The sequence below is a fragment of the Kogia breviceps genome, chromosome 9 (assembly GCF_026419965.1).
Source record: "Kogia breviceps isolate mKogBre1 chromosome 9, mKogBre1 haplotype 1, whole genome shotgun sequence".
NCBI lineage: Eukaryota > Metazoa > Chordata > Mammalia > Artiodactyla > Physeteridae > Kogia > Kogia breviceps.
The window spans coordinates 111,227,817-111,299,905 of record NC_081318.1 but is presented as its reverse complement, the minus strand read 5'-3'; positions in this window follow the sequence as shown (position 1 = coordinate 111,299,905).

Below are 72,089 nucleotides of genomic sequence, written 5' to 3'. Positions count from 1 at the left end.
GAAGCTGTAACAGAGTATCTTGAGATTTTGCCATCTTCCTCTGTTCCATTTCAGTGAAATAATAAGCGCATAGGGGAAAATTTCAAAAAAGAAAGAAAGAAAAATTACACTACACTCTAAGATCTACGCCACTAAGTGAAATCTCTGTTCCTCAGACCTTCGATTTATAAATAGTGACAGCTGGTGGAGATGAAGATTTTGTACACGCACGTAGATGTGTGCACACATACCCACACTCATATTTTGTCTTTGTACTTTGACACACATACACATAGACACATCTGTCTGTACACATCATTTGTTTCACTTCATACAGTTTTTAATTTGTGTGTTGTGATGTAGTGAAGTATATTTAGAGAGTTAAAAACTATGAACATATAGGCAAAATGTCATGAACCATCTTCCTAATTAATACACAGTTGATTTAAAGGGTCCAAAAATGAAGCAACATATACCAAGACGGTGATCTCAAAGGCTAGGGAGACGTTGTGGTGCTTATTTTAGTAGAAATTGTGGCCCTATGCAGGAAAACTCAAACTATTTGGAATATCCCCACTTGGGAAAGGCCATTTTATATGAGTTTGAAGTAAGATTTTTGATTGCCAAAACTTTAAAATTAGTTTAATGCAATTTCACAGAACTTTCGGAGAAGCTGACAGCCATCTCCTTCAAGCTCTGTCTCCTTGTGCATGTTCACGCCTACTATTATCCGTGTTCCACAGACCTTTAGCTCTATTCTCCTGACTTTTCCAGTTATATTTTATTGTCTAGGAAGGAAAACATGGAGAACAGATGCTCAGAAGAAGAGAGGGGTCAGGAGACCATGGGGCAGCTAATGAGGAAAATGCCTCCATGATCTTTGCAGTTTTAAACTGTTCTCCAGGCCCCTTGGATGCATGATCTAGTTGAAGAAACAGCTTTAGGGGCTTTGATCCAATTACCACAGAATAACAGATAAAGAAACAGGTTAGGCAGTTCATCAAAAGTGCATTTGCCTCTGTATCTTTTTCTTTTTCCAGATTTCTTTACTTCTAGAGGGCTAGGGGAGACAGACACAGGAGGGATTTTAAAATTCTAACACCCTTTGTTTTTACAATTTGTCAGCAACATTTAGTTCTGAAAAAATTTCAGACATGTAGAGATTTGAAGAAAAGAGTAAACTGATCATCTGTACCCATCTGGTTTCAACAGTTGTGGACATTTTGCAACAATTTCTCTGTATGTGTATTTCTGTCAACCTACCTGTATCTATATGTCTGTCTGCCCTTAGCTGAAAGTTTTTAAATTTAAAAAAAATTACATTTCTAATTAGATTTCTTGAACCTCATTTATTCTACAGTAGTCACCCTATTGTTTTAATTTCAAGGTATTGAATGTGGAGAATATTGAATGTGTCCACCACCCCCATGCTGGACTTGTCTGAGTGATGCCTCGTGGTGACACTCACCTTGTTCCTCCATTGCCTGATTTCCTGTATCACTAAGTAATCACTGTGCTGTACACCTGAAAGTAACATAATATTGTAAAGCAACTAACTGTAATTTTTTTAAAAAGTAGGGTGGGGAAGAGACAGCGATCAAAACCATTCTGTAAACTAGACTACCATCAATGGTAGAATATGCTGTTAAGGGCTAGAAGCTGATTACTGAAGTAATTTTTAATTTGTGTTCTACCTTATTTTTTTTAATTTTTCAATTCAAATTTTCATTAATTTAATTTAATTTAATTATTTTATTTTATTTTTCTAACATCTTTACTGCAGTATAAGTGCTTTACAATGTTCTGTTACTTTCTGATGTATAACAAAGTGAATCAGCTATACATATACATATATCCCCATATCCCCTCCCTCTTGCATCTCCCTCCCACCCTCCCTATCCCACCCCTCTAGGGGTCACAAAGCATCAAGCTGATCTCCCTGTGCTATGAAGCAGCTTCCCACTAGCTATGTATTTTACATATGGTAGCGTATATATGTCAATGCTACTCTCTCATTTCACACCAGCTTACCATTACCCCTCCCCACATGTCCTCAATTCCATTCTCTACGTTGGCATCTTTATTCCTGTCCTGCCCCTAGGTTCGTCGGAACATTTTTTTTTAAGATTCCATATATATGTGTTAGCATACGGTAATTGTTTTACTCTTTCTGACTTCATTCTGTATGACAGAATCTAGGTCCATTCACATCACTACAAATAACTCAATTTTGTTACTTTTAATGGCTGAGTAATATTCCACTGTATATATGTGCCACATCTTCTTTATCCGTTCATCTCGCGATGAACACTTAGGTTGCTTCCCTGGCCTGTCTATTGTAAATAGTGCTGCAATGAACACTGTGATACATGACTCTTTTGGAATTATGGTTTTCTCTGGGTATATGCCCAGGAGTGCGATTGCTGGGTCATATGGTAGTTGTATTTTTATTTTTTTTAAGGAACCTCCATACTGTTGTCCATAGTGGTTATATCAATTTACATTCCCACCAAGAGGGCAAGAGGGTTCTCTTTCCTCCACACCCTCTCCATCATTTTTTGTTTATAGATTTCTTTTTAACATCTTTATTGGAGTATAATTGCTTTACAGTGGTGTGTTAGTTGCTGCTATATCACAAAGTGTATCAGCTATAGGTATACATATATCCCCATATACCGCCCTCTTGCGTCTCCCTCCCACCCTCCCTATCCCACACCTCTAGGTGGTCAAAAAGCACCGAGCTGATCTCCCTGTGCTATGCAGCTGCTTCCCTCTAGCTATCTATTTTACGTTTGGTAGTGTACATATGTCCATGCCACTCTCTCACTTTGTCCCAGCTTACCTTTCCCTGCCGTGTGTCCTCAGCTCCATTCTCTATGTCTGCGTATTTATTCCTGTCCTACCCCTAGGTCCTTCAGAACAATTTTTTAAATTTCATATATATGTGTTAGCATATGGTATTTATTTTTCTCTTTCTGACTTACTTCACTCTGTATGACAGACTCTAGGTCCATCCACCTCACTAAAAATAACTCAATTTAATTTCTTGTTATGGCTGAATGATATTCCATTGTATATATGTGCCACATCTTCTTTATCCATTCGTCTATTGATGGACACATAGATTGCTTCCATATCCTGGTTATTGTAAACAGTGCTGCAATTAACATTGTGGTACATGATTATTTTAAATTATGGTTTTCTCAGGTTATATGCCCAGTAGTGGGATTGCTGGGTAGTATGGTAGTTGTATTTTTAGTTTTTTAAGGAACCTCCATACTGTTCTCCATACTGGCTGTATCAATTTACATTCCCACCAACAGTGCAAGAGGGTTCCCTTTTCCCCACACCCTCTCCAGCATTTATTATTTGTAGACTTTTTGATGATGGCCATTCTGACTGGTGTGAGGTGATACCTCATTGTAGGTTTGATTATCATTTCTCTAATGATTAGTTACGTTGAGCATCTTTTCATGTGTTTGTTGGCAATATGTATATCTTCTTTGGAGAAATGTCTGTTTAGGTCTTCTGCCCATTGTTGGACTGGGTTTTTTTTTATTGAGCTGCATGAGCTGCTTGTATATCTTGGAGATTAATCCTTTGTCCTTTGATTCATTTGCAAATATTTTCTCCCATTCTGAGGGTTGTCTTTTCACCTCGTTTATGGTTTCCGTTGTTGTGCAAAAGCTTTTAAATTTTATTAGGTCCCATTTGTTTATTTTTGTTTTTATGTCCCTTTCTCTAGGAGGTGGGTCAAAAAGGATCTTGCTGTGATTTATGTCATAGAGAGTTCTGCCTATGTTTTTCTGTAAGAGTTTTATAGTGTCTGGCCTTACATTTAGGTCTTTAATACATTTTGAGTTTATTTTTGTATACAGTGGTAGGGAGTGTTCTAATTTCATTCTTTTACATGTAGCTGTCCAATTTTCCCAGCACCACTGATTGAAGAGGCTGTCTTTTCTCCATTGTATATGCTTGCCACTTTTATCAAAGATAAGGTGAGCATAAGGCATGAGTTTATCTCTAGGCTTTCCGTCCTGTTCCATTGATCTATATTTCTGTTTTTGTGCCAATACCATACTGTCTTGATTACTGTAGTTTTCTAGTATAGTCTGAAGTCAGAGAGACTGATTCCTAGAGCTCCATTTTTCTTTCTCAAGATTGCTTTGTCGGGCTTCCCTAGAGGCAGAGTGGTTGCAAGTCTGCCTGCTGATGCAGGGGACACGGGTTCATGCCCCTGTCCAGGAAGATCCCACATGCCATGGAGCGGCTGGACCCATGAGCCATGGCCACTGAGCCTGTGCTTCCGGAGCCTGTGCTCCACAATGGGAGAGGCCACAATGGGGAGAGGCCATGTACCACAAAATAAATAAATAAATAAAAGATTGCTTTGTATATTAAGGGTCTTTTGTGTTTCCATACAAATTGTGAAATGTTTTGTTCTAGTTCTGTGAAAAATGCCATTGGTAGTTTGATAGGGATTGAATTGAATCGGTAGATTGCTTTGTGTAGTATAGGCATTTTTACAATGTTGATACTTCCAATCCAAGAACATGGTATATCTCTCCCTCTGTTTGTATCATTGTTAACTTCTTTCATCAGTGTCATAGTTTTCTGCATACAGGTCTTTTGTCTCCTTAGGTAGGTTTATTCCTAGATATTTTATTATTTTTGTTGCAGTGGTAAATGTGAGTGTTTCCTTAATTTCTCTTTCAGATATTTCTTCATTAGTGTATAGGAATGCAAGAGATTCCTATGCATTAATTTTTTATCCTGCAACTTTACCAAATGTATTGATTAGCCCTAGTAGTTTTCTGGTAGCATCTTTAGGATTCTTTATGTATAATATCATGTCACCTGAAAACAGTAACTGTTTTACTTCTTCTTTTCTGATTTGGATTCCTTTTATTTCTTTTTCATCTCTGATTCCTGTGGCTAAAACTTCCAAAACTATGTTGAATAATAATGGTGAGAGTGGGCAACCATATCTTGTTCCTGATCTTAGAGGAAATCATTTCAGTTTTCACCATTGAGAATGATGTTGGCTGTGGGTTTGTCATTATGGCCTTTATTGTGTTGAGATAAGTTCCTTCTCTGCCTACCTTCTGGAGAGTTTTTATCATAGATGGGTGTTCAATTTTGTCAAAAATTTTTTCTGCATCTATTGAGATGATCATATGGTTTTTATCCTTCAGATTGTTACCATGGTGTATCACATTGATTGATTTGCATATATTGAAGAATCCTTCCATTCCTGGTACAAAACCCACTTGATCATGGTTTATGATCCTTTTAATGTGCTGTTGGATTCTGTTTGCTAGTATTTTGTTGAGGATTTTTGCATCTATGTTCATCTGTGATATTGGCCTGTAGTTTTCTTTTTCTGTGACATCTTTGTCTGGTTTTCGTATCAGGGTGATGGTGGCCTTGTAGAATGAATTTGGGAGTATTCCTTCCTCTGGTATATTTTGGAAGAGTTTGAGAAGGATAGGTTTTAGCTCTTCTCTAAATGTTTGATATAATTCGCCTGTGAATCCATCTGTTCCTGGGCTTTTGTTTTTTTGGAAGATTTTTCATCACAGTTTCAATTTGTGTGCCTGTGATTGATCTATTCATATTTTCTATTTCTTCCTCATTGTCTCAGAAGGTTTTGCTTTTCTAAGAACTTATCCATTTCTTCCAGATTGTCCCTTTTATTGGCAGAGTGTTGCTTGTAGTAATCTCTCATGATCCTTTGTATTTCTGCAGTGCCAGTTGTTACTTCTCCGTTTTCATTTCTAGTTCTATTGATTTGAGTCTTCTCCCTTTTTTTCTTGATGAGTCTGGCTAATGGTTTATCCACCTTGTTTACCTTCTCAAAGAACCAGCTTTGGGCTTCCCTAGTGGCGCAGTGGTTGAGAGTCAGCCTGCCGATGCAGGGGACACAGGTTCGTGCCCCGATCCGGGAAGATCCCATATGCTGTGGAGCGGCTGGGCCCGTGAGCCATGGCCGCTGAGCCTGTGCTTCCAGAGCCTGTGCTCCACACGGGAGAGGCCACAACAGTGTGAGGCCCGCGTACCGAAAAAAAAAAAAAAAAAAAAAAAAAAAAAAAAAAAAAAAATTATAAAAAAAAAAAAAAAGAACCAGCTTTTATTTTTATTGATCTTTGCTATTGTTTCCTTTATTTCTTTTTCATTTGTTTCTGATCTGATCTTTATGATTTCTTTTCTTCTGCTAACTTTGGGCTTTTTTTGTGGTTGTTCTTCTTCTTTCTCTAATTGCTTTAGGTGTAAGTTTAGGTTGTTTACGTGAGATGTTTCTTCTTTCTTGAGTTAGGATTGTATTGCTATAAACTTGCCTCTTAGAACTGTGTTTGCTGCATTCCACAGGTTTTGTTTCATCATGTTTTCATTGTCATTTGTTTCTAGGTATTTTTGGATTTCTTCTTTTGGATTTCCTCTTCACTGATCTCTTGATTATTTAGTAGTGTATTGTGTAGCCTCTATGTGTTTGTATTTATAAAGTTTTTTTTCCTGTAATTGATATCTAGTCTCATAGAGTTGTGGTTGGAAAAGATAGTAGATACAATGTCAATTTTCTTAAATATACCAAGGCTTGATTTGTGAACCAAGATATGATCTATTCTTTAGAATGTTCCATGAGCACTTGAGAAGAAAGTATATTCTATTGATTTTGGATGGAATGTCCTATAAATATCAAGTCCATCTTGTTTAATGTCATTTAAATCTTGTGTTTCCTTATTTATTTTCATTTGGGATGATCTGCCCATTGGTGAAAGTGAGGTGTTAAAGTCCCCTACTATGATTGTGTTACTGTCGATTTCCCCTTTTATGGGTGTTAGCATTTGCCTTATGTACTGAGGTGCTCCTATGTTGGGGGCATAAATATTTACAATTTCTATATCTTCTTCTTGGATTGATCTCTTAATCATTATGTAGTATCCATGTTTGTCTTTTGTAATAGTCTTTTTTGTCTGATATGAAAATCATATGAAATTCTATTTTGTCTGAAATGAAATTGCTACTCCAGCTCTCTTTTGATTTCCATTTACATAGAATATCTTTTTCCAACCCCCCACTATCAGTCTGTACGTGTCCCTAGGTCTGAAGTGGGTCTCTTATAGACAATATATATATGCGTCTTGTTTTTGTATCCATTCATCCAGTCTATATCTTTTGGTTGGAGCATTTAATCCACTTACATTTAAGACAGTTATTGATATGTATGTTCCTATTACCATTTTATTAATTGTTTTGGATTTCTTTTTATAGGTCTTTTCCTTGTGTTTCCTGCCTAGAGAATTTCCTTTAATATTTGTTGTAAAGCTGGTTTTGCGGTGCTGAATTCTCTTAGCTTTGCTTTCTGTAAAGATTTTAATTTTTCCATCAAATCTGAATGAGATTCTTGCTGGGTAGAGTTATTTTGGTTGCAGGTTTTTCCCTTTCATCACTTTAAATTTGTCCTGCCACCCCCTTCTGGCTTGCAGAAATTCTGCTGAAAGTTCAGCTGTTAACCTTTGGGGATTCCCTTGTATGTTATTTGTTGCTTTTCCCTTCCTGCTTTTAATATTTTTTCTTTGTATTTAATTTTTGATAGTTTGATTAATATGTATCTTGACATGTTTCTCCTTGGATTTATCTTTTGTGAGACTCTCTATTCTTCCTGGACTTGATTGACTACTGCCTTTCCCATATTAAGGAAATTTTCAACTAAAATCGCTTCAAATATTTTCCCAGACCCTTTCCTTTTCTCTTCCTCTTCTGGGCCCCCTATAATTCGAATGTTGGTGTGTTTAATATTGTCCCACAGGTCTCTGAGATTGTCCCCAATTATTTTCATTCTTTTTTCTTTATTCTGCCCTGAAGTATTTATTTCTACTATTTTATCTGCCAGGTCACTTATCCATTTCTGCCTCAGTTATTCTGCTGTTGATTCCTTCTAGAGATTTTTAAATTTCATTTACTGTGTGGTTCATCGTTGGTTGTTTGCTCTTTAGTTCTTTTAGGTCCTTGTTAAATGTTTCTTGTATTTTCTCCATTCTATTTCCAAGATTTTGGATCTTCTTTACTATCATTACTCTGAATTCTTTTTCAGGTAGACTGCCTATTTCCTCTTCATTTGTTTGGTCTGGCAGGTTTTTACCTTGCTCCTTAATCTGTTGCATATTTCTGTGTCTTCTCATTTTGTTTGACTTACTGTGTTTGGGGTCTCTTTTTCCTAGGCTACAGGTTTGTAGTTCATGTTGTTTTTGTTGTCTGCCTCCAGTTGGTGAGGTTTGTTCAGTGGCTTTCGTAGGCCTTCTGGTGGAGGGGACTTGTGCCTGTGTTCTGGTGGGTGGGCCTGGATCTTGTCTCTCTGGTGGGCAGGGCCACATCTGGTGTTGTGTTTTGGGGTGTGTGTGAACTTAGTATGATTTTAGGCAGCCTCTCTGCTAATGGGTGGGTGTGTGTTCCTGTCTTGCTAGTTGTTTGACATGGGGCATCCAGCAGTGGAACTTGCTGGCCATTGGGTTGAGCTGGGTCTTAGTGTTGAGATGGAGATCTCTGGGATTGCCCTCTGTGATTGATATTACATGGGGCCAGGAGGTGTCTGGTGGGCCAATGTACTGAACTCGGTTCTCCCACCTCAGAGGCTCAGGCCTGACACCCAGCTGGAGCAGCAAGACACTGTCAGCCACACAGTTCAGAAGAAAAGGGAGAAAACAAGAAAGAAAAAAATAAATAAAATAATAAGTAAATAAATAGTAATTTAAAAAAAGAAGAGAGGGCTTTCCTGGTGGTGCAGTGGTTGAGAATCTGCCTGCCAATGCAGGGGACAAGGGTTCGAGCCCTGGTCTGGTAGGATCCCACATGCCATGGAGCAACTAAGCCCGTGTGCCACAACTACTGAGCCTGTGCACCTGGACCCTGTGCTCCTCAACAAGAGAGGGTGCAATAGTGAGAGGCTCGCGCACCGTGATGAAGAGTGGCCCCTGCTTGCTGCAACTAGAGAAAGCCCTCGCACAGAAACGAAGACCCAACACAGAAAAAAAAATTAATTAATAAACTCCTACCCCCAACATCTTCTAAAAAAAAAAAAAAAAAAAGAAGAGAACACCCAAACCAATAAATCCACCAACCATAACAAGCACTAAAAACTAACATAAGATACACATAAAAACCAGAAACAAATGAGCCACAAACAGCAAACCCGAAGTTTAGTTTCTCCCAATGTACATGGCCTCAATTTTGGGATGATTCGTTGTCTATTCAGGCTTTCCACCGATGCAGGTACATCAAGTTGATTATGGAGCTTTAATCCGCTGCTCCTGAGACTGCACGGAGAGATTTCCCTTTCTCTTCTTTGTTCGCACAGCTCTTGGGGTTCAACCTTTGTTTTGGCCCCGCCTCTGCATGTAGGTCACCTCAGGTATCTGTTCCTGCCCAGACAGGACAGGATTAAAGCAGTGGCTGATTAGGGGGCTCTTGCTCATTTAGGTTGGGGGGAGGGAGGGTCACGTAGTTATATTTGGAATTGTGGGTGCTCCTGCAGCAGCAGAGGCCATAGTGACATTGCAACAGCCTGAGGTGTACGTTGTGTACTCCCGGGGAACTTGTCCCTGGGTCATGGGACCTTGGCAGTGGCGGGCTGCACAGGCTCCCAGGGAGGTGCTGATAGTGACCTGTGCTCGCACACAGGCTTCTTGGTGGCTGAAGCAGCAGTGTTAGCGTTTCTTGCCTTTCTTGGGGGTCTGAGCTGATAGCTGCAGCTCATGCCCATCTCTGGAGCTCCCTTAGGCGGTGCTCTGCCTTCTGTGGGCATACAGGGAAGGAATCCCCTCTCCTCATGCACCCTGAAACAATGGTCTCTTGCTTCTTAGGCAGGTTCAGACTTTTTCCCCAGACTCCCTCCCAGTTAGCTATGCCACACTGGCCCCCTTCAGGCTGTGTTCACACAGCCAACCCCAGTCCTTTCGCTGGGGTCTGACCTCTGAAGCCAGAGCCTCAGCTCCCAGCCCCCACCTGACCCGGTGGGTGAGCAGACAAGCCTCTCAGGCTGGTGAGTGCTTGTCAGCACTGATCCTCTGTGCAGGAATCTCTCTGCTTTTCCCTCTGCACCCTTGTGGCTGTGCTCTCCTCCGCGGCTCTGAAGCTTCCCCTCTCCGCCACCCGCAGTCTCCACCAGTGAGGGGGCTTCCTAGTGTGTGGAATTTTTTCCTCCTTCACAGCTCACTGCCAGAGGTGCAGGTCCTGTCCTATTCTTTTGTCTCTGTTTTTTCTTTTGTCCTACCCAGGTACATGGGGAGTTTCTTGCCTTTTGGGAAGTCTGAGGTCTTCTTCAGGCATTCAGTAGGTGTTCTGTAGGAGTTGTTCCAATTGTAGATGTAGTTTTGACATACTTGTGGGGAGGAGGGTGATCTCCATGTCTTACTCCTCTGCCATCTTGCAGGTTCTCCCTACCTTATTTTTTAAAAAAGATTTAAAGCGGCTTACTGAAATATAGCTTAGTCAAGAGAAATTTAGATAGAGAACAAACTCAGAATAAGGGAATATTAGATGTAGGTAAATAAACTGAAAACAGAGAATAAGATTAGGCTAAAAAGTAAAATTAAATTAAGAAGATGGAAGGAACAAAAGGAGAAAACATTTAAATAAATCATCACTAGTTATGGCATACATACGTTTTTCTCAATAGAAAAGTTATTCCCTAGATGTAAATTAAGTACCATTGAAAAATACATGTATTGTAGTAAGTTATGCTTTCAGTATTTGGTGATTTCTCTTAAAATGATGAAAAGCAGAATTGTGTCATTACAGAAGATGCACTTTTGAGTGGGGCAGATCTCCACTCCCACGTCCCTTCCACTCATATGGGACATGAGAAGGTACCTAACCTATACGAGACTTAGTTTTTATGATTCAAACACTTTATGATTGTTTGGAGGCTAAATAACTTTCCTGTGAAAGTACATAGCAGAGTACCTGGCCCACAATGAATATTCAAATTAATATTCAATTGATATGTTTGTATTCTACATATAATCTTAGAAGAATGGGTGATACCACTTTTTAAGGCATAGATAAAGTTCATTGTATGAAATAGATCAAAAAATCAAAGGAAAATCTAGTTGCTAGTTATAGTTACAAATTTTGAAGCAACAGTTGTGTTCCATAAACATTTGGAATTATTTACGTTGCCCCTTCCAAGTTCAATTTTTATATTATTGTAATTGATGCTGTTCCTGTTTTCTCATTAAGGGGTTTTTAGGTTTTACTCTGAACAACTCTCCCCAGACTAATGGGCCATGAAATACAGTACTCATTTTCTCTAATGCACCATTTATGGTCTGAATAGTCCTTGCGTATTTCACCGTGATGGAGAGCTACTGGAACAGGAAAGCCACTCAAAGGGCCTTGGTGAGGCTGAGAATCTAAGAACGTGACCGCCTCATGTGCCTTGACAGCTACCCAGACCTGGGGATGCATTTCAGGCAGCCCAGTGAAATTTGTGATGGGGGCTTGCTGCTTCCTTGTCCATGTTTTCCACCAAATAGAAGTCAGTTGTCCACTTGTTTCTTTTGCCCCAGGATTGGCAAAATTTCACAGATAAGGGCATGTATCTCTTCACGGGTGTTGTCACGACAAATACAGTTTATTGGTGGCCACTTCTGCATTTTATTTTCCACAGCTGGTCAAACAGATTGCATTTCGAGATGAAATCATGGCTCGTGGCAGAGTAAAACTATGGCAAGGAGAAATGAATGGGGTGAAAAAAAAACTTAAAGAAAAATGATGGGATGTAGGATGTACAGAAATTGCTAGTGAAAAGTCAGAGACCCCTAGAGAATTAAATATGAAAGTCAAAATGCCGATAACTGAAGGCTTGTTTTAAACAAAGAATCATCCCTTTTAGTAACTGCTCTTCTAATAGCATGCATTAGGTTTCAATTTAGCATTTCAAAATTATCAGTTAGTGTCTCAAAGGTTTCAGAAAGTCAGCATCAGTTGAGAGCAATACCTGACAATTGTTTAAGTTTACTCTTGAATTTGGCATGTTATGGGGTGACTCACCGAACAATTCTCTCCTGAAAAAGTTACTTAGAGGAGAATCAGTTGACTTGTAAAGTAGAACTGTATTGTGTGCTCCAAACATGGCACCTGTGATGCTTCTTGCTTTCTAACTATCCTTTGAGAAAATGGGAAACAAAAGGAAGCGAGATGCTAATTTAAAGCAAAGGAAGAAAGAGTGAATGATCCAGGCATTTTCTTATACATTCATCACTGCATGGGCAGCCTGATGGGGAGTCCCGAGGGAGGGGCCATTTACACAGGGAGATTTATTGGGCCAGGCACCGCTGCATGTGTAGGAGCTAATGAAGATGCTAAGAAGAAAGAATTAACTTCAGGAGCAGAGAGGAGAGCTCATTTCAGATAAGGAACCAAGTTCCATTAAATGAAGAAAATGAAAAATAGAGTATGAATGCTATTGCAACTTCTTCAAAAATTTGGGCTGATGGTATTTGGAATTTAAGTCAATTAAGAGTACAAGATGTAGTGTGGCTGTAATTAACCAGTAGTTTAAAAGTGCCACGTATAGAATGTTTCAAAGGGCCCAGTCAGCAGGTTGCTGGTGGTGAACAGGGCGTGCGTCTCGGATGGGAGGTACTCGGATGCTAAGTGCAGCCAGGCGCAGGTCGTAGGGAGCAGAAATGATACCCACGCCATCTGCCAGCCAGGGTATTACCTGACTCCAGCTTGTTTCCAGAGGCAATGACTATAGAGAACGTTAAAGGAAAAAAATAATATGGTAGTTTAAAAATGTTTCCCTCATATTCTGCAGAGCTTTGAATAGGGATGTGTGTGTGTGTGTGTGTGTGTGTGTGTGTGTGTGTTTCTCCTTTTGAATGGAGAATAATTCTCAGTGACTGCTTAGGACTTATCTTTTGAAATTCACCTCTGAAGCATCAGTTTTAGTGATGGCTGCAAGATAATGATCCTGACCTTTCAAACTACTCTTTATTCAGCTAATTTTTCTTTATTTTTCAAATACGGGTGTTTGACCAGTTACGTCACAGATAACATTCCTGGGTGCTACTGTTTTATATTTAAGGTAATTTCTCTATGGTGAGATCTTTAATTAAATCATTCGGGAAGTAGTCATTGAGGCCTCACCTGCCGAGTTGCTTCCTCCCAGTTAGGTGCATTTAAGCCTAGGTTCATGGGAGTTGAAGGAGCCTTAGGGATTGAGGCATGCTGACTCCTCCACCATCTCTAGGCTGTGGAGGGCACGAGACCCTCCACTAGCAAAGACTGAGGGGAAATAATTTTCCTGAGCTAGCTTTCAATTCATGTCTGTGTTGGCAAAATAATGTAAGCTCTTGGGAGAATTCTTCCATTGAATTATTTCTTAGGGATAAATACCCCGGAGTTGGATTAATGGGTCAAAGATTAATAATTTCCTCTTAGCTCTTGAAATGTATTCCCATTATGTTTTCCAAAATTGTACCAATTTACAGGGAAAAATGTTACAGGGAGGAATTACAATGTTACAGGGAGGAAGTAGTGTGATTCTGCATGTCTCATTTTGGATTACAGCCTAACGTGTAGTTAGATTTATGTGAATTTAATAGGTGTAAAATTGAATTTCATTGTTGCTTAAATTTCGATGCTTTCATTACAAATGTTCTTGGATATTTTCCATATGTTTCTTTATTGGGTTTATTTCCTAATTTTTGATGGTTCCACTCATGATAATCACCCATCTATCTATTGGAGTGTTGCTAATTTTCTTACAATTTTAGAACCATTACAATTCTTGTGAAAAGGATACATACTAATTGCAAAAACAATAAATATGTGTAGAGAAGCATAAAGAAAAGGGGTGATGCAATCATTGTACAGTGGCCTGGTTCTGCCTATGAGGGGAATGAGGAACACAGATTAGTCTGCTTCCTCTCCTATCAGTCCTCACCTAAGGGAGGAGAGCATGAATAAGGTAGATGATTGCGGAGTCCCACATTCTAGATAATTGCTATTATGTCTTTGGTGACCATTTGTATTATATATTTAGCTAATCATTGCCCATTTTCTTTTCACCTTGTTTATGTGTAGTTGGCTTTTTCTATACAAAAGTCACTTTTTCCGCTATAAAATTTATCAGTGCCACTTAAAAGTGACATGGGTGGGAATGTATAATTGTTTAAATTCTGTGGAATAATCACACATCCTGCTCCACTGATGTCAGTCCTGACCATTTGACTGAGGAAGTGTGACCAGAAGTGGCACTGCCACATTCAAGAGGAAGGTTTAAGATGTGATGATATTTCTACCATATACTCTTTTGTCCTATCATGGTATTGAAAATGCCTTTTCGGGGTCTGCTCTTTCAGCATGACCCTCAAATAAAGACTAATGAATAGCGTCCCAGCTGATCTGTGATGTACCTGTAGCATAAGTGAGAAATACGTGAGGTTTTAGGGATTGTTTATTATCACCATATAACTTAGCCTGAGCTGCCTGATAAAGCTGCACTCCTTCTAAAGGCATCACATAATTCCTGTTAAATTTCTTTTTAGTTACTATGCATTTGTGTCACTGCTGTAAACCACACACATTGTTTTATTCTATTTTCTTATTGACAATTGTTTATAGAATGGAAGCTGATTTGTACTTATGATTTGTTAGTTTCTGAATCTTCCAACCAAATATCTGTACTATGAATAACATTTGTCTGTTCTTCAGTTCACCCCTAGTGTCATTACCAGGTGTCTACTATTTCCTGCATGCTCAAGACTTCCAAAATAAACCTTTAGTCCAGACCTCCCTTTGAGTGCCATTTCTCAGCCTTAATTTTCTTAAGTTCATCAATGAACCTTTTAAAGATTCTTGATTTTACTCCCCAATATTATTTCTTTCCATACCCTTGGTCCTAAATAACAGCAATGCCAGCACTCTCTCTCCTAAGCCTCTGATGTTGGTGCGTGCTTTAACCACCCTCTCATTCCACCGGGAGCCTCATTTCTTCTAACTTCAATGAGCCTTTGAAGCATGTCACCTTCCTACATTAACACTGTGTCGGCCTCATGTCAGTCCCTTTTCTTTAATCACTTAAACAGCTATGACAGTCACAACCACACCAACTGTTTCCTTACATCACTACCAAAGGTGATTTTTCTACAATTCATTTTTGATTATTTTTAATAATTTTCCATGTTTTCCTTTTGCTTCTAGGATAAAATCATTGAATTGTATTTTGTACTTGTTGACAAGAGCATTTCAGCTTTATGATTGCATGACTCATCACTTGAGGTCCAACAGACTTCTTTTAACAGTGAAAAACAGACAAGGCAGGGAAAATATGCTTATGAGGGTTCTGTCTTCATGACAGGACTGGCATGTAGGCAAGTAGAGAGACTATAATAATAAAGATATTCATCTGTAGACTGAATAATTGAGAGCATTTTCCCATATATACTGTGTGGGGTTTGTTTAGTTTTGTTTCCTACTGACATATTAAAGCCAGTTTTATCATCCTTCTTTGGTTGCTGAATTGTTCAGTTCCTGTTGGTTGCTGGGGTTCTTGTGTTCATGCATCTTTTGTGTCTAATTATTCTATCAATTGTTAAGAAAGGAGAGTTAAATTTTCCAACAAGAGTTGTGGATTTTTCTACTTCTTCTAGAAGTTCTGTCAGTTTTATTTCATGCATTTTGAAGCTCCTTTGTTTGGTGCATATACATTTGGGATTGCTCTCACTTCTTGATGTACTACCACTTTTTTTCATTTTAGTGTGTCCTTCTTTGTCTCTGGTAATTTTTTTCCTCTGAAATCTACTTTATCTGACATTTCACTTGATTAGTGCATATGTGATATATGTTTTTCTATCTTTTAACTTTCAGCCTGTTTAGACTACTATATTTGAAGTCAGTTTCTTGAAGACAGCATGTAGTAAGGTCATGTTTTGTAATCCACTCTATAAATCTGTATCTTTTAATTGGTTTATTTAGACCTTTGAGCTTTAATGTAATTATGGATATGTTAGGGCTTAAATTTTCCATTTTGTCTTTTTTCTATTTTCTGTCTATATTTTGTTTATATGTTTTACTTCTCCTTTTTAGACCATTTTTAGAATAACATTTTTATTTTTCTATAATTTTTTTAGTATGTATCTTTGTATATAGCATTCTTAGTGACTATTTTGGGTATAAAATTATATGTTAATATTTTATCACAATTTGCTGGTATCATCATTTTACCAGTGAATTATAGAAATCTTACCTCCCTTTACATCTCTTTAAGCTCCCCAATTTATAATTGTTTTAAATATGTTCTTTATAAACATTTTATGCTTTTGTTGTAACTGTCAAATATAATTTAAAAAATTCAAAAGAAGGAAAGTCTATTTTATTTACCATATTTTTGCTTAGCAGACTCTTCTTTCCTGATTTTCAAGCTTCCTTCTTTCATCATTACCATTCTGTTTAGAAAAATTTATTTATCCATTATTTAATGGTAGATCTACTGATGACAGACTTTCTTATTTCCTTCAGCTTACAATGCATTGATTTCCTGAAGAATATTTTGCTAGGTATGAGTTCTTTTCTTTCAGCACTTGAAAATATTGTGGTTTCCTGGCCCCACTGTGCTTCTGCTTGGGTCTCAAGATCCCTGGCCAGTTTACGTTCTCTTCACCTTTAGAGTCTTCCTGTGTTTGTTTTGCATATGATTCCAGGAGTTTTAGTTGTACTTAAGGTTTATTGAGACTAACTTTAGTTGAGTAGAGGGATAGGAGAAACTACGTCTGCTCCATTTTCCCAGAAGTGATAGCCTCTTCTGCCTCTTTTAATTTAGAGAAGAATCTTGCTGCACTGAAAACAAAGACGTTCTCAAAACTGAATGGGGTTCTGACAAAAGGACCTGGGAATCAGTGGGAAGGAGATTCAATGGGACACTTAGAGCACCTCCCCCCAAATGATGACTGCAATTGATGGAAACAGTTAAAACATGTGTGTGTTTCTTTAGTCTATACTTATATTTGCTATATAAAGAGCCACATACAAAAATAAATTAGCAAAATGTATTTGGCATTATTGGAGGTGACAGTTATACTGAGAACTTTCTTTGAAAATTGATAGTTTAAAAGAAAGAAATAAGTATTAAACTGCCTCTCTGATACAACTGTATTTCAAGGTAACCAAAGATGTCCATTTCTCAATCAAAAGCTCTTTACATAAAAGGAATTATTGAATTTAATCATGGCCGTTTTACAAATCCTAATGGAATAATTAGTTCAGATAAACCTTATCAAAAGGTGATAAAATCATTACTTGAAAGTTTATCAGAAAATAAAATCACATTGTGCCAAGTTATCACTTCACATATCATTACTGGTCCTGAGGGCTGCAGCATAACTTCAATGGAGAGGTGTGTCTGTCCTCCGCTTAACGCAGCGCTTAATCTCACCACAATCCTTAGTGACTTGATGTCACTATGTGTGTCTCCTGAGTGACGCAAATGAAGTAGGTAGCACCTCCTATGAAGAGTCTTCATAAAATATATAACCTCACAAGCTGAGCTTTCAGAGTTAACTTTCAGTCAACAACAACCTATGGTATAAAAGACAGAAAAACAAGTTAAAGCGCATCAGCGTAAAATTTTTTTAAAAAATTACAGAATGTGGGTCATTCTGTAGCACACCTGGGCAGTCTTCCCCACCAGTCAATAGTTTGGGTAGGAGGAAGGTAGTGCTATTTATCTGAACCTCAATATAACTCGGTGACCTTTCAGTGCCTATTAGATACTCAATTTGACTGTATATCCTCTAGGGTACAAGAACACGTGACTTTCAATATTTTCTAATTATCACTCTTTATGCAGAATAAATCTGCCTATGTAGAAAGGCAAACTTGTAAAAGAGCCACACCCTCATTTCAGAGTCTAAAAAAACATACACTAGGTTCCCAGTACTTGTCCAGGGGATCCTTTAGTACCTTTTTTTTTCTGTCCCAGAGAGGATGGTCTTGATAGACAAATGATCAGAAGATGCAGATTGTGAAGAATTTCAATGATATCATTGCTTTTTCCGAGGTAGTTGAGTGTGATGAGGAAGAACGTAGAGGCTGGCCCAGACTCCTTTCTCTGGAATCCCAGCTCTGCTAAATGTTAGCTGTAACCTTTGGCGATTTACTAAATCTCTCCGTGCTCTCGTTCCTCCTCTGTAAAATGGAGATAATACTAGTACATACATACACAGGCTAGTTTGAGGATTAAGCAAATTAATGTACATAAAGCAGTTAGAAAAAAACCTGTCACCTACTCTGACAGTTTTAATTTGAGTTCCTGTTGCTATGGTGGTAAATCCCACAACTGAGTCAAGCCAGATGAGATCTAAAATGTACCCTGTACCCTCTCTTGCAAGCCCTTCTTCTACCCCAAACGGCCTAACTCCGCATATCCTTTACGGCTTAGTTCAAATAATATTTCTACTGCCTTCAGCTGGAAAGTGATCTTATTTATGTCCACTCATCTCTTCTATGCTATTCATGCAGATTGTTTTGCGTCGTAGCTATTATGTCAGCCAGTATGACTTTAGCTCCTTTATATGGTCGTAAATCTAACATGTAGTGAGCATTTACTATGTGCCAGGAATCATTTGATTGATTTACATGTTTTAACTCACGTAATTCTTCCAACAGTCCCTAGAAGCTCTTATACTTCTTACTCAAGGCTTTGTAGATAGGGAAGCTGTGGTGCAGGGAGGTTCCTAACATGCTGAAAGTCACCTCTCAGAAGGGGTGGAGTTGGAACTTGAACCCAGGAAGCCTGTTCTGGCACTTGTGCTAGAGCACAGCACTACACTGGAATTCTCACTACTGAGAGATTTCTGGGGAGAGCAGGGTGATAGACTGCAGACTGAGCCCCCCCCCCGCCTCGCCTCTGCCCCGTTCAAGCACACAATGACCGTAGGACACTGATGAAGCTATGAAGCCCTTCGATGTCTTAATGTTCCCTCCCATATGTTGGGGATACTATCTCACCCAGTACCTCCCATAGACACCCCACACTAAGAGGCACTCTGCCCTTATCAGCGTCATGATAACTCCTGTCCGCCACCCATCATATTAACCTCGGTTCAACCTATGCTGTGTTGGTAACCACCTTGCCCAGGAAGTCCTGTTTGAACATATCAGTGGCATAAGTGGGCAGTCTGTGTGAGCTTAAAGTTCTTTATTACTTTGGTCTGAAATGTGAGGCTGGACTAATTTGTCCAAGTGCTAAAGTCAAAGTCACAGAGCAGTACAGACCCTGCAGGCTTAGACCCCAGGGGCCCCATCCAGTAAAGCTGCTCTGTTTTCTTGATGCATCAATCGTGGCTCATACTTCCTGCTGTTTCCAAGTGATGGAGTCAGGCTTTGACATTATGTTTGTCTGGTTTGCCAAGTAACTTCATCAGTTGCTTTTCATTTGTTAGAAAGTTCAACAATCGAAACTCAGATGACAGGTAGGTAAAATGAATTCTTCTCATGGATTTTTTAAGGTCTAATTAGATAGATACTTTCAGATGTTGTTAGAATCCAAGGACACTGACTCGTCTTACTGGGAAAGTAAATCAATTGTATTGGAAACATTTTCCGGGTCTTTGATAAATGATGAGCTATTTTCACTTAACTGTACACAGTAGAAAAATAGATAAAAATCTGTTAATTCACCAACAAACTGTGATTCCTGTGACTGTCTCTGAGTATTTCTGTACAAAGCTGTTTAGAAATCATATCAAGGCTTGGATACTTGCTTATTGATACATTTTGAGAGTTGTCTGGATGATGAAATCACACTTTTGTAGATCATTTTTTAGGTGAATGGTGTTTACTAGGGACAACATGATTTCCAACAAACTGGTTGCTGATTCAGTGGCCTTTAGACTATTACCTGGTACTGGGTGTGTCTACTAAACCTAACTTTTCTCTGAGTGGTGTCCCTCTTGATGGATTGGTTTAATTAAGTGACTTTTTTTTCATGAGCCTGTATGTGAGATGTTGACACTGTAATCCATTATCTCTGATACCCTGGGTACCTCTGTGAACTGTGTTGCCCCCTCCACGTGCCCCCCTCCACACACACACAGTCAGGGCCCTGGCCGACCCTGACCATCACTCTCTCCCTCACTCATGAAGCTCCAGCCCCACTGGTCAAGAATGACCCATAGCACCTTCGCTTGCTGTTTCCTCTCCCTTGGAACCTTCTTGCCCTTCTTATTCTGTAAGTGTTTTCTCCAAGCACCTCCCATGGACACACATACATAAAGAGGTGTTTAGCCATGGTCAGCGTCATGGCCCTCCTGCCTCTCCCCTTCCCACCGCGGCCAGTCCAACCTGTGCTGGCCACCAGATCTTCTTATCTAGGAAGTCCTCTTCAGGCATGTCTCTGCCTTATAACTATTTCACCCCTTTATCTTGCTTTATTTTCCTTCTTACCACTTCTGCCATCTGGCAATGGAGCTCTTTGTTTGTCAGTTTCCTACGTTACAAAGCAGCATCCTTGGGGCCACTGCTTTGTCACTCATGGCCACTGTTGAATCCCATGGCCTGTGATGGTGCCTGGCACGTGCTAGTTCAATGCACATCTGTTGAATCAATTAATCAATTGGACAGTCAATCAACCAATCAGTTTTATAGGCTGTTTGTGCAGTGGTTGGGGTCCAGGACCTGGAGAGAGACGACATTGACATGCCAGGTGGAACTCTTACTACCCATGTGGCCTTGGGCGTGCCATTCAGCCCCCAGGACTCATCTGTTTAATGGGGAAAATAATAGTCCTGTCTCATCAAGATGTTGTGAACCTGAAATTAGTTAACATGGAGAAAGAGTTTAGAAAATTGCCAGGCTCTTAGGAAATTAAGCTCACAATAAATATTGGCTATTATAATTATTTCCATAGTGTTTTATAATTTTCAGAGTATTTTTCATTTATTATATTGATAAATCCTTGTTACAATTCTGTGAGGCAGAACAGCATTTCAAAGATGACCGAGCTGAGGATGGGAAGTTGAGCCTTAGGTCACCGTTATGCATTAAGCTTGGGCAGCACAGGGCTGACACCCCAGGTCTCCTAAACCCCAATCTAGTGGTATTTCTGGTTAAAAAAAAAAAAAAAAGAAAAGAAAACTCTGGTTTCTCAAAATGCTACTTTTGTCTACAGTTAATTTCCACACCACCTTACCCCTCTGGGTTCATTATCATTTTCTCTTTGGCTGCCTTTAAGGTCCCGAATTAGTTAACCATTTTGGATTTTAATATCCACATTAAAAATCTTCTTAATAGATAGTGTCCCTACTGGTTTTGAAGAGGATGAGGGTGATACGATGGCAATCTTTAGATAACATTTGATCATGTGCCTGTTACTATTCTCGGTGCTTTACAGCTTAGCTATTCCTCAAAACAACCCTTAAAGAGAGGGTGTAATATTAATCATTTTACAGATGAGCAAACTGAGGCATTCCAAATCCAGAAGACATAGCCTTGGCCATCACCTCTCAATAGAAAAATGCCATGATATCCTGCAGAGCCAGCCCTCTCAGGAGTGAGCAAAATATACACTAGATGCCCTGATCCTGTCTTTCTTCCAAGGAACCCTCACCTGTGCTCTTTATGGAGAGACTTGTTTCAGCTATTGCTATTCTGATAACCTCACCTGTGCAAGATGTCAGTGGATGAAAGATGCTTCTTTCATCTTCTCAGGCAGTTCTTTTTCATTTATCAGAAAGGCAGGTGGGGGAGAGGTTTTGACTAGGAGAGTTTTTGGCTCTATCCGAAGTGGAACATTTATCCTGTCTCTGTCTTCAAGCTGCCTTTCACGTAAAAGAACACGTCAAGATAAATCAAAAGGGGGTATGATTTCAGATTGGACTTTACTACAGGAAAGACTTGATTCAAGTGTCCCAAAGAAATGAACATGCATCAAAGGTATGAGCTCTGGATCATATTTCAATCTTCCCACCAATTCTGGGACAAAGTAGGATAAAAATAAAGTGTTCTGAATAAACGGTACGAAACATGTAATCCCGAATAATGATTACTCCAGAGATGTGCCACCTTCTGTGAAAATGTAAAGTTTGATCTTTTCTTCAAATTTCAAATGCACGAATTCTTTGAACTTAAAGAAATGAAACTTGAAATGTTCAAGAGGTTTTAGCTGAATGCATAACCTTGAACTACAAGTTCACGTGTATTGATTTATTCTGCACTTTCGTTTTCAGATGTGTTTAGGCTTTTGGTTTCCTTTGAGGCACCCCCGAGACAAAGCAATCTGTTCTCTTCTAATGGTCTCATTTCTGCTTCCCCTCTGGTGAATATTCCAGTCCATCGGGATGCCAAGCTCAAGAAATGTACCCCTGAAGTGCTCTCCACCATAGTGTCCTGGGTTTGATTGCATCTTCCCTGGAAGATGTACAGAGTCTCAGGGCATTCATGGAGGATGCACCCCATGTTATGAGAGTAATGTGGCTGGAGCAGGTGGATAGAAACAACAGTGGGTTTCTGTGGCATCACACATAATGGGAAAGGGCAATCAATAAGTTCCCCATACCATTTTAAGCTAGGAGTGTATGATTAAAAAAAAAATCAGGTCTTTAGTATTAAGCCTGCTGATGTGGGTTTATATTAATCTCTCAGGTCCACACAGATACTCTATTTGGCTTCCTTGCCAATATTTAGGACAGTATGCAGAACACACCATTGATTCCATGCTCCTCTGTGCTTGCATCTTCCCACACAGAGAGAATGCTTCCAAGCCATGCATTTTCATGTTCATGTATTTCTTGGCATATGGAACCAATTTAATTTTTTTCTATAGGATTGTGACTTTTAAATAAAATATCTCTCTCCCTCCTCCATTTATTTCCACTTATAAACCTCTGCTCACCAGGCCTTTGTGCTTCCTATGTGGTCTAATTACCTCTTTGCGGAGCTCTAAGATCACTGTGCTCATTTCCTGACCCTGTATGGGTATTTGGGGTCCTCAGTAGCAACTATTTTTCCTCTAGGTATAAAATAAGGGAATTTTGGGTTCAGGAGCAGAATGCACTTTTGCATATGCATTTGTTTATCTGTGAACAATTTTTAGAAGAAATAAAAATACTGCAGTGAAATAAATGCCTGTTATAGGTATTGAGCTCAAAGTAGAGGAGGTCATACCTGACATATATAGAATTTTATAATTAAAAAAAGAATTGAACCTTGGGTTAGCAAAGGTTTGTGAATCTGTAAAGTGGGGACTATACTGTATTTCCCTCATGTATTTCTCATGAAGAATAAATGAGGTAATTCATGTAAGACTCTTAGAATTGTTCTGAACGTGGCACATAGTAAATACATAAACATTAGTTACTATTTTTAATAAAAAGTGAAGAGGCATTTAGAAAGCAATTGCAGACATATTTTAGAGATATTGCAGGTTCTGTCCAGACCATCCCAATAAAGTGAATATCACAGTAAAGTGTTTCAAATTAATTTTTTTATTTCCCAGTGCACATAAAAGTTATGTTTACACTATCCTGTAGTCCATTAAGTGTGCAACATTTACGTAAAAAAAAACTATGTAAGTACCTTAAATAAAAAATTCTTTATTGCTAAAAATTGTTAACCATTGTCTGAGCTTTCAGTGAGTCATAACCTTTTCACTGGTGGAGGGTCTTGCCTTGATGTTCGTGGCTGCTGACTGATCAGGGTGGTGGTTGATGAAGGTTGTGGTGTCTGTGGCCATTTCTTAAAAGAAGACAACAATGAAGTTTCCCGCATTGATTGACTCTTGTTTTCACTGCTGATTTTTCTGGAGCATCCAATGCTGTTTTGATAGTTTTTCACCCACAGTAGAACTTCTTTCAGAACTGGAGTCAGTCCTCTCAAACCCTGCTGCTGCTTTATCAATTAAATTTTTGTCATATTCTAAATCCCTTTTCTGTCATTTTAACAATCTTTGCAGCATCTTTACCATCTTTTCCAATATATCCTAGATGGCATCTGCAGTTACTTCCTCCACTGAAGTCTTGAATCCCTCAAAGTCATCCATGAGGGTTGGAATCAACTTCTTCCAAACTCCAGTTACTGTTGATATTTTGACCTGTTTTCATGAATCATAAATGTTCTTCTTGGCATCTAGAATGGTGAATCCTTTCCAGAAAGTTTTCAATTGACTTTGCCAAGATTCATCAGAGGAATCACTACCTATGGCAGCTGTAGGCTTACAACATGTATTTCTTAAATAATAAGACTTGGAAGTCACAATTACTCCTTGATCCATGGGCTTAAAAATGAATGTTATATTAGCTAGCATGAAAATAGCATCAATCTCTGTATATCTCTGTCAGAGCTCTTGGGTGACCAGGTGCATTGTCAATGAATAGTAGTACTTTGAAAGGAATCTTTTTTTCTGAGCAGTAGGTCTCAAGAGTGAGCTTAAGAAATTCAGTAAACCATGTTGAAAACAGTTGTGCTGTCATTTTCTTATTCCACTTATAGAGCACAGACAGAGTAGATTGAGCATAATTCAGTGAGCATTGGTGAGTGAGCATTGGCTTCAACTTATCACTAGCTGCATTAACCCCTAACAAGAGAGGCTGTCTTGAAGCTTGAAGCCAGCTATTGACTTTTCCTCTCTAGCTATGAGAGTCCTAGATGGCATCTTCTTCCTACATAAGGTTATTTTGTCTACATTGAAAATCTGTTGTTTAGTGTAGCCACTTTCATTAATGATCTCAGTCAAGATCCTCTGGATAACTTGTTACAGCTTCTACATCAGCACTTGCTGCTTCAGCTTGCACTTTTATGTTACGGAGACAGCTTTTTTTCCTTAAACTTTATAAAATAACTTCTGCTGGTTTCAAACTTTTCTTCTGCTGCTTCCTCATCTTTCAGCTTTCATAGAATTGAATAGAGCTAGGGCTTTGCTCTGGATTAGGCTTTGGCTTAACAGAATGTTGTGGCTGATTTGATCTTCTATCCAGATCACTACAACTTTTTCCATATCAGCAATAAAGCAGTTTTGCTTTCTTATCATTAGTGTGATCACTGCAGTAACACTTTTAATTTCCCTCAAGAACTTTCCCTTTGTATTCACAGCTTGGCTAACTCTTTGGTGCAAGAAGCCTACCTTTTAGCGTCTCAGCTTTTAACCTGCGCTCCTCACTGAGATTAATCATTTTTAGATTTTGATCTAAAGTGAGAGACGCGTGACTCTTCCTTTCACTTGAAAACTTAGAGGCCATTGTGGGGTTATTAATTGGCCTAATTTAAATCTTGTTGTGTCTCAAGGAACAGGGAAGCCTGAGGGGAGGAAGAGAGATGGGAAAACAACCAATGGGTATAGCAGTCAGAACACTTATCAATTAAGTATGCTGTCTTAAATGGGTGTGGTTTGTGGAGTCCCCAAATAATTATAAAGTAACAGCAAAGGCAACTGATCACAGATCACCGTAAAAATAGAATAATAATGAAAAGTTTGAAATATTGCAAGAACTATCAAAATGTGATACAGAGCCATGAATTGAGCAAATGCTGTTGGAGAAATAGGCGCTGATAGACTTGCTCTGCACGGGGTTGTCACAACTTCAGTTTGTAAAGAATGCAATATCTGTGCAACTCAATAAAGCAAAGCACAGTAAAATAAGGTATACCCATATATACTTTATAATTCAGGAAGAATTCCTTGCTTCTGAGGATGGAGAAGTTTAGGTAAATACTGGGACATTTATATTTATATTTAGTAAATTTGTTAAATGTGAATAAATATGATTAATAAATCTCTCTTAGTAAAATTTATATTTTCATAGATATCATCAACTTAGGGACAAATTGAGTAGCTCCATTTTAAATAGAGTAGTTTCATCAATATAAATGTCACAATCTCATCCACTTCCCAAAAGTTTTCCCCTAAGGATCTCCCACAAAATAATCTGAGATGCAACCTCCAGAGGCTGTGGTGGGGTCATTGAAAATCCTTGCAGTCAGTAGACAAGTTGGAGTGGTGGGAAATCCGGGAGAGAGATCTTCATGACTTAACCAGGTCTCCATCCAGGAAGTTTGACCAAGGGGGAAGGATTCCAAACCCTAAATCGAGGTATAGGGGGGAAGCTCCAGTTCAGAGGAGAAACAGCTAAATTCTGACAAGGCAGCAGGCTGCCTTAGCCACTAAATTCTGGGCCTGGAAGAAGCAGGAGTACCAGGAAACCTGCAGGGATGGCACATCGCACAATCTTATGGGATGCATCATCTCAGCCCAGATGCTGAGGAGAGTCTGCAGCTTGGGGGGGAACACGGGTGCCCAGACCTTGTCTCTTGGGGCATTGTGGGCTGCGTCTTGTCTGTGGCACACAGAATCCCTGGTCTGATGGAATGGCTCAAAACTACCAGGTTTGCTCACAGAGAGCTTGGATCTGAAACTGTCATGAATGAGGTGTGTGTGTTTATGTGGCCTATGTGTGGGGTGTATCTATAGATTCAGAAGGGGAAGACCTAGAGTGAAGCTGATTTTGGACACAGAATCAGAATATAACTGAAATGAACATAATCAGCAATAGCAATGAGTGTCGTGGATTGGGGACTTAAACTCCAGGCACAATGCTAGAATTTTAATATAGATCATGCATCCAGAAACTTCAGTGGTATTTCTCACTAACCCCATAGAGCATTTGAAGAAGTAGAAACTCAGAGCAGTGGAGCTACAAGGCCAAGATGATGCAAGGAGAGTGCTTTTGTCCAGAGTCAATGCGTACATTCTCTGTTGGTGCGGGTACCCGGACATACCGGGGAATGTTGACTTTGTCCCTGCTCTTCCTGCAGGGCTGACTCCTGATTTTGCCCTAGCCGAGGTCCCACTTGGCTGCATTAACTGGTTCATGGTGTCACGATCTTAAGTCATCAAAGGGGAAAATGAGTACAGTGGAAAAAGAGCCACATCCATTTTCTAAAATATTCTTAATAGAAATAGAGATAATAAAAGTTATAATAGTGATAAGATTATCTATTCCTACATTTGACAAATACTTAGTACTTGTTATCTAGCTCAGTGTTAGAAGGTTAACATTAATCATTACTGTATTTCACCCTCAAATTAAATTTATAAGAGAACTAATGCCATTCCTTGAATTTTTTTCAAAGTGCATCTCAGAAAGGTTAAATAAATTTTCTTCGATGTTACAGAGGAGGGCTACACTTAAAATCCATTGTTTTCTGATTTTTTTCCACTACTCTACTTTGCAATAGGAATAACGTTGCAAAACAAAAGGGGACAAAGAAACTTATCTGGAAAGATAACAGCTTCTTTCAAAGTTCTATTTCTTGTTTTCTACTTTCTATTTTTATTTTTAAGTTTTATTTTGTTCAAGTATAGGTGATTTACAATCAAAGTTCTATTTCTCTTTCATCCATTGAGTGACAGCTTTGGAGCAAGAAATGACTGCAATAAATAAGTTTTGACCATACTTTCTAGAACCAGGCATATTGTAATTATATTAATACTCTAATATAGTAGGAATTGGGGTGGTGGGTGTCTTTTGGCATAGAATGGATAGCATCTTGAAGTCCTAGATGGAAATTAATACAGTATGCTTTGTGTTCAATATTTAGAAGACAGGTACAATAGCATTTCCCATATTAAAAAGAAGCAGATAATTAGAAGTGTTTGCTTGGAGAGTAGTGCTTTCTCTCTTCTTTTGTCCTGGCCCAGCTACAGCTGTGTCCATCATCACATGCTCCATCTGTCACCATCTATCACAGGAATTTTATGGGTAGCATGCTTCATGCAGTTCCCTCTTGCATTCTGAAATAGGTGTGCAACCTCCCTAGGGTCCTGGGAGTGAATGTTACAGGAGCTCTGTGGTGCCTCCACAGTAAGGTTCTATATTCTGATTTTTCATTTTTAACAGGCCATGATTATACTCATTTCTCTGCTGCAGAATTCTCTATCTAGCTAGACTACTTGTAGATAAATTCCCAGGAACCAATGCCAGGATGGATTCCCCTTTAAATATGGAGGCCAGGGCTGCTTCTTTACAACCAGGGCAGTGAAATGATTTGGCACTGGTCATCAGAGATGATAAAGATGGAAGAAGGGCTGGCACCCATGTGAGTGGGTGCTTTGGTTCAGAAATTCTCCCTTTTGCTTTGGAGTCTACTTTCCTGGGGGAAAACTCAGAATTCACAAAGCAGTAAAAGGCCTGGGACTCTCTTGGTAGATTAATGTACAAGTTTGATGTATAAGATTTCAGTGCTCTGCCTCAAATAGTTTCCAGTTAGAAACACACATATAACAGATGAAGAATCAAAAACTAGGCAATTGGAATTATTTGAATTTATAAAAGCTAGAGGTTGGATATGATCTTTCAGATGTTTGTAATTATTGAATAGTTTCAGTCAATGGCAGAAATATTTATGACAAACTTGCTGTTATCTTTGTCCAAATATACTTTTTTTGTTGTTTTTGACTTTCCAAAGGAAACAAGTAAGTAGGGATTGCCAAGACATAACATTTTTTAGACATGATCCCTCCAGAGAAATCTGATTCTTCAGTGAACCCAGATGCTAAAGGGAATAGAGGGAATTTGATGTGGATGATGGTCCTATTTCTCCAATGCCACACTGTAAGTTTCTTGTGCATAAAATGCTTGTCAAATGCATCTCTGTGTTCTCCTGGTGCCTTGCACTCTGTAGCTCTTTACCAATTAGAATAGAATTATGGATGTTTCCTACCTCATTGATATCCAAACAAATGCTGAAGTGATACAAGTGATCTATGGTGTAACTAAATAAGTGGCACCATACGAGAATTAAAAGAAGAAGAAATAGTCTCATTTTTAAACCCTTTTTTAATAACACAGAGCAAGAATTGACAGTGTTCATTATTTCTGTCCTGTGTCAAAGCTATTTTTTTGAATTTTATTTATTTTTTTATACAGCAAGTTCTTATTAGTTATCCATTTTATACATATTAGTGTATAATGTCAATCCCAGTCTCCCAATTCATCACACCAAAGCTATTCTTAAATATCCTTTGAGTAACACTCATGAAATAGATGACCTCATGTAGTGTCAGTTTCCAGCTTACTTGAGCATTTATACCACAGATCCAGCCATATAGAGGGGACTGACCCAGCATGCTCTTTTCCTGCTCAGAATTCATGAAGGAGGGAGTGTGGTCAAAGTGATGGAGTAGGAATTCTCTGAGCCTACCTTCTCCCTTGGGCAAATCAAAATTGCAACTAATTGCAAACAACTATCTATGAGAATGACCTGAAGATAAGCAGAAAAGATTTTCCACAACTAAACATATAATAGAAAGAACAACATTGAGATGAGTAGGAGGGGCAGGGATGCAATAGAGACCCATACCCCTGGGTGGGAACCCACAAACAGGAGGAAATCACAATTTCAGAGGTTCTCCCGAAGGAGTGAGGGTGTAATCACCACATCGGGCTCCCTAGGCTGGGGGTTCTGTACCAAGAGCATCTGGCTTTGAAGGGCAGTGGGGCTTGCATATGGGAGAGCTAGGGGTTTGCAGGAAACAAACTTTGGTCTTGAAGGGCTCACACAGACCCGCACATACTTCAAGACCCAACACAGAGGCAGTACTTTGAAAGAAAATTGGGTCAGACCCATTTGCTGACATTGGAGAGCCTCCTGGAGAGGCAGGAGGCAACTGGGACACCCCCGTGCCCTGCCCAGGAACATAAATGCTAGTGGCAGCCAAATTTGGGAGCTCGTTCTACCACAAGGACACTGGTGTCAGCAAGCACCATTTTGGAATCTTCCCTTTGGTCTATTAGTGGTGAGGGTTTACCTGCCAATCATCCAGTTAGTACCAGTCCCGGGACACACCAGGCAGAGTAGCCAGTCACATGGAGACTCAGTCACACTGGTGTGCTGGCACCAGCCCTGGGACTACCTGAGCCCTGCAGGCACCCACCCTGGGAGCTGGTTCCACCCACCAGCAGGGTGGTGCCAGCCCTGGGACACTCCAGGTAGCACAGCCAAACATACAAGGATGCATCCCAGCCCACCAGTGGGCCAGTAGCATCTGCACAAGGCAGGACCTAGCAGCCAATCAGGCTGGGGACTAGCCCCACCTGCCAGAGTGCCCATAGTAGTCAGCCTGGCCACTACAGAAGGTCCCATGCAGCCCACATAAAAGGCACCCCTAGAGCATATAGCTCTGGTGAGCAGAGGGGAGTGTGCTGCTGGGACACATAGGACATGTTCTCTACATAAGGCCACTTCTCTAAAGTCAAGAAACATCACTACCCTACCTAATACAAATAAAATAAAACAAAACAGATAATTAGGTAAAATGAGGTGATAGGGAATATATTTCAAATGAAGAAACAAGGTAAAAAGAAGAACTAAGTGAAGTGGAGACAAGCAATCTACCAAATAAAGAATTCAGGGTAATGATCATAAAGGTACTCAATGAATTTGGAACAAGAATGGATGAACACAGTGAGAAGTTTACCAAAGAGAAAATATAAAGGACCAAACAGAGATAAAGAATAAAATAACTGAAATTAAAAAAAAAATAGGATGCCACTCTCACCACTTTATTCAACATAGTACTGGAAGTCCTAGCCACAGCACTCAGACAAGAAAAATAAATAAAAGGAATTCAAATTGGAAAGGAAGAAGTAAAACTGTCACTGTTTGCAGATAAACACTATACATGAACAATCCTAAAGATGCCACCAAAAAACTATTAGAAGTAATAAGTGAATTCAGTAAAGTTGCAGGACACAAAATTAATAGACAGAAATCTGTTGCTTTTCTATACATGAACAATGGACTATCAGAAAGAGAAACTGAGAAAAAATCCCATTTACTATTGCATAAAAATAAAGTACTGAGGAATAAATTTAACCAAGGAGGTGAACTATCTGTACTCTGAAAACTGTAAGACATTGATGAAAGAAATTGAAGACAACACAAGGATATGGAATGATATACCATGCCCACTATGTTGACACATTTTTAAAGCAAGTTAATTGACAATTCTTTTCTGTGTAATAATTTATTTACTTCAACTCATTTTTAATTCCCCTAACCTAGTTGGTGTCCCAGAAAATCCCTGGCTCAGGGATTCATTCTGTTGCCAAAGTTACTTTGCAAGTCTTTTCCTGGTTCTGAGATTGTTTTGAAAATTAGTCATTCTAGAAAGCTTGATGATGTAAGAGAGAAAAAATGCTGGAGGAAGATTCCAGAGGAAGGTCAAGGTGATGAGATGAAGAATGCATGCACATAGAAAAATCTAAACAATAGGAGAAATTTGACCTGCATGAGATGAAAGAGAAGGTGTTGATGGAAGTGATGAAGTGTGTGTGTGTGTGTGTGTGTGTGTGTATGTGTGTGTGTGTGCCTGTTGTGTGTGTTGGAGGGAGGTGAGAAGAAATTAATGCCAGATTCAGAATCGCACAAATTACAAAACATCATCTCCTCTGGGTGCACCAATTGCCAAAGAACTCCATCTCACATCAGACAAATTATCCAAAATGTGGAAGCCATGTGCCTCAGTCCAGACTGGCTTGTATTTTCTGCTCTGGCCCTCAGCCAGTTGCCTTTGTGCGGTGCACATACCGCACATCTGTATGCAGGAGCCCCTTGATCCTCTATTTTATTTTTAAAATTAAAAATGTGGATCTGCATCTCAGATAAAGAGATTGATAGATGATTGGAGGGAAATTTTATATATTTAATATAGCTAGTGAGTCAAATAGGGGAGTGGTACCTTATTAGGGATATGCAAGTGAAATGGTGGCTACTCTTGAGTTTGGAAGAAAAGGGTCTCTTGTGGCAGCATCTGTGTCTGTCTCTGCTATGTCAGACACCTGAGCCGTGGGGCAAGCAGTGGGTGATTAAATGATGAAGGTGAAGACATGTGGGGGAAGGGCAAATGGAAAACAGTTAAGTGTTGGCCAGAGGGTGGTTCACGTGATGGGCTGTGAGGGGAAGATAGGTCAGTGAGGACTGTAGAGATTGCAACACAGAAGGGTCACTGGCTGGCAGATGTGACGAACCCGGAGAGTAGAAGCTGTGGAAACATGGAGGCGAGCAAGCTGGCAGTTCAGAGTTTGTGGTGGGAGCACGACAACACTTGGGCCTTGGGACTCCAGGTGTCGGTTACTTGTGGGTGCTGACAAATCACGGGCCCCTGGGTGACCGCCGTGTTGTGCGTTGGAGAGTCACTGGAGCAGAGAGTGTTGGGGAACCAAAATCACGTTAGTTGGATCAGTGTAGTTTGCATCGATACCAGTCTTCCAGCGTGATTTCCAGAGATGAAGTAGAGGAAGGCTGAAGGGGGTTTGTGAGGGGAGAGGGGAGGCCAGGGAGTGTGTATCCATGTGTCTTTGTGTCATGAGTCTCCATAGAGGAGAAAAGTGAAGTAGGAAAATCTCCCCTCCTCAGTGGCCTTATTGGCTTAGCTGGAGGGGTCAGCTCTTCCTCCTTCTCCCCCTCCTCTCCCCTCCCCTCCCCCTTTTCCTCCCCTTCTTCCCCTTCTCCTTCTTCTGTCCACAGCTGCTTTATTCATAATAGCCCCAAACTGGAAACAACCCAAATAGCCAAATAAATAGGTGAAGAGGTAAACAAATTTTGGAATATCCTTAAATGAAATCCACAGTCATGATAAAGAGGAATCCACTGTTGATATATACATACTACAGTGTGGATAATTCTCAAAATAATTATGCTGAGTAAAAGAAGCCAGACATAAAAGAATATACTGCATGAAGTTATAGAAAATGCAAACTAATCTATAGTGACAGAGGAAAGCAGATCACAGATTGCTGGGGTGGAGGGGCAAGGTAGCCTAGGAGGGAGGAATTACAGGAATTACACAAAAAATCTTTGGGAGGGTGATGGATATATTCATTATCTTGGTTGTGGTAATGGTTTCACAGGCATATACATATGTCAAAACTTCTTAAATTATAGAATTTAGATATGTGCAGTTTATGATAAATCAATTATACACCAAAAAGTTGTTAAAAATAATACTCCCTCCCTCCATAAAATTAATAAATACTTTTTGAAATCTTATTTTCCAGCCTTGGTTTTCTTCTTTCAACAGTAAATATTTTTCTCCATTCTCCTCTTGCTTGCATGATTTCTGATGAGAAGTCTGCTATAATACTTACCCTTGATCCTCTATAAGTGAGATTTTTTTTTTTGCTTTTGGCTTCTTTCAAGACTTTGTCTTGGTTTTTGTTTTCTGTAGTTTGAATATGATATGCTTCAGTGTAAATTTTTTTCAGTATTTATCCTGCTTGATGTGCTCTGAACTTCCTGGATGTGTGGTTGGTTTTCTGTCATTAATTTTGGAAAATTCTTATCCATGATTCCTTCAAATATTTAGCAACAACCTTCCTCAGGGAAAAGACAGCTTCCAGTGAGCTTGAGGAGGAGGAGAGTGTACATTTGACAGGACTGGGCTTCCCGTGCCAGCCCCCCAGAACCTAAAGCCCTCAGACAGGTTTATTCCTGAAGGAATCCCTCTCCCTCTGTCTTCTCAGCAGCATCAAGAGTGTAGCTAACATTTTTCTTTTTCAATGTTGCTGCTTCCTTTCCTTTGACTCAGAATATTCTGCCAGATTTCCAGAGCAAAACCTCCTGCTCTCAAGGTTTCTGACTATTTCTAAGCACAATAAAGTTGTTTCAAAGACAACTGTGGCCAAAGTAATGTCTCTGCCCTGAGCCTGGAAATGTTGTACAGCTGACTGTTTTACTGGGAACCGAAACAGTGGAAACAGCTCGGTGGGCGCCTGAGCAGTGCCAGGCTGGGTGGGGCATGGGTAAATGGTTGGGTTCTTTGCTTCTGCCGTGGCCTAAAAATAAAATCTGCATTGTATATTTTTAGTAATTTAAAACACAGTGAAAGTGATCAGAGTCCTTTAAAAAATCTCCAGTGGTGTAACCAGGATAGAGATTTGCATAAATAGGTTACAGCAACACAGAAACTGCATTTTCTGTGTCAAAAAGGAGGAAATAAAATTCAGATATAACTAAGGAAAATAATATATACAATTCTGTAGTGTTTCATGTGGAAAATATGAGTGTATAAGTATAAAGAGAGGTAATAGCTCTCTAGAAAATATTATCACCTTGTGAAAGGGAAGGAATTATGGTTAAACTGCTATTACTTCTCTGATGAAATATTTAGAATGGCAAAATGTCTTTGAGAGATATGCACATTTTGTTTTATTTTTTTCTAAATCTAACTTCTGAATATGTCCACTTCCATTCAGACTAACTCAAAGGATAATACAATGCAGTTTGAAGGGCAGTGAAGAACAAAGTATTGGAGTGACAAAGAAAATGATCTCACAATGTTCTATAGATAGCACAAAACAGTACCAATCACTGCTGCTTTTTCAACTCATCACAACTTGTACAAGCCAACTCTGTTAGCTAATATCTTCAAGAGGAAAAAAAACCCTTATAAAATGCATTTCTAACAGTATTTTCTAATCATAAAATAGATTCCAGAGAAAATTCAGAAGGTGTTTAAAAAACTGAAAATGCAGCATTTACAACATGAGGAGTATAAATAAACAAAGACCTCTAGAGGCCATTAACAAAATTGCATCTTGTAGATGAAATTTTTGGGGGTGGGAAGAAGATTGTTCCAGAGGATGTGACATTGAGCTCATCCACAGCCTAGCACGCTAAGGAACATTGTCTTTCTAAGAATTTAGGAACTACTGCTCTAAATCTATATAGTTTTTCCTTTCATCTCCCTTATCATTTTTTAATTAAAAAAATTTAAATTGAAGTGTAGTTAATTTACAATGTTGTTTCAACTGTACAGCAAAGTGATTCAGTTATATATATACATGTATGTATATACATATTCATTTTCAGATTTTTTTCCATTATAGGTTTATTACCTGATATTGAGTATAGTTCCCTGTACTATACAGTATGTCCTTGTTGTTTATCTGTTAAATATATGGTAGTGTGCATATGTTAATACCAAACTCCTAATTTATCCCCACCCCCGCTATCCCCTTTGGTAACAATAAGTTTGTTTTCTATGTCTGTGAGTCTGTTTTCCAGCAGTATAAGAACAACTGACAGTGTGAATGCACCCTACATCATGACACAGTACTCACACGTGTGTGTGTATCCATGAGATGAATGCTCATCATTTCATTTTTTTCTAGTCTTTTCTCTTCCATTCTCTTTCATTTAAAAAATGTTATCTTGACCCCACTTCATTGATTTCACAATCTATGAATATGAGGCCACCGTAGGCAGAAAACTGACCTGCTTATGATCTGTTCTCAATGCTGATTTGGTTTTCCATGTCCCACCTTTTCCTTCCCCTTTTTGAAGGTCCTTTACCCCTGCCATGATTCAGAAGCGTTTCTCTACCTTTATCTGTGGAACTCTATTATCTCTGACCACCAGTGAGGGCAGGTCCATGGGCCACGTGTGGACAAAGCCCCCTTGCCTCTCCCAAGGGCTACCTTGTGGGGTGGGGTGGGAGAAAGGAGCCTCTTAAAACCTTTCACTTCATCTGAACACAACTGGGCCCAGAACCCAGGATTCACAGCTCGAGGGGATGAAACTCCTTACATAAGACTCTCCAAAAGTGCCATGTTGCAGCTAATGGTCCTGCCTCACACTTTATGGAGAGAAGAAATGATGGGAAGAAGCGTATTTTCCTGCCATCACGTCCTCTGATTCCACACATCTGCATCTACAGTCGGGATGCTCCGTCCTGGACAAGGGCAAAGTGCCCTTTCTCTACCCAAAAGCTACTGCTGCTCTACTACTTAGGGTACTAATCCTGCCTGTGTTTGTGACTATTTTGCAGCTGCAACTAATCTCTTTACCCCTTGATCACTGACTTCTCTCTTCCCTTCGGCCACAGACATGCCAACACCCCACACTGAAACTAAATGGCACAGCTACTCCTGAGTGCGGGTCCTCACCAGCTGATGCCTCATTTATTTGCTTCTCTGCACGGCACAGCTTGAACAGGTTGCACATACTTGCTGTACCCATTTAACCTCGTCTCCTCACTGTCAGTCCTCTGGGCACTGGTCCCCACAATCCCAGGGAATCTGCTCTTGACGGGTTACTATGACGTCATAGTACACCGCTGACGTCACTCCATTGGTCCCCATTCTGTCCACTCAGCAGCATTTGACATTTCTGACCACCTTCTTTATGAAAATCTCTCCTCAGAATCTTCTGATTTTCCTCCCTTCTCACTGGATGCTGCTGCTTAATCTCCTTTGCTTGTTCAGCCCTTTCCTGCTCTTTTATTCCCTGTGGTCCTTATACTTTATGTCATTTACTAATTTAGTTAGTTTATTGTCAGTTTCCACCACTAAAATGTACGTTCTGATAGGACAAGCCTTTTTTTTCTGTTTTGCTTCCTGATAATCTCCAACACTTAGGACAATGTGTGATCTATAATTGTCATTCAATGCTTTGTTGAATGAATCTCATAGTGTCTTGGATGTATACATTTTAAAATTTTATAAGTGCTATTGTGCTATAGATGTTCTTCTGTCTTTTCTTTTTTTTAATACATAACCCTAAGCGTTTAAGATCACCAATGTTGCCTTATGTAGATAGAATATATTGGTTTTAATATTTCAAGGTATTCTCTTCATGTAAACATCATATTTTATTTGCCTATTTTCTTAGAAATTAACATTTAAGTTGCTCCGAACTTGTTATACCACAAATATTGAAACCAAGATTAGTCCCATGAATGTCGCCTTGTGGACCTGTGAATTTCTCTGGGAGAGGTATACTCCGGAGAAGGGCTTGTGAATCACAGGTTATATGTCTTCATTATCACTACATAATAAGTACTGCCATATTGCTTCCCAAAAATGATGCACAAGTTTGCATTCTTACCTAAGGTATGTGGATGCTTATTTTCCCATATATTCCACCACATTTATAATTACCTTTCTTGTTTTTATCAAGCTGATTGGTGTAGAATGTCCTTTTAAAAGTAATTTAAAAAATTTACATTCATACCACTTTATATGGACACTGAAATATGAATTTCAGTAATTTTCACTTTATGGAATTCTTTTGATTTTTCCTCCAACCATTTAAATACATAAATCATCCTTAGCTTGTGTACTGCAGAAAAGCAGTCAGCCTGCTTGTTTTTGGCTACCAAGCCATGAGCTACTTGTTTGGCAGAATGATATCTTACTGTTGCTTTTCTTTGAAAATATCTACCGACTAATGAATTTAACCATCTTTTTCTGAACTTGTTAGCTTTTTATGTTTCCCTTTTATTATTAACTTATTTTCTGTCTTTGATGAATTGCATTTTTGTTAGTTTTCCTGTATTTGTTTACATTTTTAAGACTCTGGTATATTCTTAAATATTAGTCTTGTCAAGTCTTTACATTTCAGTTAATCTTTTCTCAGTCTATCATCTGTTAGGTGGCTTCCTATTTGTCTCTCTCGTTTGAACAGATATTTCAAATTTTGGTAGAGTAAGTTCCAGTAAATTTTTGATCTTCATGGTTTGTGAATGTTTAATATTACCAAAGAGGCAATTCCTTACTTCTGTATCACAAAGATATTTTTCTATATTTTCATCTCTTAGTTTTATGTTATCTTTCACTTTCAAGTCCTTAATTCTGCATCCACCTTATAGTTAGTGAAAGATACAGACCCAGTTTAAATTTCATGTGAGGTGAACAGTCTTCCCCAAGAAAGCTATTTATTATTTTTTTCTTTATTATTGATTTGTTGGTACCACTCTTATATCAAGTTTTATCTGTTTTATGAGCATTTATTTCTGAGCTTGCTTTTCTGTTGTGAGTCTATTTTTTAATTGATACCATAGTATCATTTATTTTATTATTATTAACATTAGCATTATTATTATTACATTACGTTCTATCTTAAATTCTTGTATGACAATTCTTTTATTTTCTCAGGACTAATTTATTCATGGAGCTTTATTCTTTCCTATAAAGTTTTAGATAACTTCTTTTCAAAAAAGCACTTGAAAAAAATCCAACTGAGTTTTTAATTTGATTTCATTAAATTATAAATTTATATGTTAATTTGTGGTTAAATAATATATTTTTCTTTCTTTGTACTCTAAGGTTTTAAGAATTTTCTTCAAAGAGTAGTTGTGCTTTCTCTGTGGGCTTAGGTCCTAGGTATGTATTTTTGCTCTTGCCAGTGTAAAGGAATGGTCTAGATTATTTTAAAATCTGTGCTAGAAAATTTGTTGTAGTCTTTTTACTTTTAGTAGTATACCCGAAATGTTTTTTGTACTTGCCCATAAAAATCTATAAATAATGGACATTCTACTTAATTTTTTTAAAAAAACATACATGCTTTATCTCTTTTGCTGGTCTGCAAGTGTTATCCAGAACTTCTAGTGCCATGTATAACAGCAGTGAAATCAGGCATCTTGTCTTTTTTCCTGCATTTAAAGAACTACATGGAGATTTCTGGTTTTTGGTCTCACATGTAAGGAGCTTGAAGGTCATCACTCCTATTCCACAAGTAAAATAAAATAAAATAAAATAAAAAGCTGAACAAACTGAACATCAAGAATTCATGTTAGATCCTTAGAGAACTGAGGACACAGGGCAGATGACTTCCCTCAACACTGAAGAGATGGGCAGGTAGAAACAGAGAATCATAACTCAGCAGCACAACAGCCCAGGAGTACAATGTAAATTGTGATTAACAAATTTCTGGAGGCACCATATAGAAGAGTTTAAGAGCTAAAAACCCACAGGCCCAGTGTGAGGGGAGTCCCCACAATTGGTGCGTTTTATCCCCAGGAACCTGACCAGGTTTTCCAAGTAAAGGTCAGGGAAAACTCCATGTACGTTTTTGGCCAGGGGAGGGAAAAGTTGCCATTTACAAGTATGCCCAGAGCATTCTGATTTTCTTAACAAGGCCTGGCCTCAGAGAAACTATTTTACCAGAACCTAACCAGCCCGGTGAAGGGAACTATCCAACTCCAGCCTTTTCTAGATTTCCTGTCTCATCTAAGAAAGAACAAATAATCAAAAACCCAGAGCTGAAAAGCACAGGCTCACTAAAAGACTGATACACAGTTAAATAAATAGTTTCCCTGCTTGCCCTTTTTTAGCCAGGCCAAAAAAAAAAAAAAATGTTTTTGGGGAACAAGTTAACATATAAAGTGGTTTTATATAAAATGTCAATTGTCTTCTATTATTTGATAAGCATCAGTATGAGTTCTTTCATTTGAAAACAATTTGTGGCATTGGAGGAAAAGGATTCTGTGATTGTTGAAGTGAATTTTGTTATAAATGCAAAGAAAAGATATAATATAGAAAAAATACTTTCTAAAAAAACCCCACCATATCACCATATAAATAGAGATACTATGTGATACAATGAAAAGAGCTGTGCATCTCAGACACTGTTAAAGAAAATAATATCTAAAGGAAACCTGAGGACAGCCAGAGAGACAAAAATAAGGGCACAAGGGAAAATATTAGCCTCTGACACCTACATGTAGAGTAGGCAGTAAACACAGCCTATCCCCACCATGTAAAAGAAAACCTCACACAAAAGGATTTTAAACCTTATTTTCTCTTACCCAGTACCTCTTGTCCAGATTTCAGCAGTTACCAGACACACTAAAAGACAAAAAACATAGTCTGAAGAGAGAGTAAACAAGAAAACCAGACTAAGATATGGCAGAAATTTTGGAATTATCTGGAAATTTAAAGCAACTATTATTATAAGCTAAGAGCTATAATAGAAAAAGTGGGCAATATGTAAGAACAGATGGGTAATGTAGGCAGAGTGATGTAAACTCTAAGAAAGAATCAAAAGGAACCTATAGCAATCAAAAACACTGTCACAGAAATGAAGAATGTGCATTTTTTTGATTGGGTTGTTTGTATTGATGACATAAAGCCACATGAGCTGTTTCTAAATTTTGGAGACTAATCCCTTGTCAGTCACATCATTTGCAAATATTTTCTCCCATTCTGTGGGTTGTCTTTTCATTTTGTTTATGGTTTCCTTCACTATGCAAAAGCTTTTGAGTTTAATTAGGTCCCATTTGTTTTCATTTCCATTACTCTGGGAGACAGATTGAGAAAGATATTGCTGCGATTTATGTCAGAGAGTGTTCTGCCTGTGTTTTCCTCAAAAGAGTTTTATAGTATCCGGTCTCACATTTAGGTCTTCGATCCATTTTTTTGTTTTAACATCTTTATTGGAGTATAATTGCTTTACAGTGGTGTCTTAGTTTCTGCTGTATAACAAAGTGAATCAGCTATACATATACATGCAACCCTGTAGCTCCTCCCTCTTGTGTCTCCCTCCCACCCTCCCTATACAACCCCTCTAGGTGGACGGACACAAAGATGATCACTTCGTCCCAGCTTACACTTCCCCCTCCTCGTGTCCTCAACTCCATTCTCTATGTCTGCATCTTTATTCCTGTCCTCCCTTAGGGTCTTCAGAACCCTGTTTTTTTAAGATTCAATATATATGTGTTAGCATGCGGTATTTGTTTTTCTCTTTCTGACTTAATTCACTCTGTGTGACAGTCTCTAGGCCCATCCACCTCGCTATGAATAACTCAATTTCATTTCATTTTATGGCTGAGTAATATTCCATTGTATATACGTGCCACATCTTCTTTATCCATTCATCTGTAGATGGACACTTAGGTTCCTTCCATGTCCTGGCTATTGTAAATAGAGCTGCAATGAAAATTGTGGTACATGACACTTTTTGAATTATGGTTTTCTCAGGGTATATGCCCAGTAGTGGGATTGCTGGGTCATATGGTAGTTCCATTTTTAGTTTTTTAAGGAACCTCCATGCTGTTCTCCATAGTGGCTGTATCAATTTACATTCCCACCAACAGTGCAAGAGTGTTCCCTTTTCTCCACACCCTCTCCAGCATTTATTGTCTGTAGACTTTTTGATGATGGACATTCTGACCAGTGTGAGGTGATACCTCATTGTAGTTTGATTTGCGTTTCTCTAATAATTAGTGATGTTGAGCATCCTTCGTGTGTTTGTTGGTGATCTGTATATCTTCTTTGGAGAAATGTCTGTTTAGGTCTCCTGCCCATTTTTGGATTGGGCTGTTTGTTTTTTTGATAATGAGCTGTATGAGCTGCTTGTATATTTGGAGATTAATCCTTTGTCCGTTGCTTCATTTGCACGTATTTTCTCCCATTCTGGGGGTTGTCTTTTCTTCTTGTTTATGGTTTCCTTTGCTGTGCGAAAGCTTTTAAGTTTCATTAGCTCCCATTTATTTTTGTTTTTATTTCCATTACTCTAGGAGGTGGGTCAAAATGGATTTTGCTGTGATTTTTATATCATAGAGTGTTCTGCTTGTGTTTTCCTATAAAGGTTTTCTAGTGTCTGGCCTTACATTTAAGTCTTTAATCCATTTTGAGTTTATTTTTGCATATGGTGTTAGGGAGTGTTCTAATTTCATTCTTTTACATGTAGCTGTCCAGTTTTCTCAGCACCACTTATTGAAGAGGCTGTCTTTTCTTCATTGTACATTCTTGCATGCTTTATCAAAGATAAGGAGACCATATGTACATGGGTTAATCTCTGGGCTTTCTATCCTGTTCCATTGATCTATATTTCTGTTTTTATGTCCGTACCATACTCTTGATTACTGCAGCTTTGTAGTATAATCTGATGTCAGGGAGACTGATTCCTACAGCTCTGTTTTTCTTTCTCAAGATTGCTTTGGCTATTCGGGGTCTTTTGTGTTTGCATACAAATAGTGAAATTTTTTGTTCTAGATCTGTGTAAAATGCCATTGGTGGTTTGATAGGGACTGCTTTGAATCTATAGATTGCTTTGGGTAGTAGAGTCATTTTCACAATGTTGATTCTTCCGATCCAAGAACATGGGATATCTCTCCATCTGTTTGTATCATCTTTAATTTCTTTCATCAGTGTCTTATAGTTTTCTGCATACAGCTCTTTTGTCTCCTTGGGTAGGTTTATTCTTAGGTATTTAATTCTTTTTGTTGCAATGGTAAATGGGAATGTTTCCTTCAATTCCCTTTCAGATTTTTCATCATTAGTGTATAGGAAAGCAAGAGATTTCTATGCTTTAATTTTGTATCCTGCTACTTTACCAAATTCATTGATTAGCTCTCGTAGTTTTCTAGCGTCTTGAGGATTCTCTATGTATAATATCATGTCATCTGCAAACAGTGACAGCTTTACTTCTTCTTTTCCAATTTGGATTCCTTTTATTTCTTTTTCTCCTCTGACTGCTGTGACTAAAACTTCCAAAACTATGTTGAATAATAGTGGTGAGAGTGGGCAACCTTGTCTTGTTCCTGATCTTAGTGGAAATAGTTTCAGTTTTTCACCATTGAGGAAGATGTTGGTTGTGGGTTTGTCATATAGGGCCTTTATTTTGTTGAGGTAACTTCCCTCTATGCCTACTTTCTGGGGGGATTTTATCATAAATGGGTGTTGAATTTTGTCAAAAGCTTTTTCTGCATCTATTGAGATGATCATATGGTTTTTCTCCTTCAGTTTGTTATTATGGTGTATCACATTGACTGATTTGTACATATTGAAGAATCCTTGCATTCCTGGGATAAACTCCACTTGATCATGGTGTATGATCCTTTTAATGTGCTGTTGGATTCTGTTTGCTAGTATTTTGTTGAGGATTTTTGCATCTATGTTCATCAGTGATATTGGCCTGTATTTTTCTTTCTTTGTGATGTCTTTGTCTGGTATTGGTATCAGGGTGATGGTGGCCTCGTAGAATGAGTTTGGGAGTGTTCTTCCCTCTGCTATATTTTAGAACAGTTTGAGGATAGGTATTAGCGCTCCTATAAATGTTTGACAGAATTCACCTGTAAAGCCATCTGGCCCTGGGCTTTTGTTTGTTGGAAGATTTTTAATCACAGTTTCAATTTCAGTGCTTGTGATTAATCTCTTTGTATTTTCTATTTGTTCCTGGTTCAGTGTCAGAAGATTGTGCTTTTCTAAGACTTTGTCCATTTCTTCCAGGTTGTCCATTTTATTGGCATATAGTTGCTTGTTGTAACCTCATGATCCTTTGTATTTCTGCAGTGTCAGTTGTTACTTCTCCTTTTTCATTTATAATGCTGTTGATTTGAGTTCTCTCCCTTTTTTTCTTGATGAGTCTGGCTAATGGTTTATCAATTTTGTTTATCTTCTCAAAGAGCCAGCTTTTAGTTTAACTGATCTTTGCTATTGTTTCCTTCATTTCTTTTTCATTTATTTCTGATCTGATCTTTATGATTTCTTGCTTTCTGCTAACTTTGGGGTATTTTTGTTCTTTCTCTAATCCCTTTAGGTGTAAGGTTAGGTTGTTTATTTGAGGTATTTCTTGTTTTTTGAGGTAGGATTTTATTGCTATAAACTTCCCTCTTAGAACTGCTTTTGCTAAACCCCATAGGTTTTGGGTCGTGATTTCATTGTTATTTGTTTCTACATATTTTTTATTTCCTCTTTGATTTCTTCAATGATCTCTTTGTTATTTAATAGTGTATTGTTTAGCCTCAATATGTTTGTATTTTTTACAGATTTTTTTTCCTGTAATTGATATCTAGTCTTATAGTGTTGTGGTCGGAAAAGATACTTGATGTGATTTCAATTTTCCTAAATTTTCCAGGTCTTGCTTTGTGACCCAAGATATGATATATCTTGGAGAATGTTCCATGAGCACTTGAGAAGAAAGTGTATTCTGCTGTTTTTGGATGGAATGTGTTATAAATACCAGTTAAGTCCCTCTTGTTTATCATTTAAATCTTATGTTTCCTTATTTATTTTCATTTTGGATGATCTCTCCATTGGTGAAAGTGGGGTGCTAACGTCTCCTACTCTTATTGTGTCACTATCAATTCCCGTTTTATGGCTGTTAGCATTTGCCTTATGTATTGAGGTGCTCCTGTTTTGGGTGCATAAATATTTACAATTATTACATCTTCTTCTTGGATTGATATCTTGATCATTATGTGGTGTCCTTCTTTGTCTCTTGTAACAGTCTTTATTTTAAAGTCTATCTTGTCTGATATGAGAATTGCTACTCCAGCTTTCTGTTGATTTCCATTTGCATGGAATATCTTTTTCCATCCCTTCACTTCAGCCTGTATGTGTCCCTAGGTCTTAAGTGTGTCTTTTGTAAACAGCATATGTAAGGGTCTTGTTTTTGTATCCATTCAGCCAGTCTGTGTCTTTTGGTTGGAGCATTTAATCCATTTACATTTAAGGCAATTATCGATATGTATATTCCTATTACCATTTTCTTAATTGTTTTTAGTTAGTTATTGTAAGTCTTTTCTTTCTCTTCTGTTTCCTGCCTAGAGAAGTTCCTTTAGCATTTGTTGTAGAGCTGGTTTGGTGGTGCCGAATTCTGTCATCTTCTGCGTATCTGTAAAGATTTTAATTTCTCCATCAAATCTGGATGAGATCCTTGTTGTGTAGAGTAATCTTGGTTGTAGCTTTTCCCCTTCCATCACTTTAAATATGTCTTGCCACTCCCTTCTGGCTTGCAGAGTTTCTGCTGAAAGTTCAACTGTTAACCTTATGAGGATTCTCTTGTATGTTCCTTGTTGCTTTTCCCTTGCTGCTTTTAATACTTTTTCTTTGTACTTAATTTTGAATAGTTTGATTAATATATGTTTTGACATGCTTCTCCTTGGATTTATCCTGTATGGGACTCTCTGTGCTTCCTGGACTAGATTGACTATTTCCTTACCCATATTAGGGAACTTTTCAACTATAACCTCTTCACATATTTTCTCAGTCCCTTTTTATTTCTCCTCTTCTTCTGCAAGCCCTATAATTCGAATGTTGTTTCATTCAGTGTTGTCCCAGAGGCCTTTGAGATTGTCCTCAATTCTTTTCATTCTTTTTTTGTGTGTGTATGCTCTGCAGTAGCTATTTCCACTCTTTTGTCTTCCAGGTCACTTATCCGTTCTTCTGCCTCACTTATTCTGCTATTGATTCCTTCTAGAGAATTTTTAATTTCATTTATTGTGTTGTTCATCATTATTTGTTTGCTCTTTGGTTTTTCTAGGTCCTTGTTAAACATTTCTTGATTTTTTCCATTTTATTTCCAAGATTTTGGATCATGTTTACTATCATACTCTGAATTCTTTTTTAGGTAGACTGCCTATTTCCTCTTCCTATGTTTCGTCTGGTGGGTTTTTACTTTGTTCCTTCATCTGCTGTGTATTTCTCTGTCTTCTCATTTGGCTTAAGTTACTGTGTTTAGGGTCTCCATTTTGCACGCTGCAGGTTCGTAGTTCCCGTTGTTTTTGGTGTCTGCTCCTAGTGGGTAAGGTCGGTTCAGTGAGTTGTGTAGGCTTCCTGGTAGAGGGGACTGGTGCCTATTTTCTGTGGATGAGGCTAGATCTTGTCTTTCTCGTGGGCAGGACCACCTCTGGTTGTGTGTTTTGGGGTGTCTGTGAACTTATTATGATTTTAGGCAGCCTCTCTGCTAATGGGTGGGGTTGTGTTCCTGTCTTGCTGGTTGTTTGGCATAGGGTGTCCAGCACTGTAGCTTGCTGGTCAATGAATGGAGCTTGGTCTTAATGTTGAGATAGACATCTCTAGGAGAGCTTTCACCATTTGATAGTACATGGGGCTGGGAGGTGTCTGGTGGACCAATTTCCTGAACTCAGCTCTCCCACCCCAGAGGCTGAGGTCTGACATCCTGCCAGAGCACCAAGACCATGTCAGCCACACGACTCAGAAGAAAAAGGGAAAAAAAAAAGAGAGAAAGAAAAATAACATAAAATAAAGTTATTAAAATAAAAAAATATTAAAAATAAAAAATATAAAAGGAATAAAAAAAGAAAGAGAGAAAGAAAGAAGACAGCAACCAAACCAAAAAACATATCCTCAATGATAACAAGTGTTAAAAATATACTAAAAACCAAAAACAAAAAATGGACAGTCAGAGTCCTAGGACAAATGGCAAAAGCAAAGCTATATAGACAAAATCATACAAAGAAACATACACATACACACTCAGAAGAAGAGAAAAAGGAAAAAAAAAAGAAAAAAAATGCGTATATATATATATATATATATATATAAATTTAAAAAGGAAGAGAGCAAACAAATCAATAAACAAATCTACCAATGACAATAAGCTCTAAATACTAAACTAAGATAAACATCAAACCAGAAAGTAATTAGATGCAGATAGCAAACCCCAAGTCTACAGTTGTTCCCAAAGTCCACTGCCTCAATTTTGGGATGATTCGTTGTTTATTCAGGTATTCCACAGATGCAGGGTACATCAAGTTGATTGTGGAGATTTAATCCACTGCTCCTGAGGCTGCTGGGAGAAATTTCCATTTCTTTTCTTTGTTCGCACAGCTCCTGGTGTTCAGCTTTGGATTTGGCCCTGCCTCTGCCTGTAAGTCAGCTGAAGGCATATTTAGGGAAGTCTGAGGTCTTCTGCTAGTGTTCAGTAGGTGTACTGTAGGAGTTATTTCACTTGTAGATGTTGTCTTGATGTATTTGTGGGGAGTAAGGTGATCTCCACGTCTTACTCCTCCACCATCTTGAAGGCACCCCCCCTTCAATCCATTTTGAGTTTATTTTTGTGTATGGTGTTAAAGAATGTTCTAATTTTTTTTTTACATGTAGCTGTCCAGTTTTCCCAGCACCATTTATTGAAGAGACTTTCTTTCTTCCATTGTATAATCTTGCCTCTCTTGTCATAGACTAATAATTGCCCATAGTTGTGAAGGTTTATCTCTGGGCTTTCTATCCTGTTCCATTGATCTATATTTCTGTTTTTGTGTCAGAACCATACTGTTTTGATTACTGTATCTTTGTAGTATAGTCTGAAGTCAGGGAACCCTTGTCCTCCAGCTCCATTTTTCTTTCTCAAGATTGGTTTGGCTATTGGGGGTCTTTTGTGTTTACATACAATTTTTTGGATTTTTTTGTTCTAATTTTGTGAAAAATGCCATTGGTAGTTTGATAGGGATTGCACTGAATCTGTAGATTGCCTGGCTTAATATAGTCATTTTGTCAGTAATGATTCTTCCAGTGCAAGAACATGGTATATCTTTCTATCTGTTTGTGTCGTCTTTGATTTCTCTAAGCAAGAAAGAGACCGGCAACTTAAAACATTTTTGTACATATATACACTGCTACATCAAAACCTGATGTTAACAGCAAAGCCCCAGACTACAATAGATACACACACACACAAGAAAAAACAACCAAAACACAATACTAAAGATAGTCATCAAACCACAAGAGAAGAGAACAGGAGAGGAAGGGAAGAAAAAAGACCTATAAAAACAAACCCAAAACAATTAAGAAAATGGCAATAGGAACATACATATGGATAATTACCTTAAATGTAATTAGATTAAATGCCCCAACCAAAAGGCAGAGACTGGCTGAATGGATGTGTAAACAAGACCTGTATATATACTGTCTATAGGAGACTCACTTCAGACCTAGGGACACATACAAACTGAAAGTGAGAGGATGGAAAAAGTATTCCATGCAAATGGAAGTCAAAAGAAAGCTGGAGTAGCAATACTTATATCAGACAAAATAGACTTTTAAATAAAGTTATTTTATAACTTTATAAAAGTTATGAAAGACAAACTTTCTGTTATAAGAGACAAAAAAGGACAGTACATAACAATCAAGGGATCAATCCAGGAAGAAGATATAGCAATTGTAAATATATATGCACCCAACATAGGGGCCCCTCAATATATAAAGCAAATACTAACATCCATAAAGGGAGAAATCAACATTACACAATAACAGTGGGGGACTCTAACACCCTAGATCATCCAGACAGAACATCAATAAGGAAACATAGGTTTTAAATGAAACATTAGACCAGACGGACTTAATTCATATTTATAGAGCATTCCATCCAAAAGCAGAAGAATACACTTTTTTCTCAAGTGCACATGGATCATTGTCTAGGATAGGTCACATCTTGGGCCACAAATCAAGCCTCAGTAAATTTAAGAAAATCAAAATCATATCAAGTATCTTTTCCAACCACAACTCTGAGATTAGAAATAAACTACCAAAAAAACCCTATAAAAACCACAATCACGTGAGGCTAAACAATATGCTACTGAACTACCAGTGGATCACTGAAGAAATCAAAGAGGAAATAAAAAAATTCCTAGAGACAAATGAAAATGAAAGCACAATGATCCAAAACCTATGGGATGCAGCAAAAGCAATTCTAAGTGTGAAGTTTATAGCAATACAGTCTCACCTCAGGAAGCAAGAAAAATCTCAAATAAACAGCCTAATCTTACACCTAAAACAACTAGAGAAAGAACAAACAAAACTTAAAGTGAGTTGAAGAAAAGAAATCATAAAGATCAGAATAGAAATAAAATAGAGATGAAGAAACCAATAGAAAACATCAATGAAACTAAAAGCTGTTTCCTTGAAAAGATAAATAAAAGATAAAACTTCAGCCAGACTCATCAAGAAAAAAAGGGTGAGGACTCAAATCAATAAAATTAGAAATGAAAAGGGGGAAGTTACAACTGACACCACAGAAATACAAAGGGTCATAACAGTCTTCTTTTTAGAAATTATGCAAGCGATAAGAGAGTGGAGTGAAATATTTAAAGTGTTGAAAGAAAAGAATCACCAACCTAGAATTCTGTATCCAGCAAAATTATTTTTCAGAGTGAGGGATGAATAGAGGTTTTCTCAGATGAACAAAAATTAAGGAAGTTTGTCCCCAATAGACTTGGTTTGAATAAAACGTTAAATTCTTCAGAAGGAAGGAAAACTGTGTAGGTCAGGTATGTAAAAAGAAAGGAAGAGTATTAGAAAAGAAATAAATGAAAATAAAACAAATCTTTTATTTTTCTTATTAATTCCTCTAACAGATAACTGTTCAATATAATAGCAAAAATATATTCTGTGATTATAGCTTATGGATAAGTGAAATGAATTATAGTAATGTTAAAAGAAAGAGGAGGGAGGAATTGGGAATACATTATTATCCGGTATATGAACTGCCTAGGAAGTAGGATGGTGCAATTTGAAAGGGGATTTGGGTTAGTTATAAATGTATATAGCAAACTCAGGAACAACTACTAAAAAGTTAAAAAAAAAAACTCAAGTAGTTGCATGCTAAGGAGAAAAAAGTGGAAGCAGAAAAAATTTTGAATTAAAATTAGAGAAGATAGAAAAATAGTGAAACACACACACCCACAAAGAAACAAAGACCAAAGGCAAATAATTTTGTAAAGTAACAAATGCAAGAGCTATTAATCAAACCATATAAATAATTAATTTAAAGATCAGTAGTCTAAATACACCAATTAAAAGACAAGGACTGTCAAAGTAAATTTAAAAAACAAGTTCCCACTGTATATTGTCTGCAAGAATCTTACTTGAAATATAAAGACTTAGATATATGAAATGGGTTGGAGAAAAATATACCCTAGTAACACTCAGTGAAAGATATATCAGTTTCATACGAAGCAGAATTAAGAGAAAAGAAAATTATCAGGGGATATAGAGAGACATAACACAATGATAAAGGAGTTTTAACTAATATTACAGTTGGGGAACTCAACATCTCTGCATTAGTAATAGATCTGCTGGGCAGATCAATAGTAACATAGTTGAATTGAACAACACCAGCAATCAACAAGATTTAACTCACATCTATGGAATATTTCATCCAATAACAACAGAATACATTCTTCTCAAGCTCACATGAAACATTCACCAAATTAGACAACATTCTGGGCAATAAAACATACTTTAACATATTAAAAAGAATAGAAACTATACAATGTCTGCTTTCAGACCACAAAGGAATTAAACTAGTAATCAATAACAGAAAGAAAGCTGGAAAATCCCTGACTACTTCTAAATAACACAAAGGTTAAAGAAAAAAATCTCAAGAGAAATGTAAAAAATCTTTTCAAATTAATAAAAATAAAAATACAACTTACCAACATTTATCATATGCAGTAAAAGTAATGCCTAGAGGGAAATTTATAGCATTCAGTGCATATGATAGAAAAGAAAGATTTAAAATCAAAACGTAGATTTCCAACTTATGAAACTAGAAAAAGAAGAATAAATTATTTACAAAGTAAGAAGAAGCAAAGGAACGATAAAATTTAGGGCACAACTTATTGAACTTATTAAGAAATCAGTAGAGAAAATCAAAGAAACCAAAAGCTGGTTCTTTGAAATGATCAATAAATTGATAAAAGTCCAGTCATGTTAACTAAGAAAAAAAGAAAGAAGACATAAACAATGAATTGAATTCTGAACCTCCACTAACTCTCTTCTGGAGAGCAAAGGCATTGAGTGGGAAGCAGGGAGAACACTGCACTTTGGATAAGGATACTTGTAAAGCCCCTAGCCAGTTATTATCAGTCTACTCCACTGAGGATATTATTCTTTATCTGATAAGCAGAATAACACTTATCTTATACCCCTTAAGTAAAACACATTGATGTCAGAAGGTCTGTGATAAGCTGGCATTAAAAAAAATATTTTTCTATAGCAAAATAGACATTTTTGTTTTGGTGTACACTTCTGCACATTTTAACACATGCATAAATTTATAGAATCACACCAGAATTAGAATACAGAATAGTCCCATTATCCAAAAGTTTCCCTTAGGAATTTTATAGTCACATTTACGTCCAGCTCCTAAACCCTGGCAACCTCTGTTCTGTTCTATGTGTCTATAGTCTTGCTTTTTTCAGAATATCCAAGAAATGGAATCAAACAATACATAGCCTTGTAAGACTTCTGTCATGCAACAGAATGCCTTTGGGATTCATTCAAGGTTTTGTGTGTATCAATAGTTGGTTCATTTTTATTGCTGACTAGTATTCCATTGTATGGATGTATCCCAGATATTCTATCTATTCACATAATGAAGGCATTTGAGTAGTTTCTAGTTTTTAACTTTTACAAATAAAACCACTATAAACATTTGTGTACAGGTTTTACTGTAAGCATTATTTCTGAATGCTATTCTGTCCCACTGATCCATTTTTTGATCTCTTTTCCAACACCACCATTTATTGTAGCTTTACAGTAAATCTTTACAGTAAATCAGAGTTTGATTCTCCCATCTTTATGCTGATTTGTTCAAATCTATCATTTATCTATTTTTAATTAATTTACACATTTTGGTTATTGTACTTTTCAGTTCCAATCTTTTCATTTGGTTCTTCTTTATAACTTCTATTTTGTTGCTGAAACATTCTGTATTTCCATTTGTTTCAAGAGTTTTCACAATTGACTGTTAGATAATTCCAGTGTCTTAGTTTTAGTCTTGGGGTCTGTTGTCCTATTCCATGTGAGCTGAGATTTTCCTAACTCCTTGTATGCCAAATAATTTTGGTTTGTATTCTGGACATTTGGATGATTAGCTACTATGTAAAACATATTTTAATCTTTATATTGAGAATTTTTCATTTTTTTATATTGCAAAAATATTAGGAACTTTGTTATATTTGAATTTTTAAAGTTAATCATCCTTGAATAAAGACTGTGTATGATCATGAAAAGAGAGGGCACATTCTCTTTGGATTTCTTTGTTGTCAACGTTGTTTCTTTCTTTTTTTTTTTTTTTTTTTGCGGTATGCGGGCGTCTCATTATCATGGCCTCTCTGGTTGCGGAGCACAGGCTCCGGACGCGCAGGCGCAGCGGCCACGGCTCACGGGCCCAGCCGCTCCGCGGCACGTGGGATCTTCCCGGACCGGGGCACGAACCCGCGTCCCCTGCATCGGCAGGCGGACTCTCAACCACTGCGCCACCAGGGAAGCCCAACGTTGTTTCCTTTTGATGTCTCTTCTTGGGTAGCTGAAATAATAATTGAGTTAGATTTATGTAATTTGTTTAGTCTTCTCCCAGTTTGATGAAATAAGGATATAGCTAGAAACAATTGTTCTCCTAGCAGGAAACTTAAACTTATGTATAGTCAGCCCTCTGTATCTGCAAGTTCTGCATCCGTGGATTCAACCAAATGTGGATCAAAAATATTTGAAAAATAAACTTCAGAAAGTTCCAAAAAGCAAAATTTGAATTTGCTGCTCACTGGCCACTATCTACATAGCATTTACATTGTAATAGGTATTATAAGTAATCTAGAGATGATTTAAAGTATACCAGAGTATGTGCATTGGTTGTATGCAAGTATTGTGACATTTTATATAAATGACTTGAGCATCTGTGGATTTTGTTATCTGCAGGTGTCCTGGAACTAATCCCCCAGGGGTACTGCAGTTTATTCTTTGTATTTGTTATAGGTATGGTGGAAGCTAGATTTCTGTTCCCAGTTCTATATTTAGACTGACTTTCATGTGTTGCTTCCAGTGTGGCTAGCCAAGGTCGTTTTTCTTACGAGATGCCTAACCTGATGGTGAGAAGTCCTTTGCTCTGACTTCCTTTTGGTGCAGCTATGGAAGGGGATGTGGCTTGACTCCCAGCATGACTGCTCTCAGATGACGTTGATCCTGAACAGTTTAAAGAGTCCTGTATACCTTGTACTTAGAGGTACTGTGCCTTGAATTTGCTATCACAGCTGGGTAGAGGGGTGGGATCTTGCCACTAGGAAGAGGATTGGGCAAGCAGGAGTCAACTGGCTGGGCCGAGATGCAGTTTCACTCCAGAGGATGCCTTATATGTATTCTTATCGCCTTTTCCTCTGACTGTATCCACCACACTACTCATCTGGTTAGAATGGAAGTCGTCTAGGTACAGACAGCATTTACCACCAGGTTGTTTGACCCTTTGTATCCCCCAAACCCTGCATCCTCACAACCGAACCCACACAACCACCGCTGCAGCTTCAGGCACACGCTGTCACCAGACTCGCCTGGATGCAGCGTGGGCGTGTACGCCATCAGCTGAGATGGACGCGCTGGAACCCCTGCTCTCTGGCTCTGCTTGTCTCCTGATGAGTTGGCTTCTCTCTCATTCCCGTGTCTGAACGTTTACTTTGGAGCTCCTTCTGTTTCCTTGGACTTTGTCTTTCTCCCTGATACTGACGTGTGGCGGGCTAACCTGGCTAAGAGGATGGAGCGTTGCCTGCCCAGCCCACCAGGCCCGCCACACCAATAACTGCCGACCTCCCTCTGCCTCACAGCCATGTGGAGGTGGCTGGACCTTCGGCTCTCGATGGCCTTGCTTGTCAGGAAGTCAGCCCTGCTCCTGACCAGTTTTCTGCTTCCTCCCTGCGGGGCTGGCAATCATTTTGTCGTCTGTGTTCACTCCTCCATTCTCCGGGTCTGACCCCATCCCAGAAGGCACGTCCATTTCTGGGTTTCTGACTACTGTCTTCTCCTGAGAACCATTTCCATTAACCCCTTTGCAGCTGGCTGGTCTCAAGTTCAAACTGAGCCTTTGCTCAGTATAATAGCACTTTCCCAATTCTTGGCTAAACGTGGGTCCATTTTACTGGCTTGTTCAAGCTAACGTAGCAACGCATGGCCCCGTGGTGCTTACGATTCAGCCTGCCTCTTTCTACATCCATTATTGCCCTGAAAATGAGAGCTCAGAGCACGTCATTTTATAAATGGCATAGATTTTCTTTTTAGATGCATTTTCTTCCCCTCCTTCCCAGCGGAGATCATTTGTCAGGTTTTGCTCACTCACTCACGAAACTGCGAGTTTTCTTTTTCCTGCAATTTATCCTTGTCTGCTTGGCATTTCACTACCTCTGAGATCTGCAAAATAGGGTATTTCATGGTATATTCCATTCTTGTACCATTTATAAAGGTGTGAAAGCTAGACCTAGCAGCACTGTGGGAGAAACCAAACTGTTCACTTTTATTTATCATATGCTTCCAAGAAAAAATTATTAAAAATGTGAAAAAATGCGTGCTATGCTAGAAGAGGGGGTGGTAAGGAGAGGATGGTGGGGGCTGTGGTTATACAGATGAAGGATCCATAGTTCCTGCCTCTGGAAGAGAAGGTGCCCACACTGACCGTGACGTTTGCTGTAACCGGGACTAGGGGCACGGCCAGCCGGTGGCTCAGTACAGGGGCAGCCACGCCAGTTATTAACCATCCGACTGGACTGAGCCAACACGGGCTGGCATATCAATAAGGCCCTCCCCTACCTGACATGCTGCGTCTCCAGGACTGTTAGTTGGGGGACCACCAAAAATGGTGCAAAAGGAATTGTTATCCAAGAGGTTTCACAGGATGTTGGTTGCTGCTCTATCATAGACAACATATGCTTTGGAGATACAGGATATATAATCAGCGAAGATGTGGAAGGGAAGAAGAATCAAGTGGGTGGTTCTGAAATGGAGCAGGACCCTGTAGTCTCCCGCCACGCCCGTGTCCTCCGCCTGGCTTTTGTCTGTAGAAAAACCTTAGCCAAAGAATAAGTTTAATCAGAGAAGTGAGAAAATGCAGAGACAAAGGAAAACAGTCAAATGAGACCAAATAATAATAGTTTCGTCATTAAGCAAAGTCAAGAATGTTTAGTTCCTTCTCAAGGGCTACAGATAATATTCTGAGCCACGGCCTGTGAGCCGTCTCGTAGATACTGAAACCCGCAGCAGGTGAAAGAAGTGAACTACATGATGACCAGACTGTAGCCATGATGTAAGCTGCCACGAGTCTGAGAACTGGCCTCAGGAATTGGGAACAAACGTAGCCCCCTCCCTCTGTCTATAAAAGTTCTTGGCCACTGACTGGCCAGGGCTGGGAGGAGTCAGCCTTTGCACGTGAGTCTGCGCCACCAACCTTGCCTCTTTATTGGCTTTCGAGGGGTGAGCAGCCCGACCCCACTTTTGTTAACAGTTCAAGCAGGTCTTCACTGCTCACCGTGGTAGACACGGGTCACATGTGCTACTGAATACTCAGAACGTGGCTGGTCTGAACTGAGATGTGCTCGAAGTGTAAAATGCATACCAGATGTAGAAGACTTAGTATAAACATTTAAAGTCTGTCATTAATTTTTTTATATTGATCACCCGTTGAAGCAATTATATTTTGGATATATTGGGTTAAATAAAAGTGATTTATATCATCTGTTTCTTTTTTTTTTTTTTTTTTTTTTTTTTTTTTTTTTTTTTTTTTTTGCGGTACGCGGGCCTCTCACTGTTGTGGCCTCTCCCGTTGCGGAGCACAGGCTCCGGACGCGCAGGCGCAGCGGCCATGGCTCACGGGCCCAGCCGCTCCGCGGCACGTGGGATCCTCCCGGACCGGGGCACGAACCGGCGTCCCCTGCATCGGCAGGCGGACTCTCAACCACTGCGCCACCAGGGAAGCCCCTCTTTTTGCTTTTTTAACATGGCTACTAGAATATTAAAAATGACATGTGTGGCTTATATTTCCATTGGGCAGTGCTGGACTAGAGCACGAGAGGATTTTAGGGAGAGAGGAATTAGAGTTAGTACGTCAAGGGCATTAAATGCCTGACTAATTAATTCACATAGTATTTGCCAGGTGGTGAGATTGCATTGATTTTTGAGTAGAGGAATAAAATAGAATACCAAGGGAAGATTAATCTAGTGGCAGGGGCATATTTCAATCTCCAGTTCCTTATTCATGATAAAACATTGCTCCCAACCTTAATGATAATTTATTTTATAGCTTTCCAGTTGAAATTTTGCCAAAGGAAAAAAATGACTTGTGTCACCATGCTTATTTACTCATTTCCAGATAGATTCTAGGTATATTAATGCACCATGTTTCCCCTTATAGAAACCTTGTTAACTTCCTCCGAATTACTTATGTTGGCATAATTGCATAGTGGGCTCTTTTGAATAACTCTTACATGATTGTAGAGAAGGAAAGCGATGCTTATTCTTTCACCACTCGCACGGACGGTCCTTCCCACCCTACACGGTAGGCATGCAAGAGACATTTGAAGGAAAAACAGTCACATTCTCTGGCACAGTGTGGGATAAATTGGGAGATTGGGATTGACATATACACACTGCTGTACATAAAATAGGTAACTAATAAGAACCTGCTGTATAGCACAAGGAACTCTACTCAATACTCTGTAATGGTCTATACGAGAAAAGAATCTAAAAAAAAAAAGTGGATATATGTATACGTATGACTGATTCACTTTGCTGTGCACCTGAAACTAACACAACATTGTAAATCAACTAGACTCCAATAAAAATTAAACAAAAAAACGGTGGTGATATTTTAACCCACTGATATTTAATATATTTACCTCAAAATTCAGATGAGCGCTTTAGTAATTAAAAAATCTATTCTAGACACATTAAACATCTATTCTAACCTTAGGATGTTGGTATTATTATTACTCTCATTGACAGATGAGAAAATGGAGGATTGAAGAGGTAAAATAACTCATCCAAGGTCACATAACTAATAAATGTAGAAGGTTATGTTTCAAACCTACAAAAAAAGTATCATGAATGTTTCCAAAATTTATGCCTATTTCTCCAAGCTGATTTTTTTTGATATGGGTATTTGAGATGAGGTGCCGTATTCTGAAAAACATGTTTTATCTAAGTTTTAATATTGAAGTGACAAATTAAAGTGTGAATACTGGTGGGCTTAATCTGATATTCTTCTTTTCAATTTAAATAAAAGATTGTGGCATTTTAATCACTTGCCCTCTGTCTTTGCTGCTGTTGTTGTTGTTAATTTTCCTATGGGACCATGGGGTTCTGTGCCTATCTCTGATCAATTCAACATGAGCAAAACCTAACTATCATTCCATCCTCTCCAGTCTTTCTTACAGGTGACATCTAGAACAACCTTGACACGTTGCAGAATAATCTTAATGTGATTTTATCAAAGTATTGTTAAAATTACAGCATTTTAAATCCTTACTCTGGAAAAATCGCATTTTGGAACCTGATATGTCTACCCATCTAATCTGCTTTTATTTCCCACAGTCATGTTGTATAATTTTGTTTGCATAAGCTCTGCACATTTGCTATTGAATTATATTTGTAAGTATTTTAAATTTTTGGAAACTCTTTGAAAAGGGCATTTTGTATTTGCAAAATGCATCTTGCTGTAATGAATAACAGTTACTTTAATATTTGTTTAGTATATGACCTCATTAATGAACTCATTATTTCTAAGAGCCCTCAGTTTGTTCTTTTGGTGGTGCTTAAATCTGTAAGTAATGGTTATTGTTTACCCTTCTTAATAGTATGCCTCTTATTTATATTTTGACTTCTAAAGAGCTAGATATCCAAAACAGTATTAGCCAACAGTGGTGGTACAAATAATTTTAGTGCTTTCTAACACTTGCAGATGATGCCTCTATTAATTAGGATTTCTGTTTTTTCTACATGAGTTGTATTTATTCTGTTAAGGTTGTATGAATTTATTACTGATTTCGTAAATACTTGCAAGTAATAGACATAATTTTATGAGATCCCTTTCAGAATGAAAACAACCAAATGCTTTTTTCTCCCTTTAATTATTAGTCTGATGATACATATTATTAGTTTTCTGCTAATATTAAAACATTCTAGAATTATTATATCATACATTTCCATTTTTAAATAAAGCTAAAATAAATTTGTTCAAATTACAGGCATGATGCCAGCATGCACATTTGAAGATACAGTGTTCTTTGAACTGCTTTGACTAGGTTTGATGCCAGTCTTATGTTGGATTTATAAAAGAGAATGGAGGACATTCAGCTTTTATTTTTTAATTCCCTTTCATGATTTGGAATGGGAATCTTCTATTCTTTGTAAGCTTGAAAGGGCTTGTCTTTAACTTCATTATAGACTTACTACCTTTTCATGTATTTGCGTTCAATTTTTTTTTTATTGTTGTTGTTAGTGACTTTTGTATTACAGTGTTTATTTAAGGGAATGAAATTTGATTTATTTGTTAACTAGAATGTTCTAAACTTAAAAAGTCATTAATTTCATATTTTCTCTAATTTGTTTTTTATGGTACTGTATTGCTCTATTTTATTGAAATAATATTTTCTATAGCTTTATGGAGGTAGAAGAGATAGAGAGTAATCTGCATCTATTTAATATATACAGTTTGATGAGTCTGGACAAATGAATCCGCCCATGATATCATCCCCCCAATCAACATAATAAACACATTCAACACAAACAAAAGATCCTTGTGTCCCTTTGTTTTTTCTTTTTCTTCTGCTAAGAACACAACATGGTTCTATCCTCTTAACACATTTTGAAGTACACAATATTGTACCATTAACTACAGGCACAATGCTATACAGCAAACCTCTAGGGTTTATTCCTGTGGTTATCTAGTGTAACTGTAACTCTGTTCCCACTGAACAACAACTCTCACTTCTCCCTCTTTCCCTAGCAGCCAGCATTTGGGGATCCGTTTCTATAAGTTTGACTATGTTAGATATCTCATGTAGGTGGAATTACATAGTATTCGTCCTTTTGTGACTGACTTATTGCACTGAGCATAATTTCCTCCAGGTGCATCCATATTGTCACAAATGGTAGGATTTCTTTATAGTAAAGGGAACAATAGAGTAAAAGATAGCCTACAGAAAGGGAGAAAGTATTTGCAAATCCTCTGTCTCATAAGGGGTTAATTTCTAAAATATATAAGGAACACATACAACTCAACTCAAATACAAAATAGGCTGATTTGAAAATGGGCAAAGGACTTGAATAGACATACGAATGTCCAACAGATACACAAAATGTTACTCAACATCAGTAATGATCAGAGAAATGCAAATTCAAACAACATGGAGATACCACCTCACCTGTTAGGTTGGCTATTATTTAAAAAAAAGAAAGAAAGAAAGAAAAAAAGAAAAAAAGATAAGCGTTGGTGAGGATGTGGAGAAATTGAAGCCCTGGGCCCCACTGGTAGAAATGGAAATTGGTGCAGCCACTATAGAAAACCGTATGGAAACTTCGGGGTCTAGGACATGGACATCTTTGGGGGTGCGGAACATTATTCTGTCTACCACACAATTTTTGTTGTTGTTGTTGTTGTTGTTGGCTGCATTGGGTCTTTGTTGCTGTGCGCAGGCTTTCTCTAGTTGCGGCGAGTGGGGGCTACTCTTCATTGCGGTGCATGGGCTTCTCTTGTTGCGGATCATGGGCTCTAGGTGCATGGGCTTCAGTAGTTGTGGCACGTGGGCTCAGTAGTTGTGATGCACGGGCTTAGTTTCTCTGCAGCATGTGGGATCTTCCCGGACCAGAGCTCGAACCCTTGTCTCCTGTACTGGCAGGCGGGTTCTTAACCACTGAGCCACCAGGGAAGTCCTCAAAACATTAAAAATAGAACTACGATATAATCCAACAATCCCACTACTCTGTCTATATCCAAAAGAATTGAAATCAGCATGTGGAAGAGAATTCTGCCCTCCCATGGCCACTGCAGCACTATTTACAGTAGCCAAGACTTGGAGACTATCAAAGTGTCCATAGGCAGATGAATGAATAAAAGACTGTGATGTGTACATACGATGGAACATTATACATTAGTTTGTTTCTGTTGATTTTATTATATTTTTCTTGATATTCAATGACTCGTTTGGATTAGGGTGTTTAGGTCTTTCCTCAGCTTGAGAATATGTTCCTTTATTCAGTCTTTTTTAGTGTTTCTCTTCATTTATGTCATGCACTTTTCAGAGGCACTGAGAGGAGATTACAGCTCTGACTTCAGGGCTCCTTTTTATCATTTCTCCTCTAATTATTACTCATATCGGCCTTTTGTCTTTATTCAATAAGAGACTCCCAGACTTGACTTTGTCTGCGTCACCAATTATAATTTGTACCACTTTTTATAAGAATCTTAAATTATGGTGTGACAACATTTACTTATTTTTTCCTTAAGTCACTCTCCTCTTTTTTAAAATCTCTTGTCTCTTAACACCTCATTCATCTATTTTTCACTTTCAAGAATCCATATTTTTTTAAGATTCCTTCAGAGAACAAGCAGATACTTTCTATCAATTAATTCTTAAAATAATTCTTTTTAAAAGTTAAAAAAAATTATTTATATCCTGGTATATTGATTGCAGAACTCACTTTCTCCTGTGTCCACACCCTCTGCAATGTTACCTTGTAGCTCCTACCGTTAAACTGGGGGATCTACTCTTCACCCTTTGAATCTGGATGGGGCTTGTAACTTGCTTTGGGGGGAAGTAAAAGCAAAAGTGGTCTGTGTTGTTCTGAGTCTATGCCTCAAGGGGCCGTGGACTTCTCTCCCAGAGCTCTGCCTCTTCCAGGGAAAAGGCCCCTTGTAGCTGGCTAAGTGGTTCGCCATATATGGCAAGTTGCCTCCATCTTCCCAAATGACAGCCAGCCAACTCCTAGATGTATGAATGCACCTGCTAATCCTAGAAACAGAGCCTAGTCTCTCTCACTCACCAGCAGGACCCACGAACTGAATAAATGCTTTTGTTTTAAGCCATAACATTTGGGATAGTTCCTTTTGCTGCTCCTTGAGGTGTTAGTTAACTGACAATGATGATATGTTTATCTCCCTTTTTTGACTCATCGTTTTGTTTTGTTTTGTTTTTTGGGGGGTATGCGGGCCTCTCACTGCTGTGGCCTCTCCCGTTGCTGAGCACAGGCTCCGGACGCGCAGACTCAGCGGCCACGGCTCACGGGCCCAGCCGCTCCGCGGCACGTGGGATCCTCCCGGACCGGGGCACGAACCCGCGTCCCCTGCATCAGCAGGCGGACTCCCAACCACTGCGCCACCAGGGGCGCACATCGTTTTTTATAGATACCATAATGAAATACTTCGGGGTAAGAATTCTAAAAAAGGTGTTTCTTTCTTCATGTCCCAGGTCCCATCGGTCCCACAGTCATAAGAATGGATTCTTCTTGGACCTCGTCTTTATTCACCTGCCCTCTTCTGCTGCTGCCATTGGCTACAGGAGTCAGGTGGGCTGTCATGGCATTTGGAGGGTGCGCCTTTCCATTTTTTTTCAGTGAGAAAAGACTTCCCATGCTCAAGACATTCTATCCAGGAATATTTCCCACACTCACATGCTTTCTGTTGGTACATTTGCACCTCAACTTCATATAGCCATTTCTAGCTATTGGTGATCTCCGGAGAACAAAGTGGGTTCATATAAAATAATAACTTTAAACCTGCCTTCTGTTCCCACCTCTGGTCTTTCACATTTGGGATTCCACTGGGATTTCCTCTCAAAATTCACCAGGAAAGTTTAACCCCGTGTTCCCACCTGTGCCACCCAGGAGGAAATATATTGACGTTGAGCATTCCCTCTCCTCATTTCAGCCCTTGGCAAGCTTCTTCCTCTTTCTGACGTTCTTTCTTCATTTCAGTTGTTTTGTGTCGGGGGGCAAGAGGAAAATTGGGTATAGTCACACCCAGGTCACCATCTTTTGCAGAAACCACTTATATTTGGAGTTTTGTAAGTGAGCTTCTTGAGTAATGAGATCACTTGTGGTCACAATCTCTGTTTCTGGGAGAGAAATGGACGCAGGGTGAAGTTGCCAGTCTCCCCCGCCCCGTGGTGCCCATGGTGAGGGGTGAGCTTAAGGCTGGACTCTGCATTGGAGCCACATCAGAATCCCTGCCTGGGACCATGATCTGTAGCCTGCAGTCTGCAGTCTTAGCCTGGGCTGGCATTTTTTGTTGTTTGCATAGAAAATACATAAAATGTAGCCATCAAATTTTCCACCATTTCATGTGGGATCCTCCCAAAATCTATTCAATTAAAAAAAGTTTTCTAAAGAAGGAGAGAAGAATAATCAGATGCACAGAAAGAAGCAGAGGTAACGATAAGAAAGAGGAAGGTCTTTGGGTTCTTTGTGGCCTTTCAGCTGCCAGTGTGCTGAGATACACATTTATTATTATAACAAATCCATCCATTTTGCATTTCCAGGCCTGAGCTGGGTTAACAAAGGGTCCAAATATATGTTCCAAGTGTCATCTCTACTTAGTTAATATCAGGTTTCCCTGTGCTCAGTCTGGCAGTTATAATGCCTGCTCTCGCTGCTCTGGAACTTTCTGAGGACTGAAGGATCCAGAGAATATTAATGCAGTGAAACACCATAACTCACTGTGAACTATCACTCGAAGGCTTAAAACATTGTGATCATTCATAAAATAATTACATCCATGAAAAGTCAATACCTCCCTGAAGACATTCACGGCTCCAAGATTTATATGTTTCCCACATTACACGAGTAAAGCCAACCCACCCACAGAGCAGAGTAAGTCCAGAAGGGCCCAGGGGAGAAAATAAGGTTTCAAGCACACTCTGCATTTCTGTTAGCCTTTCAGCTCACCATCTCTGCAAGATGGATATACAATAAAGTGAAACATCTACATTATTAGAATGGTGTTTCATAACTTGCAGGTTGAAGTATACCTTCAGATTCTTTGAGACGTGGGTGGGAACACTTCTGATTCGTAGACTGAAAATTTTTCTCTGAGGAAAATAGGCTGAAGTCTGCATTTCATGCCTTTATTTTATTCCACTATCTCAGCATCTGCTTACTACAAGTGATGTGGTCTGTGTAATTGTTTTATTTAATTCTTTTCTTTTGGCCACACCACGTGGCATGCATGATCTTAGTACCCTGACCAGAGATCGAAACTCTGCCACCTGCAGTCGGAGTGTGGAGTCTTAACCACTGGACTGCCAGGGAAGTCCCTGTTTTATTTAATTCTTAAGCCACATTTTTTCCTTTCTTCTCCTTCTATCTTCCCCAGATCTTTTGGAACTGCAGAGTCCTTGCCATTGAATTTGATAAATATTATAATTGTTAAGTTAAAACCTCTCTAAGCCACCATATCCCAGTTGGGACATTGGAAGTGATCATATTTGCCCTACCGGACTGTTAAAAGGATCGAATGAGCTTTATCGAAATAGGATTGTTGAATTCTTCAGGACAGTTTCTCTCTCCCTTCACTTGTGGGAAGCTTTTCTGACCCCTGGGGGGTGTCAATTCCAGGCCCAGTTTCTCTGCTGGTTGTGTGGACCCCAGTTACCACAGCCCAGCTGAGCATCTACACTGTTCCCTGAAGCAGCCCATGTTGGACACCGTACTTTCAGATTCAGTTAAAGGGCGATGGGTGATGGGTAGGTTCTTTATGAGATGAACTAGAGGTCAGAGCAGTGAGCAACATTTTATTTTAGTTAAACTAGTGGAAGGTTGGTCTGGCTAATCTAAACTGGGTTTTGACCTTTTGTCTTGGGGACTTGGGGGACCTACATCTGAGGTTAGTGTCTTGCGTAAATGGAAGCTTTGCTTAATGCCCAATTGCGGAGAGGAGTGAACTTGTGTTTGGGGCTTCCTAAAATCTTATTTCGCTACATGTGCGCTGTGACATTAGGATTTCTTTCCAGGGATAACTTACTTTCTCGTCCTTTTCTCTGAACTATGAACTCAACTAGTCACAAAAGCTTACATGGTATTTTATTGAAGACTCCTTTCAAGGTGGATACAACTTAGAAAGTTTATCATTAAACTGGAGAACTGTATTCACCATCTGAAGAATCTCAATGCTTTTCAGCAAAAGCCTGCTCTATAGGTTCTCCAGATTCTACTCAACTCTCCAGGAAGGAAGCTGCAATGAAAGGAAATCAAGCCTCTTGTGGATGGACGGCAGGTGGAAGGGTGGTCCTCTCTGTGGCCTGGTTTCATCGCGGCCACTGCTATCATCCAGCTCAGCGAGTGGGCACTGGGCACGCGGTGTGCCTTGTTTATAAATTACAATCAGTGGCTTGGCAAAGGGTCCCAGGGGTCAGCCGCTAAAAACGCCAATTTGAACACTGCATGATTACAATCATTATTGATGTTTTCACTTAATGTTTATATAACATTGGCTAAGCCTTTCGCCCTGTACAAAGCATAAAGCTTGACAGTGCCATTTATTATCCTCTCTAAGTAAAGAACGATTTTCTAAATAGAAATGCAACTTCATTTTAACCTAGAGGCCAATCTCCTCACTGAGGCAGAATTATAACTGAGGCCATCTTAAAAGAGAAAATAATCAACTATTAATTATTTATAGTGCTTAATGATGCATGAAATTTGTCACACTTCCAAGTGCATGTTTAGCTAAATATGCACAGATGATAAAAGCCCTGGGATCTAAATCAGTAATTAATTTCAAACCAAAATGTGTTTGAAATTTAGCACTCTACGCTTGCGTTTTTCAAAACCTAAAGATTTAGAAGAATCTATGCCTTGCCTTCACCATTTTATTTATAGCTGAGAGTTTCAATAAAATGCACCTGTTTATATTCAAAAGGAAATAGCATATTCTTGCAAAAGCTTTAGAATTTCAAAATAAATTTAAGTCAATATCGTTTGAAAGCAGCCGAGTTAGATTTGGGAACATTATGTTCAACTCTCAGTAACAAGATTAAAATAAATGCTAGTAAAATATGGAAAAGAATGAGGTCACTAAGTTGAAATATTGTACTCTGCGAGTCAGGAGAAAAGTAGATATTTGAAAACACAATTAACCTTTGAAAAGGAAAAAAACACCACATTCACATTAGGGAATGGGCAAACTTAACGAATGAAAATTTATAGCCCTGTAATGTTGGCAAAGGAAAAAACTCTCTCATTTAAAAATGTCAGAACAGTCTCAGGTCTCCTGTTAAGCAATTTGTTAAACTTTCCATGGTAATTAATATTAGATTCGATCATTGAAAAAAGCTCAAGTAGAATGAGAATACTGAAGGGTACTTGCAAAGTGTCTGTTTTTAAATTTCAAACATCTGTTTGTTGATTAAATGATTTATTCATCCTTAATCACTCCTTCAGTAAACAGAATGTCTCCTAGGTGCCAAGGCATTGAATTAGACTCTCCTGATACTAAAAATAGTGTCCTCAAGGTCCTCACAGCCTTGAAGGTAAGACTCCTGTAAGCCAATAATCTCAGTGACGTGCTAAGCCAGTCGTGTGACATGGACCACTAGCGGCCTCCTGTATCCGTTACACATTCTTCAGTTAAGATAACCACTCTTTTACCCTGGCACAGAATCAATCCCATCTTCTCCCAGACTCAGTTGCTGCTGGTGTGACCATGCAAAAGGTTTTGCTGGATAAACGTTGGGGAAAACGTGTAAGAGTTCTTGAAAATCGCCATCAAGGTATAGGGCGATGTCCTTCCTGCTCAGAGGAGTGCAGTCATGATGGCTGAGCACCCACAGCCATCTTGCGCTATGAAGTCACCTTGGAAACCCATGGCATGTTCTGGGATGATGGGGCAGAAAGACAGAAGGACTCTGAGCCACTGATGATTGTGGAACCTCCAAAACAGCCCCGGGCAGATCATCTCTGAACTTCGTTTTGTGAAATGCAGAAACATACTTCTACCTTATTTTGAGGTATCATGTTGTAGAAAACTGAACCCAGCACTGATGTGATGGTATATTCCATTGTAATAAACTGAAATCTTATAATGTACCCTCATCATGATTTCAGTACACAGGAAAGATAATAGCAAAGAAAGCAGTCTTTGCTTGCTCTGTATGCCGTGGAGAAATAGAACAAATAAATAAAGATAACAACGTTATTATAAAAAATATAATAGTGAGATACATTCTCTGAAGAAACTGTAGTGGTGTCTGCAAACTCGGGGCGCTAATCCAGAAGAAGACATGAGAAAAGCTTTCATTGCGGAGTCGTGACTGAGCAGAATTTTAATTAAGGGCTATTTTGGAGGCTGCGGTTAGAGAGAGGAATAATCCAGGCGGAGAGGGCAGCGTAGATGAAGGTAGAGAGACACAGGAGAGCGGTGCATTTTCTGGGGTATGTAAATGTGTTCCTTTATGTTTGGGGTAGAGGGTAGCTGGGGCTGTGCTGTGAGTTTGGGGAGAGAGGCTGGAGGGAGAAGAAGAAGATACAAGGGATACATCCCATGAGGTCCTGTTAATTTTATTTTGATTCTAGAACTCTTATAGTTACAGGAAGGTCATGGAGGTGCTTGGAAAATTTGGCATCAGAGTGAGATTTAAAGAGCTATTATTTAAATTCACAGAATGAAATGTGCTTTGGAACCATCCTTTTGAAGGAATTTTTGTTTTGTTTTGCATAAAACATTGAGAAGTTTTTCAGTTGTTCCATAAAGATAACAACAGACACTTGTGTGGTGCTTATGTGTGCCCGGCACTGCCAGCTACTTACAAACTCATTCTAAAAACACTGCTGTAGGCTATAGGCTAGGTGCTGTTATTAACCACGTTTCACAGATGAGGAAACTGAGCTCAGAAAAGGAAAAGGAAGAGCTAGGACTCGAGTCTGAAACAGATTACGGTCCCCCTTTAGAGTTAGGTGATAGTCAAGCAAGAAGACTTACACTTGGATAGCACCTGAGGTTTTGGAAGATGAATTTGCAGCAACATGGATGGACCTAGAGATGATCGTACTAAGTGAGGTATATGATATCACTTATACATGGAATCTAAAAAAATGATACAAACGAGCTTATTTACAAGACAGAAACAGACTCATAGACATAAAAAACAAACTTATGGTTACCAAAGTGTTGAAAGGGAGGGTGGGAGGAGAGTTAAATTAGGAGTTTGGGCTTAACAGAATTGCACTACTGTGTATAAAATAAACAACAAGGACCTACTGTATAGCACAGGGAACTATACTCAACATCTTGTATTAACCTATAATGGGCAAGAATCTGAAAAAGAATATATATATATATACACATATGTATATATATATATATATACATATGTGTATATATATATATACACACATATATATATACATATATAAAACTGAATCACTTTGCTGTACACCTGAAACTAACACACCATTGTAAGTCAACTATACTTCAATAAAATAAATGTATTTATTCACTATTTCATGGAAAGGCATTTTATTTTAAATATAGCAGTGTGTACATGTCAATCCCAAACTCCCAATCCATCCCTCACCCCTACCCTTCCCCCTGGTGACCATAAGTTTGTTCTAAGTCTGTAAGTCTGTTTCTGTTTTGTAAATAAGTTCATTTGTAACATTTTTTTTTTAGATTCTGCGTATAAGCGATATCATGTGATATTTGTCTTTCTCTGTCTGACTTACATCACTTAGTATGATAATTTTTAAAAAAGACTTTGGAAGACGAGGGTCATGTTTAATTTTTACTAGCACCCTGTGACTTTGTTCTTCCCATTTCCGTTCTGCAAAGAAGCTGTGCTTCAGAGGGTAGAAGTGGGGACCGTGTTAGGACCCCAGCCCCAGGCAGGTCCACCGGTCAGATGAGCCATTCACAGTTACCCCTCTGTTAAGAAGGATTCTCTTCCCAGAATGGACAGAGCTTTGTATTAAGGTAGCGTAAGTCCCCGTTTGGTCCCCAAATGGGAGCCAGAAGGCAGCCTTACCAAGGGCAGGCAGCAGCTGGCCATTTCCAGAGACCGACCTTGGGCAGCCTCCCAGGAGAGAGCCCAAAGCGGAGGGCCGCGGGATTTGGGGCTCACCCTGCCTTTGCTGGGACGGACGGGAAGGTTTTCAGTAAGGTCCTTTGGAGGTTCTTTTCTGGGGTCAGCTCTCTATTTTCCTGGTAATCCTGTGGAAATTCTGCCTGAGTTGGGAGGGCTTTGGGCATTTGACCATCTGGTTATGTAAGGAGGCTTCTGTGCTTGCAAAATAACTATTGTCTATCTTCCACCTGAAAGTAACTTATTTTAAGGTGCAAGTCGAGATTTTCAGGTGCATTATTAAAACCACTCTGGAAAGGGAAATTTATTCATCATTTATCCGTTAGAGGCAAATCACTTAATATGTAATATTATGTAAATGAAAGTGTTTAAACGTAGTTTTCTTTTCCCGCTTGATCGTTAAGCTGGTGCTGAAGCAATTCCAAAGTTGATGACTAGTTTTCCCGCTAATCTGGAGTCTCTATGAGCCTCTGGGGACCAACAGCTTCTCATCACAATGGTGAGCTCTGGCAGGGCATTTGTAATTAAGTATCCACAGGGGCCAGGCAGCTCATTCTAGGGAAGGAACAGTCAGGGTCAACGGGAGTGGGGAGTGGGGGTGGGTGGAGCCAGTTGGAACTGCGGGATCTCAGAGCAGACCATCAGGGGTCATCTGATGTGTCACCTGTATGGCACCTTCCTGGCCTCCTGAAAGAGCGAGTGGATGGGACTCTGGAGCCGCCTTTGAGCCCTCATCTCCGGTGGCTGTTGGAGGACTTATCTGTTCCTTCAGCACATGTTACTGACCGCCAACGAGACGTCACGAGCTGTTCTGGGCGCTGAGAAAAACAAGACCCATGAACGCTAATCTCCGTCATCAAGGAGATGAATGCACAATTTTCAGAGTAGACAAGTGGCAGGAGGGAAGGAACACGTGGCATGTGATAGACGGTGACTGACGGCAGGAAAGGGGGTAGGCACTGGGGCTTCCCAGCCTGGGTTCCCCAGAGAAGGCGGCCAAAAGTAAGGAGCAGGTGCTGCCTCTTTATTTAAGGAGGTGAGTCCCGCGGAGGGGAGGGTGAAGCAAGGAGGAGGTGGCAGAGGATGGAGGACCCCTCCAGGGGAGAACCCCGGGAGAGCCTGTCGGCCACTGGCCTCTCCCAGGAGTCGCACCCTAGGAGAGGGTTACCCCGTGCACGTGCGAGCTCGCACACGCGGGTGCAGGGCTGGGTGCTCAGGGGCCGCCGGCGGTCTGAGCAGGAGCCGGCTGAGCTGCTGTCACGATCCTGCAGGGCCTGCCTGGTGCGCGCGCAGGGGCCCCAGGAGTTGCTGCACGGCTGGGTGCACCCCGCGCCGCTCTCCAGTCTGCTGGTGGCCTCCAGGACAGCTGGTGCCGGTACCGCCACTCAGGGCTGCATTTTTGCGAAGAGTCCTCACTTCTTTCCCGAAAGGAGAGGTGGCAGGCGATCAGTTACCTTGTTCTTGGTTGGTCACCGCAGCTGCAATGATCCTGCAATGACCCGTTTCCTGGTACTACTGGGCAAGGAAGCTCCGAAAGGTATTCCCACCGTTCAGTCCATTCAGTGACTCCCCCAGCCCTTCCTGTCATTGATCTTTGACCTGTGCTCCTTGCTTGTCTCTCACCAACTAGCCATGACTTTAATTGCTTCCCAGGACCCTGCATGTACAGAGCTTAGCCCGATTCATGTGAACCTCTCTGGACACTGTCTCTGGGAGGATTGCCCTTTGCGTTAGGGCCACCGCTGAGCATGGTTTTAATGTGTCAGAGTCCGTCTTCCACTGACACCAACGTATCATGTCAAGACATCTGTGAGTAGGTCAGGTGGGCATTGAAAATCTCCCCAGATAAGCGTCTGTTGAAGCAGAGGTGTCAGTGCAAAAGAAGGCAATACCCTGGGCCTCTGGACTACCTGTTAATGAAATTTACTCATTATTCCTGGACTTGGCGTGGACCTTATTCCGAATACAACATTTTCATGCAACAGTGCATTGCTACATCCACTTTCCTGTATGGCTCAGTGTCTTTGAAGAGACTTAGGTTTTGATGGGCAGCTATGATCACACAGTCCCTGGAAGGTCAGGTTCCACTGGCCTGTCTTCATCCTTTACTCAATGCCATGTTAAGACAGGTCCAGAATGTCCTCTCCTTTTGTTATAGGTTGATATTGTGTCCCAGTTTCAAGGAGCCATTCCAGTGGTACAATAAGATCAGTGCCAGGGGTCTTGGTTGGAGCCTTGAATTCCACATCCTGAGTGATACATCACATGCCGTTATAGTCTCCTGATCCAGATTTATGTTCTGGTTTCTCCACACAAGTACATGAGCCTCAGAATTCACTTCCACATTTGCTTCTCTAGGGGTGAAATGTCTTTATCATTTAAGCTACTTCCTCCAGCAGTGGGTTATGCTGAGACTTGACTCTGGTTTTCGTCCTGGAGGTGACGTGGGGTGATGTTTTAATTATCTATCATTGCATAACAAATGACCTCCCAAACTTAGTGGCTTAAAGCAATACATGCCTATTATCTTGTTGAGTTTTTTGTGAATCAGGAATCAAGTTATGCTTAGTGAGTGACTCTGATTCAGAGTTTCTCCAAAGATGTGATTTAGGTGCTGGCTAGGGCTGTGGTCTCCTGTGAGGGCTTGTGTGGGGAGGGTCCTATTTCAAGGTCACTTGTGTGTCTGTCAGCAGGATTCGGCTCGCCCCTGTTGTTGGCCAGAGTGTCGTGTTTCCCTGCTGGATGTGTGCGGGTGGCCTCCCTCAGGTACCTGCCTTGTGCTCACCTCCATGGGGCACCTCATGACGTGGCAGCTGCCCTTCCTCAGAGTGAGAGAGGCCGGTCCAAGATGACCCAACCTCACAAGGAACATCCATCCCTTTTGCCGTATTCTCTTCCTTGGAAGCTAGACGCTGGCTCCAGCCCACACCCAAGGACAGGTTGTCACACAAATGAGAATACTAGGAGGTGAGGAGTAGAGACAACAGAAAGATGTGATTCTTTCATCCCATGCTGAACAGGCGAGTCTTCAAGCATCCATGGTTCTAACAAGTCAGCAGTGAGAAGAGACTCAATTACTTTGAGAGTCAAGGTTAGTTAGCTCACTTCCCTGTTTTAATGGGTCTAAATGTGTACACTCTAGTACAAAGTCCAATATTCTGGGTTTGCCCCAGACAGTTTCCTGTTTAAATGCATTTGCTTGTTTAAGTCACAAAACAAATGGCACAGAGGATGGAGGCCACATTATGAATTCAATGGGCCCCGGGCACTTTTGCCTTGTTAGACCACTACTGTATTCACACATCTATGCACACGCGCGCACACACACACACACACACATGCGCGCGCGCACACACACACACACAGAGACAAATGCACTATCTATCTATCATCTATCTATCTATTGTATATGCGTCTGGTATAATTGTTTTATGGCGGGCGTTGTTTACTATTTGATACATTCCCATCCTTGCTTTGCATTCTAAGTCACTGTATGGCTCAGACCCACTGCCCCTCTCAAATTCACTCTTTCAAAAGTCCATGCATTAGTGTCCCTAACCCCAGTCTCTATTACTTCAATCTTAATAAACTGTGAGGTCCATGAGGCAGAGATCATGTCTGTTTCATTTATTTCTGTAAATCCAGACCTTAACACAGCAAGTGCACAATGTATGTTTGCTGGAAGAATCCCTGAGTGAATAGATTCTTTCTGTGCCACACTCTGCTCGCAGATTTATTGCATAAAAACCACTTCTGATAGTGTCACCTCCTCTCTGAAAATTATCGAAATGGTTCCTCCTTACCCATAGAATTGAGCCCTAATTCCTTATTAGGACCTGCAGTACTGTCCTCACTCTGACGTCTGTTATTTTGCGCGATTCTCCTGCAACAAGGCTCTGTGAACCGCATCCCTCACTGACCCATCTTGGAGGTAATGGATGGATATCTTTAAGGATTGGGAGGGATGTTGTGATTACAGTAGTTAACACCTCTTTGGGTATTTATAATTCACTGCATAAGGTGTTGAGGATATGGGGAATTTGCCCAGTAAGTCAACGTAGGTAGTAATAGGAGGAAACAGAATGTAAGCCCAAGCACTGTGATTCCAGTCCCCAGCCTAAGATACTACATCAAAAGGTCGCGTTCTTGACAATTTTCATAAAGCTCAAAATTCGCAGCCTGGTCACCAAACTTACATGTTCTTAAAGCCTATTCAAGACACGAAAATACGGACTTTGATGAGCATCGTGTTATTGCTGGAGATACTCTTTGTTGTTGGTCCTCCTGGGTATGAATCCCCACGTGTGCACTCAGAGCTGCCCACGACCTGGCTGCTTTCGTGCTTGTCCAGCTCCACTTCCTCTGTATCCCCTCAAATGCTCTCCTGCTTGAGGCAAACCAAGCGAATGTGCTGTAGCTGCTCCAGCCCTCGCCCTTCCCGATCACATCCTCCACGTGGTACAACTTGGCCAGCTCGCCAGGGCCCGCCTTCGGTGCTATATCCCCTAGAAGACTTCCTCAGCACTCCCTTCCCCACTTCCCCTTAGAAGTAGTGTGTGAAATGTTAGCCACTGAGTTAATTTTTTCACCGTCTCTGTTTTATTTATTCGAATACAGCAATAAATATTTCATATTAGGATGAAAGCTATGTGAAGTCAAGGACGATATAGACAGGGACCCTAAGAACTCCAGCCTGCGGGACCGAAGGCACATCAAATTGAAGGGGTTTGGACCCTCCCTGGGTCCCTGCAGGCCCTGCTAT